Source organism: Diospyros lotus, chromosome 4 (genome assembly GCF_014633365.1).
Source record: "Diospyros lotus cultivar Yz01 chromosome 4, ASM1463336v1, whole genome shotgun sequence".
Taxonomy (NCBI): Eukaryota; Viridiplantae; Streptophyta; class Magnoliopsida; order Ericales; family Ebenaceae; genus Diospyros; species Diospyros lotus.
Genome location: NC_068341.1, coordinates 17,859,685 through 17,931,773, shown reverse-complemented (window position 1 = coordinate 17,931,773; position 72,089 = coordinate 17,859,685). Strand labels below are relative to the sequence as shown.

Genomic DNA, 72,089 nt, shown 5'->3' with positions numbered 1-72,089 from the left:
CTATTGTTTATCTTAGTCATCTGTGATAAAAATAAAATTTTCTTTCAAGATGCTTTATAGCATATCAAGTCAAGATCTTTTCTAAATTGAATATGTAGGCTTTTTGATATAGATTTGTCTTTATCATTTTGCTTATAGAACTTAGGACCTGTTTGATTGGCCATTTTTTTCATGAAAAATGGTCATTTTCTACCTAAATTTCACCTTTCGGAGTGTTTGATTAGTCAAATTTTTCATAAAAAATATTTTCCTACTTAGAGTCACGTGACCCTCTTTTCCCACTTTTGCTGGAAAATCAATTCCCATGGGGGAGGGGAAAGAAATTGTTTTCTAGGCGTGCGTCAAGAGAGGATGGACCAGAACTTGTCTTCCCCTTACCAGTGAGTCTGCAACGGTTGTTGGGAGATGGATCACCTAGGTGATGTCGGCTTTGAGGGGCTAGCCAGTGATGCTAGCTTGAGGGACTGGTCGGCGACGGGAGGTGGAGGTGGGGCGATAGAGTGAGTGAGTGAGAGAGAGGGCAAGTGAAAGAGAGCGGCGGTGGTGGCGATGAGGGGAGACAGGGATGAGAAGTGGGTTTGGGAGGGAGATGGTGGCGGCGATGGCAACGGGAATGGTCGTTGCAACCGGCGATGAGGGGAGGCAAGGAAGAGAGGTGGGTTTGGGAGAGAGAGAGAGAGAGAAAGAGAGAGAGAGATAGATGAAGGAAGGAGGGAGGAGATCAGTGGGTTTTGAGGAGAGAATTGTTAGAAAAATTAAATAAAACGCACTTACCTCAAGCCATTATTTGTATGAAAAACCTGATTGCAATTGAGTTGGATGCTTCCAATCAATCAACCAAATACACAACGATGGTGTATGCCCTCAGATTTGGACTTGATTGGGGACCCAAATTGTTTTCACTGTCTGTATGACTGTGTTATTTTTTTTTTTTAAATAGAGGAACCCTCTATTTATAGACTATTTAATGTCTATCTACATTCAAACTAATCCCATCAAATTAGTTTGATTCAATTTGAAAGATAATTATCACTCTTTATCTAGTGGATAAATACTATAGGACCACCATGTCCAATAATATTCGGTTTCTCCTTTCAGCTATGCCATTCTGGTCTGGAGACCCTGGTATAGTGTATTGGGCCACAATCCCATTTTCCTTGAGAAACCTAGCAAACGGACTAGGTGCATGTCCATCCTCAGTATATCTTCCATAATACTCTCCACCTCTATCTGACATCACGATCTTAATGTGCTTATCACACTGTTTCTCAACTTCTGCCTTGAAAACCTTAAAGGCATCTAATGCTTCGTTCTTGTTATGAAGCAAGTAGAGATACATATATCGTGAATAGTCATCAGTAAATGAGATGAAGTATTTCTGACCATACGCGTCCATATCTAGATTATAAATATCCATATGTATGATCTCCAATATCTTTGTACTCCTCTTGGCATCTTTCTTAGACTTGTTAGTTTGCTTTCCTTTTATGCAGTCTACACAAGTATGAAAATCAGTAAAATCAAGAGCATTGAGTACTCCATCATTTACTAATCTTCTAAGTCTCTCAATGGAGATATGTCCCAATCTCTTATGTCACAATATAGAGGAATCCTTATTCATCACACATCTTTTAATGCCTGCATTGATTTAGGCATACATTACATTATAAGAGGCATTATTTTGTAAATTAATTTTGAAAAGACCATCAAACAATGTACCATTCCCAACAAGCTCAGATTTATAAAACAAATCAAATGAGTTATTCATAAAATTAAAGGAATATCCAAAGGGTACGAGTCTGGAAACTGAAATTAAATTCCTAGAGAAACTAGGAATATAAAAAGTCTTTTCTAAATCTAAAACAAAGCCAAAATGTAAAATCAGCTTGCATATCCCAATTGCCTCCACATGTGAATGCATCTTGTTACCTGAATAGATGCTTTGTTCACTTCCCATTGGTTTCCTCTGGTTTAGAAAACCCTGCAAGGTATTTGCAACATGGATTGTAGAACCAAAATTAATCTACCATGTGTTATGACAAACACCAATCATATTAGATTCATAACATACAAGTGAGGTTAGATTACCTTTCTTCTCAAGCCATGCCTTAAATTTGAGGCAATCCTTCTTCAGGTGTCCTTTCTTTTTGCAAAAGAAGGACTTGGATTCCTTCTTTGCATTAGGCTGGATGGGTATTTTACCTTTTCCTTTACGCCTTGCTTGAGTAGACTTATTCTTTCATTGAGTGGCCATATATGCACTCTCTCCCATTTCCATAATTAGCCTCCCTTTTTCTTGAACACACATGGTCAATAATTCATTAATAGACCATTATTTTTATGTGTGTTTTAAGAAATTTTAAAGGGACCATACTGCTGTGGGAGAGAATTTAAAATGAAATGCACAAGGAAAGAATCAGACATCGTAACCTCCAGGGATTTCAATTGAGCTACAATGTCCCTCATCTTCATGATGTGCTCACGCACACCTTTAATACCGGTGATCCTCATTGATGATAACTTCGTCATTAGGGTGTTGGTGAGTGCTTTATCTGAAGACTCAAATTGTTCTTCAATAGCCTTCAGCAATTCATTAACTGTCTTGCATCCTAGAATTGAACCACGAATACTAGTAGAAATCTTAGTTCGAATGAACATCATATTGAGGCGATTAGATCGCTCCCACCGCTCATGCTTAGCAATCTGAGCCTTAGTGCTAGTAGCATTGACTGCAGGTGGTTCAGATTTTCGGATTGCATAGTCAAAGTCCATGCACCCTAATTGCAGAAGAATCATGTCCTTCCACTCCTTATAGTTATCACCATTCAAATCAAGAACGTCATACTTCATATCAGACAAATTCACAGGTAAAGCAACTGCAAAAATAAAGTAATTGAATGTGAGGCTACTATAACTTAATGTCATGTTTTACCAATGTAAAGCATGGAACAATTATGAATCACTAACAACTGCCTGTGGGCAAAGCTACTACATTTAAGTTGATTCATAATATAAACTTTATGATATGATTGACAAATTATATTGCTTTTCTTAATTCCTATGGATAAATCAAAAAAAATAATTTATTATCACATCCTAATTAATCACTCAAATACAACAAAAATTCTTGTGGGATAAAATTTATTGTATTCAATATGATTAATCACAATTAATGTCATTTAGCCTTATGTGATCTTTGCAACTCAATATATAATTTTAATTAATTAAAGATGTTGTGGCTAGTCTCTATTTAATCAAAATCATACTAATCACAGACATTTAAATAATTTAATCACAATAAATCATGCATAAACTAGAAATTAATTTATGCATATATAACACCAATAATTATGCATAATATCAATTCACGTAATCATGTATTAAAATTAACATGAGGATATAATTAATTGCATATGCATAAACATTATCATGATCAAAATATAAATAATTTAATTAAGCATGCAATTTAATAGTTAAGGAAGAAATTACTACAATCAATTGCATTAAATTAAATTATTATAAGCTGTAAAAAAAAAAAATTTAAATCCCAAGGCGCATGGCTGTCCTAAGCAAAGCAATGGCGTGCGCTTGAAACTCACGCGCCTCACAAGGCGTGTGGCTATGTTAATGCACAGCAGGTGGCACTGGCGCGTGAATCACGTGCCCAATGCGCAACCTAGATTCGGCTCCGTGGGTCAACCCGGCAACCCAATGGGCCGACCCATCTTCTTCTTCCCCTATAAGCAGCAAAGGTTTTCAGACCCTTGTCGCTGCCATTGCCACTGAAACGCCACCGCCAACATGCCATCGCCGCCGCCACCAACCGCCTTTGACGCCACGCTATCGCCGCCAGCGATTGCTACCACTGCAACACACCATCACAGCCATCGGCGACTGCCATTCGTGACGATGAACGTGGCGTAGGTTTGCGAGGTGCCAAAACCGCTCTCTCTTGCTCCTTTGGTCATCGCCTCCATCAGCCCACACCCATGGCGGTCGCTTGCGATTACCCAGCTAAAATGATGACCCACATCATCCATGCATCTGGCCATGGCAGAACGCACACAGCCAAATAGAGACCCATTAACCATGGTTGTTCCCATGGTGAGTCATCGTTGGCCATGGCAAACTGAAGACAGTGAGCCATACATCACGGTTAACCCAGGATGAGTCGGCTACGATGAAGAGCTTTGGCCATCGGCCATGGCAAAACTTAAAGCCATGGCTGTTTGGAGATTGCCAAGCAATCGCAAAGCCGCGGTCAGAGAGGCGTCCATGGCTTCTAGCCAAGCAGAAACGAAGACCCATGGCATCCATCAGCGATGATGTAAAATCAGTTGTGACCCATGAATGGCCGCGACATACGCAAGTACTGGCGATGTTCATCTTCTACTTAAATACAAGCAATAACATGCCAAAAATTGTGCAAAAAATAACAACATATTTCCCCAATCATAAATCGTTATGCAACGAAATTTTATCAATAAATAAGGCAGAGATACAATAAGGCTCTGATACTAATTGTTAGAAAAATTAAATAAAACGCACTTACCTACGGCCATTATTTGTATGAAAAACCTGATTGCAATTGAGTTGGATGCTTCCAATCAATCAGTCAAATGCACAACGATGGTGTATGCCCTCAGATTTGGACTTGATTGGGGACCCAAACTGGTTTCACTGTCTGTATGACTGTGTTATTTTTTTTTATTAAATAGAGAAACTCTCAATTTATAGATTATTTAATGTCTATCTACATTCAAACTAATCCCATCAAATTAGTTTGATTCAATTTGAAAGACAATTATCACTCTTTATCTAGTGGATAAATACTATAGGAGATAATTACCTAATGGTTTAAAAGATATTTCTCAGATAAATAGGACCACCTAATGATAATTATACTAAAAGATAATTATAATAAAATGTAATTAATCTAATAGATAATTACAGGAATTCCATAGGAAATAAATTATAGTCAAACACCCTCAATTGATAATTTCTAGGTAATTGAATTGTCTAGAACTTATTTTCTTTCCATGCAAGTTCCGTGCTTGCAATCAAACGCACCCTTAGAGTTTGATCACTTTCCAATTTGTTTTATCTCCGTTTGAATTGATTTTTCTAGTTTGTTGTCTTCTATTTTAACCTCATTTTTGCATATTTGCAATGTTACATTAATGGAAAATGAGTGGTCCATGTTTACATAAGATGTTCCTTCTTTTTCATCTCTCTCTCATAGCCATTTTTTTTGAATTGAGGACTATAAATAAAGGCTTTTGTAGAGACTTGAGAACAAACAAAAAAATATGAAAGATACTTACAAGAGCATTCAATTCTCTTAAGACAAGTGTTTATGTTGTGGTTGAAGTATTGAAAGAGAGATTCATTTACACCTTTGTTTCTCTTGTGTTTAAAATTCTATAAGATATATTTTTTTTGTGGGTGTAATTACTCACTTAAGTGAGGAGATTCTCGTAATGATACGAGGGACTCTTTCTTGCCTACAAGAAGGTAGCACTTATTTTGGTAAGGAATTTGTATTGGCTTATAATTTTATCAAAAGATAGGGATTCTATTTAGTAGAAATTTTAAGGTTTCTCTTGAAGAAGGAGAACATAGACTCAAAAGAATAAAATCTCTATAATGTCCTTGTGTTCTTGGTTGTGTTTGCATTCCATTTTTATATTTGTTTATCATCTCAAATCGCTATAAAATCTTTTTGAATTAACTCTACTAGCTAAGTCAAATTTTCTTATAACTAATTAAAAGGGAAAATTCACCCCTTTCTTGACTTATTATTTGGGCAATATAGCCTGTTTATATATATATATATATATATATCCTAACAAGACCAACTTGAATTTTCAAAATTAGCACCATGTCCATCTTCAATTTTCTTTTTCTAAAACTAGAGACCAATCTATAATTTTTGAAGCTTAGTGTTCATCTCCTCAATTTCAAATCCCCAATCTTCATTAGGAGCCCTTCAATTCTCAAGCGTCAAACAAGTTATCAATTAACAATGAAGTATATGAGTAGGTGGTGATAAGCTACATGTTAAGGACGCGATGGTGTCAAACCCTTTCTTCTTCTTCTTCTTCTTCTTCTTCTTTTTCTTCTTTTTCTCTTTATCCATCACAAATTGGAAATTAGTGATGGCCTCAATAAGCAAAGCCCAAATGGCTTCCAACATGAGGTGACATTTTGTTATTTTTCCTTTTTTTCTTTTCCTAATTAAAGAGATTAATTTTAATTTTGTTTTAGTTACAATTTAATTAACACTATTACTAGTGGAAGAGTTAGTGATTTTTAACAAAGTTTCTAAACTAATTTAGGAAAAACAAATCATATAGGGTGTCTAGGCAAAAGACCTAAATCACAAGTTTTTTTTTATTATTTTATTCTGCCCATTTTTAATTCCTTCTTTTAAGTTGGGTTTGGGAGAAGGGTATGAAATGAAAAGGCATGAAAAGGAGTTCACCTTGTTTGGGAGAATTGTTATAAATGGAATGGTATGGAAATGCCAAATTGGGGTGAAAATCTTGTCCATCCAATTTCTTCAAATCACCTGTTTTGATCTCCCTAAATTAAGAGACAATGGATCCAAAACAAATGAGTGGAAAATTAATTTATAATGTATAGATAAAATTTGATGATGGTTTGCGACCTATCACTATAATCTATCTTGATAGGATTGCCTACAAGAAGAGACGAGACTGAATAAGGGTGTTTATTCGGTCCAGACTAGATTGAATTGGCCTTGGATCGAACCAAATTAGAATTGGGATACAACATTTAACATTCAACTTAATAAGTTACAACTAAGTCAACCGGTTTTAAGTCTTGGACTGATCCTAGACTAATCAAATCAAATCAAAGATTGGCTGGTGTCTTTGGGTGGACCAAGGATTGGATTGCTTGGCAATCAATTTGAATTGGTATTTGAACACTTCTAGGGTTGGATCCTCTAATTTAGTCTTTGACGCTCAAAATAATAATAAATACTAGCAAGTAGTATGTAGAGAATAAGATGAATTCGATTGCTTTACTGGCAGGGTCCTACTCTTTGTATAGGTCCTGGCAAAATGGAATACTTGGTGCCATCTCAAAGATTTTACCTCAAAGATTTTTAAGCTCGACAACTACCGGCCAACGGAGGATTTTACAGGCTTGGCCCAATTAAGATAGCAATAAATCTCTTCAATTGGTTTTGAATTCTTTAGGATTTAAAATTAGAAAGTTAAATCTATTAATTTATCGCTCACCCAAATGAGAAGAAACTATTTTTCATTATTTTCTTATGTTGCTAAATGTAACGTCTCTATATTTCTAAGGAATAACAATTAATCTCGGTAGTTAATTGTTGAGAGTTTTATATAATTAAAGATCTTTATGAAAATATTAAATTCACTTGTGGATCTATGGTAAGATACTTAAGGAATTTTTATTGAAGAGAAAAATAGGATAATAAAAAGTGATGTCGGGTGATTTATGGGAAATAATGTATTTATGGTCTATTAATGATTAACGAACTTGAGAAATAATTAATAAATTTTTGGAGATTAAGATAATTTCTTTATAATTATTGCATATTTGGGAATTGGATGAATTTTTGAAAAAAAGTTTTGGGGTTTAAGTGAAATAATGAAAATTGGAGTAACATCACCATAAATATAAAACAAGCGCAATATTAATTGAAGGTGAGGCTGGAGCAGCCGGTCAGGCGCGCATAGGAGGTTGGGGTGGGTCGCGGGATCGATCCCTCGGCCACGTAAGAAAAACCCAGCCAGGCACCGTTATTTCAAGGTGCCAAATGGCACCTATGCGCGTGGCCACGTAGTAGTTGCTAGGGCTGTCTTTGCTGCTATCCGCCAAAGCCTTATTTCTTTTCCAAATGAAATTACACCATGTGAAATTGAGAAAGTGAAATGATGTTGTTTATCAAATGATGGGATTTGAAGTGAATAAACTAAATAGAGTTTGCAATGAACTGAGTTTGAAATTTAAGAATAAATAGGAGAGTTTGGCTATGAAAATTGAGATCAAGGGAAGCAAAGGCAGAAAGGACTTTGGAAGGAGTTGGTTGTGAGCTTGAGGAAGAGATTTCGGCAGTGAGGTAACTCTTATTTGACAATTTAGGAGAACAAATTTGTTTAGAAATCAGTTAATTTAATTAATGTAGAACAATAGTTAATGAATTAATTTGGTGGATTTAGTAGCAAGGCAATTTAGTGGATTTAGTATATGGGTATTTAATTAATCTATGAACCTTATGTTATAAATATTTTCCTAAGGGAATTCCGTGTGCACCGACGGTAGGTATAACGAGTCAATAGGTGACAAATATTTTAAGGCAAGGGTTAATATGCTCTATGTGTAAATTACTTTTATCATAACTTGCATAAAATGTTAAGGGAGTGCCTAGACACGGGGTAGTGGATTTCTGATCATGAGAGTCTCAAAATAGGGTCTTAGAATGAACCACTAGGGGCCACTAAGAGTTTGAGATAAGTGAGATGGATGGGATTGCATACATGCAACACTTCATATTTATCTATAATATCATGCTTATTAATTTATTGTATTGCATATTACATTTATTGATGTAACATCCCAAAAAAATTGGAGATAAATAATAATTATTAATTTTAGTATTTGAGGATATTTTGGAGTATTTGAAAATTTTAGAGAAAATATTTATTTATGATATTTTGAGGAAATTGGAAATTAAGGTAGTTAATTATTTTATTTGAGAACATTTATGGAAATAAGAAAATAATAAAATAAATTAAATTGGGAGATTTTGGAAATTTCGGGGTGTAAGTGAAATAAACGAAAATTGGGATTCAGGGGTGTGTGTGCATATTTCGAAAGTTTGGGGGCTGTGGTGTAATTACTGAAAGTAGAGCGAGGGTTCCCTTAAATATTATTACGCGTGCATATAGGGTAAGGAGGCTGCCAGACCAGTTGGTCATGCGTGCGCGTTTGCTGGGTGAGGTCGGGGGATCGATCCGCGACCGTGTGCGCGCGAGGTGGCAGATTTTCCTGGAATTTTTCTAGCGCAAGAAGCCTCGAAACGACATCACATCGTTTCGAGGCGGGGGAGGGTGGCTGCGCGGCAGCTACTGGCCATGCCACATGGCGGCCTTTAGGCCGCCCATTGCGCTCCAAGCAGCGTTTTGCTGCTATTTTAAATGCCAATTTTGGCCATTTTCAGGCCGTTTCAAGGGAAGAAATATGATGAAGAAGATGGAGCTAGGCAGCAGCAAAGGAAATGAGAAAATTGAAGGGAAAATAAGAGATTTTGAGGCTATTTAATATCTAAAAATATCCCGGTAAGTGAGTAAAATTAGCATAAATTTTATATGTTTAAGTTATAAAATTTGTACGGCTAGATTATGTCGAATATGCAGTTAAATTAAATTAATTTGAGCCGTTAACTTGTTATTTTATATCGAACACTTTACTTCGCATGGGGAGCATAGAAAAGTCAAGAATCAGTCGATAACAGGCAAGCTCCTAACCCTCTCCTCATGTTCCTCATTTCCTACGAGAGTCTTCGTTATTTTTCATATTTTAAACCCTCCATCACCGTGACTCGGTTCTACGCATAAATAATAATAATCCGCGTGGTAACCACTTTATGACTTTTATTTTATTAATGAGTTTATTGTTAATAGAATGAGCTAAACAATGATGTCTTGGTGTCTTTCTTTTCTATTGTCGCAGAGCTTCATACCGCTCCGCTTCCCTTGGGAATGATGCCAAACCTGATGGGCTAGGTTTTTAGAAGATTGAACTACGGTTTAATTGGGATATGTGAAGAGTCTTACTGGAGAAGTGTAGTGTGTGGTAACATGTGTATTGAGATGGTTTCCTATGTATAAGAAGTGATGAGATCGTGAATGTCATAATAGCGTCTAAGTTGTCATGGATTAAGTATGTGGAATGATGGGTTTAAGTGACTAAGTTTAATGTGTGTTTTAAGGGTATGGGGTACAAAGCCACTGACTATCGACCGTAGGTCGTAACAGTTGATGGTTGGATGTATGGGCGCCAGTCATCGGCTGTTACGATAAGCGCTAGACGGGCTAGAAGAGCTAGTACTACCAGATTTCTGCATTGATTGTGTACATATCATAAAGTATGTGCTGCATAGGGATTGTGTTGCATTCACTTGGGGACATGCTTTGTGTGTGACGGGATGTGTGAGCATCTGCATGACCCGGTTGGTTTAGAGCTAACCCGGGTTCTTTAGGTAAGGTGGTGCATTTAGAGCATTTTGCATGTGTGTATTCCTATGTGGGCGTAGCATGGCTTGATGCTTAGTTTATGGGGTCTTGTCATCACGTTTATGCTGCAAAAGCCGTTACATTTCCTAATTGTTACACTGCATGGTGAGAATGTGTAGCTACAGGTGATGAGTATGGGTGGTAGGCGTGGCTCACGGTAAGACCTTAGGAGTGAGACCCACTACGGCGTGGCCCACGGAAAGACCTTGGGGTGAGACCCACGACGACAATAAGACCTCGGGGTGAGACCCACGGCAACATAAAGACCTTTGGGTGAGACGCACGGCAACAGATTATGTTATGAGCGACAGGAATGGACATGTAAGGGAAACGGTAAGTAGGTAGCTTATAAAAGACTGCTAACAGGTTTGTGTGTTGGACTTGAGTGCCAGCGTGTGTTTTATGTGGGCCCCAATGACCATTTATGTGAAATTTATTATATGTTTGTGCATCTAGAAATAAGACAAATATTGGGCATGGCATGACATGACGTTGCATTGGCATGAATTGCATGGGGTGTTATGGGAATAGTCCTGTCTGTACCCTTCAGCCTTTCTTTTTAGAGCTTGCTGAGTCTCGCGACTCATCTTTGTTTTCCATCATTCCAGATAAGAGAGTTGTCCAAGGGAATAGGTGCATTCGATGGGGTTGGGTTTAGTTCATCGAGCCATGATAGCAAGTGCAAAGCTCTTTCGAGATTAGATCCTGGGTGTCGTCGATTTGGTCAAAATAATGTTTTTATGCCTTTGAGGTAGATACAGGTTATGCAAGCGCATGTGGGCCCAAGTTGTGAATGATTATATAAGGACGACTATTAAATGATTTGCGATAAAGAGTAATGGTTTCTAAAAAAGTTGTGTGAGAGTTTTAGTTTATGATATTATTCGATATCACTGAATTAATGACCCTCTCACAAATCCTCTATCTGCGGTAACGGCTCCGGGAGGCGGTGTAATACCCGGTATTACATGGTGTTGAAAATAAATAATTTTTTATTTTTTTGAAAGGACCTCGGGTGGTCCAGGAAGCCAAAGGGTCGGTTTCGAGAAATTAATTAATAAAATCGCCGAATTGGCGGTAGATAGTGCTCGGGACTTGAATGTCCAGGGAAGAGGGCAAGAGATTGATGAGCGTCTCGAGGTGAGGTTTATGACGCTAGAAGCAGTCTGACCGGGAATAATTTTTGGAATAAATTATGTATAAGCTCGAGTGGGTGCCAACACCGAATAGTCGGATGGGACTCCTCGAAGCTGAGGGGAAACTAAGGGTGGCTGGGTTTTTTGAGTAAGGAAACCCTTAGGTGTTTCAAGGTGGAATAAAAGTCCCGTGCAGGCGCAGGGACGAAGTCGGTATTTCCGAGTAAAACTCAAATATTAATTTTCAAAGAAATTGAGTTGGGAGTGGCTTAATTATAATTAATTTAAGCCTCGAGAGGCCCAAGTGTTATTATAGAAATCCTCAAATGCAATTATACAAATTTCCTAAGTGAAATTATGGGAAAATTAGTGGGTTAAATATGTAATTAGTTTATATATATATATATAGGCCTGAGGAAGCTTCCTTGAAGCTTCGTGCGTCCCTTTGCTATTTGAAATGGCCGAACAGAGAGTGGGAATGAGAGAGCAGAGAGTGAGAAGAAGAGAGGAGAAAGGGAGAGATCAAAGAGTCGGGCCGAGAGCAGTCGAGAGTGAGAGATAGAGTGTGAGGGAGAGCTTGAAGCCTAACCGGCCATGGCAGTCGCTGTCATGGCCGACGAAGAAGAGCAGCAACCAAGGGGTTCTGCGTCGTGCAAGGATGGTCGATCAATGGCTAGCGGCGGCTGGAAGATGCTAGAGGTGGCAGCGAGCAGCGTTGAGAGGCATCCAGCGAGCCAGTGGGCGGCAGCAGCAAGGCGGCCAGGGGCTTGGCCATGGCAGACGCGCTGAAGCTGCCGTGCGCGGGAGGAAGCTCGCGATGGCTGCGGTGGTTGCGCGATCGATTGGAGGTGGTCGGTGATGGCTGAGATGACGGCAGTGAGGGTGGCTCGCGGCCATGCGGGGAAGATGCTAGCCGAGAGGAAGGAGAAGGCACGCGCGGGAAAGGCCAGAGAAGAAGAAGACGATGAACAGTAAGGGAAGAGGAAAAATAAAGAGAAAAAGAAAAATAAAATAAAAGAAATAATGGAAATTCTGGAAAATAAAGGAAAAATGGAGAAAAATCCCAAAAAATTTCAGGAAAATGGGAGAAAGTTCTGGAATTTAAATTAGGGGCTAGAGGAGTGTGTCGGGAGCTCAAATATGAGATTTTGGGCGCAAATGGCAGCTCGAGAGGCAACGTCGGTGTAGGCGTTTTTGAATTTTTTTCCAAATGAGTCGAGGTAAATTAATATTTTCTTCCCCAGTTATTTGCATTAAGCGAGTTAATGTAAAATAGTTATTTGTGGGATTAAACCCTATGTCGGGGTTGTTTGGAAAATTGTTGATGGATGGTTTTGATGGTGTGTGCGGTGTAGTTGAGAGCATTGGTTGAATGCCGGATGTTAATGGAGTTGGGTTTGTGTGTGTTTGCATCTAGGTTCGACCGGGTAGACGGTGATCCTAAAAGAGGTTGGAGTTCGGGCTGGAGTTTGTGCCGAAGCAGAGATGAGGCTTCGAGCCAGGTAAGGGACGGCCCCATGTGGAGGTGGCCTTGTAAGTTGGTAAATGTGTTTGATAATGTATTTATGTTGCATTGGCATGTAGTGATTATATCTTGTGTGATGCAAGACCTAGTGGACCGATGGCCATATGGAGGACTAGTGTGGTGGGGGCTGATAGGTTGATGCCTCAAACCTTAGTGGGTTGTGAGGATGAGTGGACCTACCCTCATTTGCATGCATTTGGCATACATAAACATGATTATATTCATATTTACATGCATTGCACCCTTACTGAGTCTTTATGACTCATGAGGTTTTACCTCATGTGTAGATGATGCAAGTCCAGATGCAAGCAAGGATGGTGCCGGGAGGCTGTTGTGGCAATTAGTTTGTTGCCTGAGATGTGTTGTTGTGTAATTTCCTGTAATTTTTATATGTATTCATGTAATTGAATGTAAACGATATTGAGCACTAGATGTATTTAATTGTTGAAATCAGCGTAGTGTGATAAATGATTGTGAGATTGTTTGTGGTATATGGCTTAGTTGGTAAAGCCAAGTTTCGGATCGAGTAAAGATCAGCAAGGTATGTTCTCATAAATCCCCAATACTTAGCGAAATGTTTATCATGCTAGCTTTGTGCCTGAGTCACCTCTGGCTTGCTATGGGGCGAGTTGAAGAGAGGTGAAACTCACTCGGGTTTCGGGTCTCGGTTCGTTGAGTTTTTCCTTATTTGTGTTGAGACCTATTCTTGAGTGGAGCGAAGGGAATGACGAAGCCTAGTTCCCACCTAAGGCGTTTCCTGTTAAAACATAGTCCAACCCTTCAGTTGTGGTTTGATAGGTGAGTAATCCGGTCGATTATTTGCCGGTGGTGCCCGTAAGTAGGAGCGGGTCGTTACAGGCGGACCGTTACAATTGAATCCCAAGATTCACCCATTCATTCCCACTAATCACAGAGATGGCTTGAGGCTTGGTAAGGGAAATGCAGTATGTGTCGATGACCAGCCAGACGATAAGACTGGCAATCCATGATGGGGGTGCGGGCCAAGTGGCTTGTAATTATTTCGTTTAATAGTTGTATCGAACGTCGTCTGTGCTTGTCGGTTGGATTTGTTTTTTTTTTATATAATAATGAAAACTTTGTGTGTGTGTGAGCCAAAATATATATAAATTGCAGCTTATTAATTTGTTTATAGGGCACATGTCAGATACAAGACTCGAGTGTCTTTCCGCTGCTTATGAGTCTTAAACTTCAAGTTCTCAATGGTCAGAGATGGTGAAGTTTGGACCCTATCCAGAATGCCCACATTATTTTATTTTCCTGCTATCAGGGTATAGCTGACCTTTAGAGTAGGACCTTTTTACGTAACTTTGAGTTACAATGACGATCGATAGTACGCCAGGTCGTCACAGTATATCAGTTTCCATTACTTTTTATTTATCCAGGACAAAAGGTTTCATTCAATTCTATTTCTTTTCATTTGATTACTAATTCTTTTCTAAACATAGCCTATCTAAATTTTGTAAGAATTATCTTATGGCTCACATGATAATTTATGTAAATATCTCAACAGATATTATAGTAATTATCTGTTGAGATAATTAAGTTCATTATCAGATATAATTATATTAATCTGATAAGATAAATATAAGGATTTAATAAGATAATGGTCAATCTTAATTCTATTTGGTTTAGAAGATGTTAATGATAACTCCTAAGAGTCTTGATGGGAGACTACTTCTACTATTATAAATAGGGGTCTAGTCCTCTCCCTACCCAACACAATCAAAAGCATTACAGTTATTTATTCCATCATTACGGTTGAGGTCAAGGGGGAGAAACCAGATTCTGGCATTTCGTCTTCAGCTGGTATTTCTCATTACGATATTTCCTATTATGGATTCAGGTACGCATTTAATTATAATTTATGTGATTTACATGAGTTTTACAATTATGAGTATTAATAATTAATTGTATGTTATGTTCATCATGCAATATTATGATTTAACTTACAAATTTAACCCTTAAATTCTTGGTAAAAGAAAAAGAATTTTAAATTCGTTGAAGACAGAGTAAGATATATAATATTACACACACATATATATTTATATTAAAAACCATAAAAATACGTTTTCAAGAATGACTAAAGTGGTGAATTTATTAAAAATGAAAAGTATAATATTATGAATTTAAGCTTTCCATATATAAACATTTTCTATTTATATATATACATATAATTATTAAAAATAACCAAAATTATATTAGAGGACCAGGTTGTCTTAAAAATATTTGTAGTTTTAGACAAGAGTTAATTTAGTGACCTTTTAATAATATAAATAAATATTAAAAATTATTTAATTCTTTCTTTGTTTGACTTTTGAGATGTAAAACCACTAATTAAATTTTTATATTCAATTTTAGAAAATATTTTTTTAATTGATAATATAGACAAGAGAAAAAGATTTGAAAACAAAAAAATTAAATAAATAAAAAATGTGAAGAATTTATTGTTAGGTCCTGTAAATTAAAAATTTACTAATTTATTTTTTTCTTTAATGCCCAGATTAGTGCAGAATTTCTAGTCAAAATTTAAAAAAAAATATTTTATGATATTCTCCTAAAATAATGTCACTTATTGTCTTTTTTTTTTTTTTCTGCTACATTACTAGTTTAGACTTCATTATTTATTATCTAATATTAAAAAATAATTTGTAAATTTAAGAAATTGAAGGCTCTACTCATTTAAATAACATTTTACTATACATTATTTAATATTAAAAAATTATCCATAAATTTGGGAAATTGTGATGTTTTTTCGTTCAAACGAAATAAACATAATATGAATTCAAAAAAAATTAATTACTTATTAATTTTGGACCTTCCTTGGTTGGGGGGGGGGGGTGGTGTAGAGGACAAGACGTTTCAATGACATCGTTTTTAAGAGAAATGATGATGCAATAATACTGTGAGCATACAGAAACTTCGTACACCCAGCGAGGAAGGTGTTCACGAAGCCGGCCGCAACCGGCGAAGAAGACCAGCATGCGGGTACATGTTTCCATCTATTTATCTTTATATATATATATATATATATATCGGGACAGATGGTGGGGCCCTGGGGGAGGATATTAGCCTAAAGTCATTTTTATATATATCACACAAATTTTACAGTAAAATGTCTAATTTAATTCAATTCATAATTATATATATATACATACATACATACATACATATATAAAATCGCGTGGCTAGACCAAGACCCAATAAGTTGACTCAGACTGGGAACAAACGCTGAAACTAAATTTGTATATATATATATATAAGCACAAGGATGATCCATCGACGACATATATTGGCTATATGCAGAAAGTCTTGGTTAAGTCTTTGGCCCCGACGCCATTCGATCCCACGCCTCCAATAATTAATATCATTCCCATCCATACCATGTCCAAGTACTGCTACTACTCTTACTCCTCCTCTACTGGCAATTTCCCCCATCACAGCAGCACTGATCATCCTCATCCTCATCCCGATCGTGATCGTCATCGTCATCGCGATGGCGATAATGTTCAAGGAGGACGCCATCAGGATTTTTATGACGAGCTAGCCGAGTTTCTGACGGTCGTTGATCGCTCCGATGAAAGCTTCCCGTCGTCGATAACGAACATGCCCCCTAATTCTAGTTCTGCATGCGTTTCAGCCGCACTCGGGAATGACAACATGCAACTGTTAGTATTGTTAAAAGTATTCTTCTTTATTTTTGGGATCATAAGAATAAGTTGTGGATACGTTTACAGGAGTTTGGAGGTAGTGTTTGTTAAAAGTATTCTTTTTTTATCTAAATAATTCTCGATCTTTAGATAAATTTATCTTTTTTTTTAATTTGATAAAAATCTTGAAACATTTTTCAATCTTATCTTGATCATTTTATATTTTAATCTGAAAAATATTCCAACATTATCTTACTCATTTTAACAAATATTACCTTATAAAATATGGTTGTTGATAGGCTTAACGTTATCGAGGTAAACATCTAATGGTATTTGAATAATATATATTAAACATACATGTCAACTGAAAAGGGCATGTATGATTTGAAATGAGTAAATTACATAAACGATCACTAAAGTTTATACTAAATTATAAAAAGATAATTGAACTCTAATTTGTAATCAAAATGTCATTAAATTTCAATTTAGTATACAATTCTATAACTACTATTATTGCTATTAAAAGAGACTAACAAAATGCTAACATTTTTGTATTTTTGATTGGGTGTTCGACTATTATCCTAATGTGTGTTTTTTTATTTGGATGATTAATTTTATTATGGTTTTGTTATTGGTATTGTATGGGAATGAAGAGTGAACGTGGGTGAATGGGAAGCTAGAGTGGCGTTTCGAACCAAGTCTGAGAATGAGATCATGGACGACGGGTTTAAATGGAGAAAGTATGGCAAGAAGATGGTCAAGAACAGCCCTTATCCAAGGTACCTTAATTTAAATTAGGGTACATTATATTTAGCATTTATATGATTTGATAAAGAGAATACACACCTTTTAAATATTTGATAAATAATATAAATTTCTATTAATATTAATAAAAACTTTGACTATATTTTTCTCTTATCATTATTTTATAGACGTTAAAAATTTTAAGATAACAAAAATATTTTCACGCTTTCTTTTACTCTCTTTCTTTTTTCTTTTCTCATACGATGAAGTAACCAAAATCTAATTATTTACGGGTCTATCTCTTTTTAGTTGAACAATGATTTAACTTAAATTAAAAAGAAAAAAAAATCGATAAACAATTAAAGTTTATTGAAGAAAGGAGAGGGATAATAGGGAGTGTTGTCGTTCGAACATAATAATAGAATTTGTAATAAAAATTTCGTTATTAGACCGATCATCTGAAACTTGAAATTACAGAAAATTGTGTAGAGTATTGAAGTGGTGTTCAAAGGATATCTTTTTTTAGTTTGAGGGCATTCCTATTTATAGGAGAGGTTGAGAATTTGTAATAACCATCTCTAATATTTTGAAATTAATTAAGATTAAAACTTTCATAAATAAGTCATATATTGTCCAAAATTCTTAAAGGTATTTTCAAAATTTATCTATTCGTGCTTCTTTACTGACAGAGAGTACCCTACTGGAGAGTCACTGGAAGACTCTTTTTCCCCTACAAATTTGTATTGTGGGAAAGTCTCTGGGAGACCTTCAAGTCTCCCAAAAGTCCTTGCGACAGCCTTTTTGGGCTGTTGTTAGTTCTTCACTCTCATGGGCTTGGGCCCTTAGTATTGGACTTTGACATATGACACATCAAAAAAGAAAGTGTAATTAAAATTATAAAATTAAAAGGAGTTATTATCCTTTTTTTTAAATGATGAAAGATGGTATCGTCATTTGCCAAACCTCAAAAATGTTAAAGTATAATTTATTCTTTTGATTAAGAAAATGATAAATTAATGGTTCAATTGTTTGGACTAAACATGCAGGTCGAATGGACCTTAGAAACGTTTTACCTATACTTGCACAATCACAAATGCAAGTTAAATGGGCAAAATGATTTAATCTAAATATGTATTATTTTTTTAATCTAAATATTCCATAAGGGTAACAATTTTTATATTGAAATTAAGTTTTAAGTGTATATATTCCAATACTATACCAATTTTTTTTATACTGAATGACATCAGCCATTAATATCTAAAAATACTCTTTAACTATAATAAGATTTTGAATTTATCTTTTTCTGTACCAAAATTTTGTAAAATGTCATTCTTTTTTTTTTCTTTTATAATACTATGTTGGTACTAAGTCACAAGAAACATTCTATGTAATTATTTTATAATGTTGGGTTGAAAAGTAATTAATAATTTGTGAGTAAGTATTGTTGATGTCTTGAATAACTACTTATAACATGTATCAGAAATTATTACAAGTGCTCGTCTGAGGGGTGCAAAGTGAAGAAAAGAGTGGAGAAAGATCGAGAAGATCCCAACTATGTTATCACCACTTATGATGGGGTGCACAACCATCAAAGCTTGTTTGCTATTTGTCACGATGAAACGACATCGCCACATAATTCTAGTGTTTGAGGGAGTTGACAAGCTTCGAACTATCTCCATGAACAATCTTAATGCTCCACTGGCATTGTTGTGAAATTTCTGTTGTTTTCGGATTGCTTTGGTAAAAAATACTTTCGCTGGAAAAACTTGTAATATAAGAATATTAAGTTAGTGTTTAGCGAAATAATTTGAAAATCGCAATTGATCATTTGTAGGTGTCTTCATGAACTAGAGTGAGGTAAAGACACGGCAAAAAACAACCAAGTCGAATCAAATTATTTGCCAACTCATGGTTTCCCTCAAGCAATAGCAAGTTGGTTTGGTGGTGATCTCATGCATCAGTAAACAAGCAAAACTAAGTAACCTCTAAGTTATAATCGTTTCTCTTTCTCTTTGGTATTATTCTTGTTTGAAGCATAATGTTTGTTCTCCTTAATAGAAAATGCACTTACTAAATTCTTCTTGATATGCCCACAAATATCGATAAAGAGGAATTGGGATCCCTAGTAAATGCTGTTATAGCTTGACTGTCACAATTCACTACAATAGAATTCGATGAATCATTCACAACTCCTAAGTGGTTCAAAAACCTCTTTAACCAAACAGCTTCTTATAATGCTACAAAGTCGGCTTCCATGGTAGATGAAACCACACGAGTTTTTTTCTTGCTACTCTAAGAGATAACCCCATTACCAAGTAGAAAAGACTATCCATAAATAGATTTTCTTTTATCTAAATCTCTTTCCAAATCAACATCAGTATATCCCTCAAGGCGTAGATCTTTTCCTTGATAATAGAGGGAATAATCGGTTGTACCCATCAAGTATCTCATTATCCTTTTCATGGCTTTCCAATGGGGTTTGCCTAGATTTGATTGATATCTACTCACCATGCTAACTACATAGCAAATACTTGATATTGTGCACATCATAGTATACATAAGACTACCCAAGACATTAGAATAAGGAACTTTAACTATTTGTTCTTTTTCTTGTAGAGTTTTAAGACACATCATTCAAGTTAAGCCTTCGCCTTTCACAATTAGAGTATCTACAAGCTTGTAGTCTTGCATATGAAATCGTTTAAGAATTTTTTGAATATATGGTTCTTGAGAAAGAGCTAACAATTTCTTTGAACAATTTCTCTTGATCTTAACATCAAGAATATATATTGCTTCGCCTGAGTTCTTCATCTCAAAATTGGAGGACAACCACTCTTTGATACTCAAAAGATACTCTTTATCATTCCTAGCTAAAAGTATGTCGTCAGCATAAAGAGATAAGATCACGAACTTATTGTTAGATCTTTTAGCATACATACAGTGGTCTTTATCAATCATTTGAAAATCAATGAGATAATCAATTGATGAAACCTTAAATACCACTATCTGGAAGATTGTTTTAACCCATAAATGGATCTCATGACTCTACACACTTTGTGCTCTTGACCCTTTTCTATGAAATCTATGAGTTGTTCCATATAAATTTCATTTTCTAGTTTGCCATTTAGAAATGCTATTTTTACATACATTTGATGTAATTCCAAATCTAAATTAGTTACTATTGCTAGGATAAGACGTATAGAGGTAAATCTTACAACAGGAGAAAACGTTTCCTCATAATCAATTCATTCCTGCTGAGTATACCTCTTAGCTACTAGATGTGCCTTATGTCTCTTAATGGATCCATTAACCTTTCGCTTAATTTTCAGAACCCATTTATTTCTAATTGGCTTTCGATCATTTGGAAAATCAACTAATGTCTAGACTTGGTTTAATTTCATTGAGTCAATTTCTTCTTCCATTGCCTTTTTTCATATTTCTTTAGCAAGTCTAAAAAGAGCCTCTTGGATAGTGTTTATAGGTTATTCTGTTAGTGTATGTGCTCTATACCCAATTAGATTGGGCATGTTGTACATTGACAATTGCAATCATATTTATTATTGAATAAGGAGTTATTCAATCTCACAAAGAAATCATTTTATTAGTTTCTTATTATTATTGTAATGACCGGATGAAACTAAATAAAAGTCCATATGATGTATACTGTGATTAATCTATAAAGATGTGAGATGATGCATCACAGTTTCATGACATCATTAAATGTCCTAAGTCATAGCAATGTCAAGAATGGACATTGATAATTGCGGTAAGACTTGTATGTGCTATGTTTTTGCTATGTGATAGCAATGGGGGTCTCACACCCATAGGCATGGGGATGCCTAGATAAGTACATAGGTGACCAATATTGGAGAACGTGTCACTAGACATGACTCGCTATGAAAATCTATTTTGGTTATATATTGATGGAATTCTCATACGAGATGGGTGTAACAAATCCTTGGAGCTGAGGTTGTCACAGTCATCTCATAAGAAGACCAGTATGCTTTGACATCATTTTGATGGGCCTAAATAAAGGCTGCACGTGGTGATCGTTGGCATATCGTGAGGCTTATGGAGATGGGTGGATAACCAAGATGGGACTTGTCTGTCCCTTGATAGAGGATGATATATCTAAGGCGCATTCGGTGGATATTCACTTTAAATCCATGGCCATGGTAAATGAGATCAATAAGGAGTTATTGATTCACTTTTTATTAAGTGAAGATATCCGGATGACCGAAGAAAAACTCATGTGATCATAATCAAGCAACACATTGCCAAACTTGAGATCACATAAAATATATTGATGAGAGGATCAAATTACACGGTAACCATGCTCGTGAAATGTTAGTTGCAGATTATGAATCCTTCTGAATAATTGGGTAGGCATGACGCCTTGCTAGAGGCTAATCTTGTCTTATGTGTTCGTACCAACATATTGCCTATATATTCGGAAGTCTAATGAGTCATACAAAAAGGTGTGGTCCCTGGCTTAAACCAGGAGAGCAGAAGTATGGTTAAGTGGGACATTTCGGCAAGAAGTTGTGCTGTCGTAAGTTCTCACGGAAAAAGAATAAAGGGACGTAATGGCGTCGATATGAAGAGAGGTCATCTTAATGGAAAGAGTTTCCTAAAATGACAATTGATTAAATTAGGAAGGAGTTTTTAATTTAATAATTTTATATTTGTTAGAGTGGCAAATAGTAAATAAAATATATTTGGGCTTAACTTAATATTTGGACTAAGTTGGATTTGGGCCTAATATTAAATATTAAATATTATATTTGGACTAAATTAGATTTGAGCCAAATATTAAATTAAATATTATATTTAGACTTGAATTAAATTTGGGCCAAAATATTTTATTTAAACTTATAATTAGATTTGGGCCGTTTAATTATATTTCTAGTTGGATTAGAATAAACTCATTTAATTAAGTTCCTAATTAGACTAAATTAAATAGGCCGACCCGTATTCATTAGGGTTTAAGAAACCCTAAAAGGCTTCTCTATAAATACCCTTTTATGGGTTGCCCAAATTGAGGAATTAATGGTTGTGTAGTTTTTCAAGAGTTGAAAAACGAATGCCGTTAACTCTTCCCCGTTTCTTTTGGCATCAATATGAAACGAAGGCGTTCTTTTCTGTCTATACTCAAGCCAAAAAAAAGGAGAAGGAGGTAGCACTTCTATTCCGCTCTCCTTGCCAATGGACGCATGTTGTGTATCATGAGTCAGAGGTCGGACGCTTGGACAGCTCGGATCTGCAAACGACTCAAAAATCTAAAGGTTAAATTTATTTTATTTTGTATGTGAATGATTTGATTTCAACGTTGATCCAATCGCCGGGATCAGGGTAAGGTTAAAAAAATTTTGAACTACGCTGCTTTCCCTGTAGTGATCTTGCTTTACTTTCAGTGGTATTAGAGCCAGGTTCAAAATATTTCAATTCCTTACGTGCGGATTCGATTATGTTGTTATTTGTGAAATAATGGAATAATTATTGCGTTTGTATATTTTTGGATTGCAAAACATTTTTGGTGAAATGGTAAAAGGTCGTGTATGACACGAAGAAGGCGAAACGGGGTTTGAGGTGCATACGGATGCATCGAAGGGTCTAAAGAAGTAGCCACGCGGGGCCTGCATGCGTAGGGCATTGCTTGGGGTGACCCAAGTGCTTTTAGGGCCCAGCCTAGAATGGTTGGGTGCGGCCAGGCATAACCGCGCACACGCAGGGTGCTACCAGGTGTAATAGGGCGAGTGCATGGCCCGACCGCGTGCGCGGAGGCGCGGCTAGGTAGAGCCGCGCGTGAGCAAGGCACAGCCAGACGCAACCCGCGACCAGCGTGCGGCCCACGAGTGCGACCCGTGCGTGCTCGCGACCGACTTGGGTGACCCCAGCGGCCCTTACGCAACCCCTGCTGCCCGCATGACCCATGGCCGTGCGCGCCATATGTGACATAAGCGCGCCATGCTCACCCTAGCCGCGCCCATGTGGCCTTTTGGCTTGGTAGCATGTGCGACATGCTGCCCAGCCGCCTCCCAGCCCCTCCCGCTGTCTCAGGCTTGGCTTTGACCCTTCCCCGGGGTGCACGATGAACACCTGGGCCGACCCTTCGGTGGCCGAGTGTGTTTCGTGCCCTCGGGTTGGGCCCGACCAAATTATTTGACAATTTTTTGACTTTTTCAATACAATCCATGTGTGTATGACACCTATGGGCTATGATTGAAATGGACTGGGGCCATTTAATGGGTAATTTATTAATTATTGGGCTTCTAGTGCATGTTTGACATGCATTGATTAATCCAAGACCTGTTGAGCTTTGTTAGTTGGACTAATGAATAATGCCCAAGCCCAAATATAATTGAAACAGTATTATTTTTCAAAAAATTATACAAATTTCAATTTATTGAAAAATGTTTCAATGAGATTGATGTAACAATTAATTGACATAATCTAAATGAATTAATGTGATTGATTGCATGGGTGTATGGTATGGATCGAGTCGACCATTTATTTTATGTTGCGAATGAATGCTTTTAAATTTGGTTTTTGAAATAGGGCCTGTGTGTCCTACCTCTCTTCTATTCTGATGTATATTCTCTTCTCATCTTACTCTCCCCGGAATGTAACTCGGGGTTTCTGATTCTATGTAATGTATGTAGAATAGAATAGAGTAGTGATAGTTGTAGTTTGTATGCAGAGGAAGAGATTGAGCCAAATTGAAGACAAGATTTGAAGACCAACGAAGGCTTGATGAATGTGCTTGAGAAGCAAGTTGTGATTCTTCATCTAGGTTTTACCCGCTAACTTCTCTTTTAAGGCTCGAGGGGGCTAGCCGTAGTTATCCATACCATACACCGGTTTGACTCATTTGTTATGCATGATTAATTTGATTAATTGCATATGATGAGACCTGAATAAATAAATAATAAATCCCTCATTAATATTAAGCCAACTTGCCTTCCATCATTATAAAGCATTAGGTTTCTAGCTGGCACTTGATTTGTTGAATCATTCAAGGTCATGTGTCACCTATGATTCCTATGTTTCATGGGCCATGAGATGTTCCTGAATGATGTGTTCGACTTAATTAGAAAGGTGGGTTTGTTGAGTCACTGAAGGCTCACTGAGTATAGAGGCAAAGGTTGTGAGCACATAAGATGTGCATAACAAGGAGTTGTCAACCCAACGTATGTAGGAGTTACATGGATATGCAATTGGTAGCAAGTACTTACCTAATTGATCCTTGCACAAGTTGTTGAGTCACTCAAGATTGTGCGATGGGAGATGGGATCCTAGCCCACTAGGAAATCTTTCAATGGGATTTCCCGAGTCACGTCTTGAGGGTGGCGAACTCGTTGAAAATAGTGGCAGCAATCATAAAATGTTACTTCTTGCAATTTATGATTTTGTAATTCAATATGATTATAATAATATCTCTATATTTGGTTGTTGATCCAGAATGTTTAAAAATATGTTGATAAGATCGATACTCGAGGGCAATAATATCTTTAACGGGACTAATTTCTATAACTGGGAGATTATCTTGAGGATAGTCCTCACGTATGATAAGATTCTCTATTCGATAGAGAGATCTCTTCTTACAAAGACACCAGTTGAGTAAATAATAGCACATGAGGCCTAGACGATGCACGAGGGTGATATGATCATCGCTTGGTGTATCATCTTGGCTGCCATGATCCCGGAATATAGGCTGTAACATAAGAGTTATGATGCCTATGAGATCATGGCTAGTCTCAAGGATTATCTATTGAGAAACATGTCATATAGATGATAGGTTTTATTAACAGGTTACTAGAGCTGAACTTGGGTATGGATGCAGTAACTTACCTTAGATTTGGTGCTATACTCCCTCCCAAATAGTTATGGAAGAGACTCTTGGAGAGTTGTTGTCCATTCTAATGGAGGTCGAGCCCAAAATTGATAAAAGGCCAAGGGAAGTGTTCTCTTAGTTAAAGGGTCCAAGGCGCACAGGGGCAAGCCCAAGAGTAAGAAAGCTAAAAGGAAGAAAAGTTCTTCCATAGCGCAATCTGGAAGAGTCTAGAAAATGAAAACCCGAAAGGGTAAGGAAGATGCGATCTCTCTCCATTGTGATAAACTGGGAGGTGTAGAGTAAAAAGAGTTATACTGAGGGCACTTCAGGTATTTATTTTATTAGAATTAATCTATCTACTTCTGATCAGTCCATATGAGTATTAGATATTGAATCTAATGCTCATATTACACTTTTGTGTATGGGCTTAGGAGCACGAGGAGATTAATAATGGGAGAAGTGTACCTACAAATAAGAAATAGATCAAGAGTTGTTCCATTAGTTGTAGGGACCTATTTATTGACATTGCCCTCTGGGCTAGTGTTTGATTTACATAATTGTTACTTTATTTCGAGTTTGACTAGGAATATTATTTCTATTTCTTATTTGGACAAGGATCGATATTCATTTTTTTTTTAAGAACAATAGTTGTTCATTTTATAAAAATGAGTTATTTTATGGTAAAGCAACAATATGTAACGGTTTCTATGTCTTTGATGTTTTAAATAGCACTTATTTATGGCATTGTCGCATTGGCCATATAAATGAGATTCGCACATCCAACTTGTATAGATGTGGATATCTTGGCACATTTGATTATGAATCATATGGTGCTTTTGAATCTTGTTTGCTTGGCAAGATGGCTAAGTCTTCTTTTAAATGAAAGGGAGAGAGGGCCACAGATGTAACATCCCCCCCCCCCCCAAAAAAAAAAAATTGGAGACAAGTAAAAATAATTAATTTGGGTGTTTGAAGATATTTTAGAATATTTGGAGATTTTTGAGAAAATACTTATTTATGATATTTTGAGGAAATAGGAAATTAGGGTAATTAATTAAATTATTTGGGAGTATTTATGAAAATGACAAATAAATTAGTTTAGTGGAATTTATGAAATGTTTAGGGTGAAAGTGTAATAAAAGAAAATGGGAGTTGGGGTGTAAATGGAATTTTCTGGAAGTTTGGGGGCTGAGATGCAATTTTTGAAAAAGGATTGAGGGCCCTCCTTAAATATAACTGCATGCATATATAGGTTGAAGGTGGCGTGCAGGCATAAGCGGTCACGCACAAGGGCGGCCGTGGGCGTGGCGAGGAATCGATACTGGGGGGGTGCATGCGGGGAAAGCTAGGATTTTTTTCCCAACCCATTAGGCGCCAAAACAGTGCTGTTTCAGGGCACCTTCAGTGCGCCCAACGCGGCCAGTCGCGTGCCATGTGGCGCGCGTTGGTCCTTCTATTTTTGCTTGGCGGCCAAGGCTTGTTTAAGCTTATTTAAGGCCATTTTTGGCTCAGATTTCGGCAATTTCAAGGCCATTTGGAGGATTGGAAGTGGGAGAGATTGAAGGGAAGAAGGAGAGGTGGCCAGCAGCTGGAAAGAAGAAAAATTGGGAGAAATTGGAAGAGAAATCAGAGAATTTTGGAGTTATTCGGTGTATAAAATATTCCGATAAGTAAGTAAAATTAGCATAAATGTTATATGTTTACGTCATAGAATTTATACGGCTAGATTATGTTGATTATGCGGTTAAATTTAATTAATTTGAGTCGTTAACTTGTTATTTTATATAGAACATTTTACTTCGCAACGGGAGCACAAGAGAGGCCGAAACCAGCCAGTTTCATGCAACCTCCTAACTCTCTCCTCGTGTTCTTTAATTCCCATAAAAATCTCCGTGGTTTCTAGTATTTTATTCCCTTCCTCACCGTGACTCGATTCCACACATTAATAATAATAATTCGTGTGGTAACCACCATATGATTTATATTTTATTAATGAGTTTATTGTTAATGGAATGAGCTAAGCAACGACATCTTGGTGTCTTTCATTTCGACCTTCACGGAGCTTCGTATCGCTCCGCTTTCTTTGGGAATGATGCCGAACCTGTTGGGGCTAGGTTCTTAGAAAATGGATGTGGTTAAGATTATGTCGTTAGGTTAATAATTTATTATGAATGTGGAAATGGTTTCTTATGTATGAGAAGAGATGAGAACGTGAATGTCATAATCGAGTCTATGTTGTCATGGATTAAGTGTGCGAAATGATAAGCTTAAGTGACTAAGTTTAGTGTTGCCTGTATGGGTGTCTAAGGGTATGGGGTACAAAGCCATTGACTGTCAATCGTGGGTCGTGGCAGTTGATGGCTGGATGTATGGGCGCCAGTTATCGACGGTTAGGATAAGCGCTAGACGGGCTAGAAGAGCTGGTACTACCAGATTCCCGCCTTGGCTTATGCATATCATGATGTGTGTGTTGCATAGGGCTTGGATTGCATTCACTGTTGGGACATGCTTTGTGTGTGATGGGATGTGTGAGCAATTGCATGACCCGGTTGGTCTAAGAGCCGATTTGGGTTCTTTAGATGAGCTGATGCATTTAGAGCATATCGCATGTGTGAATTCTTATGTGGGTGTAGCATGGCCTGATGCTTGGTTTGTGGGGGCCTTGTCATCACGTTTATGCTGCAAAAGTCGTTGCATTTCCTAATTGTTGCACTGCATGGTGAGAATGTGCGATTTTAAATAATGAGTACGGGTGGCAGCGTGGCCCACGGTAAGACCTTGGGAGTGAGACCCACAGCGGCGTGGCCCACGGTAAGACCTTAGAAATTAGCTCGGGAGAAGCCCGAGGGAAGATAGGAAAGGCCAAACGTTAAATGTCAGGAAAAGCCGACCATAGTCAAGAAAATGTGGGTCCTATTGAATGATGAAATGGTAGCCTATGTTAGGCTGCAACAGGTTTGTATGCGAGACTTGGGTGCCAATGTGTGGCTTATGTGGGCCCCTAATTCCTTTATGTGCAGTTAACTTTATGTTATGCATTCAGAAGTAAGGCACGTATAGATCATGACATGGTGTGATGGCATTGGCATGAATTGCTTGGGATGTCATGGGAAGAGTCTTATCTTAAACCTATAGCCTTTCTTTCATGAGCTTGCTGAGTCTTGCGACTCATCTTTGTTTTCCATCATTCTAGGTAAGAGTGTCCTGAGATCTCAGGTGTGTACGACAGAGTTGGGTCCAGATCGTCGAGTCAGGATAGTAAGTGTAGAGTCCTCCTGAGACTAGGTCCTGGGTGTCGCTGTGCCTATGTTAAGATTAATGTTTATGTTTTTGAGATTGTTGTAGGTTGGCCCAAGTGATGAATGGATATGTAAAAATGATTATGAGAGGTTATATGATAAAATGATTATGATTTTAGTAAGAGTTGTACTTGTGTTGTTGTTCGGTATCATTTAAGTAATGACCCTCTCACGGATCCTCTATGCGCGCAGAGGCTCCGGGAGGCGGGCCGTTACAATAGAAGTGCTAGGGCTTGTGAACACTGATGTGTGTGGGCCCATGTCCATGCAGGCTAGAGGTGGGTATGTCTACTTCATAACCTTTACTGATGATAGATCACGTTTTGGTTATGTGTATCTCATGAGACACAAATCGGAGGCTTTTGAACAGTTCAAGGAATTCAGATTTGATGTAGAGAAACAAATTGAGAAAAGCATCAAAGTACTTCGATTAGATCGAGGTGGTGAATACTTACTCAACCTGGAACACCAGAAATGAATTGTGTGTCTGAAAGTAGAGATAGGACCTTGTTGGACATGGTTTGGTCCATGATGAGTCGCACTGAACTCCCCATATCAAGTCAAGATCTTTTCTAAATTGAATATGTAGGCTTTTTGATATAGATTTGTCTTTATCATTTTGCCTATAGAACTTAGAGTTTGATCACTTTCCTATTTGTATGATCTTAGTCTGAATTGATTTTTCTAGTTTGTTGTCTTCTATTTTAACCTCATTTTTGCATATTTATTATCTTCTAGTTTAACCTTATTTTTTCATATTTGCAATGTTACATTAATGGAAAATGAGTGGTCCATGTTTACATAAGATATTCCTTCTTTTTCATCTCTCTCTAATAGCCATTTTTTTTGAATTGAGGATTATAAATAAAGGCTTTTGTAGAGACTTGAGAACACACAAAAAATTTGAAAGATACTTACAAGAGCATTCAAGTCTCTTAAGACAAAGAAAGTGTTTATGTTGTGGTTGAAGTATTGAAAGAGAGATTCATTTACACATTTGTTTCTCTTGTGTTCAAAATTTTATAAGATATACTATTTTTTTGTGGGTGTAATTACTCGCTTATGTGAGGAGATTCTCATAATGATACGAGGGACTTGTTCTTGCCTATAAGAAGGTAGCTCTTATTTTGGTAAAGGCTTTGTATTGGCTTATAGTTCTATCAAAAGATAGGGATTCTATTTAGTAGAAATTTTAAGGTTTCTCTTGAAGAAGGAGAACATAGACTCAAAAGAATCGAACCTCTATAATGTCCTTGTGTTCTTGGTTATGTTTGCATTGCATTTTCATATTTGTTTATCATCTCAAGTCATTATAAAATCTTTTTGAATTAACTCTACTAGCTAAGTCAAATGTTAGGCCAAGACAACGCTTGGCTAAAAAACTCAATCAGTAAACGAAATAGAACCAATTGACAATCACAGAGGATTCATTGCTGTATGCATGCACAAAACAAAAATAAAGCAAACACAAAACGCCAGAAATTTTTACTGTGGTTCACCCATTAATGAGGGCTACGTCCACGTTGAGCTGCGGTAAAGAGAACTCACTGCCCTATTGGGACAAAAACGATTACAACCTCAGTATACACAGATTCACTCTCAAATCTCATTGTACAAAATCAACTCTCACCTTAAATTGGCCCCATAACCACATAACTACAGGTGAGAGGCTCAAACCCTAGAGAGAAAATAAACATTTGTATAAGCTATATAGAGAGAGAAAGAAAACACAAAGAAATGAACTAAGCAAACCCTAAACAAGGAAGATAATCGGAGGCTGTGCATACTGCTGATCTCGAGGCCACTTAGAGGATATAAAGGAGACACCAACGGTGGAGATCAAGTCGTATAAAGGCACGATAGGTAACATCGACGATCGGGTAAGTAGCAGGCAAAATGACAAGATTAGCACGCCAAGTGAAACGGCAAAGGGGGGTTTCCGTTTTGGCCATCCACCCAGGGCCCAAAACGCTGCCGTTTTGGGCAGCCCCGAGGGTTGCCAAAATGACCATCTTGCCCCTCCGTTAAACGCAGCATTTTGAAGCTTCACATAAACATAACAATCTCCACCTTGAAGCTTCAACCTTTAAGGGACAAGCCCACAACAATGCAGCATGCAATCTTTGCCTTCATTACTTATGTTAGTTGTTCCTTCACCCAACCATGACATGCAGTAAGCCCAAACAGTGTTTGAACTTGGCTTAGTCACAATTTTTGTTCCCATATCAGCTGGGTTGTTTTATGTAGGTACCTTTTGGATAATTACCTTTCCTTTGGCCACTTGGTCCTTTACATAATGGTATTTGACATCTACATGTTTTGTTCTTTCATGGTAAACAAGATTCTTACACAAATGAATAGCACTTTGGCTATCAGAAAAGACCATTACCTTATCTTGTAATATGTAAATTTCTTTCAAGAGTCCTTGAAGCCAGATGGCTTTCTTAAATGCATCCGTTACAGCCACATACTTAGCCTTAGTGGAAGACAGTGCAACCAGAGGCTGCAACTGAGACTTCCAGCTAATACAATTACCACTTAGGGTAAAGTAATAAGCTATAGTAGACTTTCTTGAATCTCGATCTCCTGCAAAATCAAAATCTACAAACCCTACCAAATCAAGTGCATAAGTTCTTTTCATGTAATTTAAATCAATATTTAAAGAGTCATTAATATATCTCAGCAAAAATTTTAAGGCTTCCCAATGATGTTTCCCAGGATTAGACATATATCTACTAAGCAAAGAGATTGAAAAAGCAAGGTCTGGCCTGGTACTAATCATGGAATACATGATGGTTCCATTTACATTAGCATAAGGAATAGATTCTATTTTTAACTTTTCAGAATCTGTTGTTGGACATTAGGCTTTAGACAAAATAAGGTGACCTCCTAAAGGTGTATTTACTGGTTTACAATTTAACATTCCAAATTTCTGTACAACCTTTAGTAAATAATCATGTTGGTGAATTTTTAGACAATTTTTACTTCTATTTCTCTCAATTACCATCCCTAAAACTTTCCTAGCAGAGCTTAAGTCTTTCATATCAAAGTTTGTGTTCAACATTGATTTTAATTCATTTATCTTAGACTTAGATTTTCTAATCAATAAGATGTCATCAACATACAACAACAAATATACAGGGATATCAGAGAGAATATAGTAAAGACAATTATCATATTCACTCCTCACAATACCAGTCCCAGTTACAAAATTATCAAATTTCTTGTACCATTGACACGAGGATTGTTTTAAACCATACAGAGACTTTTTTAACAAACAAACATAATCATGATGTTTTTTGTTAACATAACCAACAGGCTGTTCCATATAGATAATTTCTTCTAAATCTCCATGTAAGAAAGCAGTTTTAACATCTAGCTGTTCTAGTTCTAAATCATACTGAGCAACTATAGAAAGCATCATACGAATGGTTTTAAACTTAACAACATATGAAAATATTTAGTATAATCAATGCCCTCCCTCTGAGTAAACCTTTAACAACTAATCTAGCTTTGAATCTTAAGGGATCAATGCGTAACATACCTTCTTTGATTTTGAACAGCCATTTACACTTCACAAGCTTTTGTTTCTGTGGTCTTGGGACCAATTCCCAAGTGTTGTTGGTTATTAAAGATGCCATTTCTTCCTCCATGGCACACTGCCACTTTGAGCTGTCTTGAGGGCTAACAACCTCCTCATAAGAGGAAGGCCCACTGCCTCTCAATTCCATTCCTGCCACTAAGGCACAATAAACAAAGTCTGAATATGCATATCTAGCAGGGGGTCTTACTGACCTCCTACTCCTGTCTCGGGCTAACTGATAGTCCCTTAAGTTTTGCTGTGGGGAGTCATGATGCTCCACCTCAGCCTTAGGGACTTCATTTGATTCCTCATGATCACTTTCATAATCAGAGGATGAGTCATTTCTAGGGTTGGAACTGACAGAGGTTGGGGCAGCTGGCAAGTAAGGCATACCTGATGGCTGCTCCACCTGAAACTAGGTATCACTACCTATCACAAAGTCTTCTGGGACACTCGGTTTAGGATCTGTTTGTAGGTTTTCTAGTTTGCAAGGGAAAACACTTTCATTAAATATAACATCCTTACTTATAATTATTTTTACTCCTCTAGAACTCTTACCCCATAACCTATAGCCTTTAGTTCCTTCTTGGTATCCTACAAAGACACACTTTGAGGACCTAGGGTCTAGTTTTCCCATAGATTGGTGAACATAGGCTTGGCACCCAAAGACTTTTAAATGATTTAAATTCATTTTTCTGCCTAACCATTTTTCTTCAGGGAATATTAAATTTAAAACAGTTGAAGGGCTCCTATTAATCAGGTAGGCAATAGTGGATAGGGCTTCTCCCCAAAGGTTTTTAGGCATATTGACTGTGAACAATAGACATCTAACCTTTTCTAGGAGAGTCCTGTTCATTCTTTCAGCAACCCCATTCTGTTGGGGTGTGTTCCTAACAGTCTTATGCCTAGTGATGCCTTGTGAATTACAAAATTCATCAAAATCTCTATTACAGAATTATAACCCATTGTTTGTTCTTAAAAATTTAACCCTCTTATCAGTCTGATTTTCGACTAAGGCCTTTCATATTTTAAATTTTTCTAATGTTTGGTCTTTAGTCCTAAGAGGGAATACTCACACTTTTCTAGTAAAATCATCAACAATGGATAAGAAATACATGTTGCCACCAAGAGTTGGTGTTTGAGAGGGGCCCCATAGGTCTGCATGCAAGTACTCTAGGCATGCCTTCGCCAGGTGAGTTCCTTTATGGAAACTTAGCTTGTGTTGCTTGCCAAGAGTACAAGGCTCACAAAAGTTTAGGGACTCTGTAGTCACTGAATCAAGATAATCTTGAGTTGACAGTGCCTGCAGACCTTTCTAGCTCATGTAACCAAGTCTCAAATGCCAGAGATATGTCTTATCAGTTTTAACAATGCATGCAGAAGAAACTGGGGAGAGAGAGCAACCATTTAACACATATAAACTATGTCTTTTAGTACCAGTGAGAATTAGGTCATTGTTTTTAAACACATGCATGAAACCATTTTCAGTAGTATAAGAATAGCCTAATTCATCAAGAGTACTAAGTGAAATTAAATTTCGTTTTAGTCCAGGCACATATCTAACTTTAGTGAGCATTCTAACTTTGTTATCATGCATTTTGAAGGTTATGTCACCTATTCCTTTCACACTACATGATTGGTTGTTACCCATATACACAGTGCCCGATTCTTTGTTACTGAAAATTTGAAACCATGCATTATTAGGACACATATGGAAAGGACATCCAGAGTCCATAATCCACTCATTAGTGACAGATTCATCAGAAACAGTAAGAACTTCAGCTAAAGTGTTAAGAGTTACTAGCAGCTATGGTTGCATTACCCCCTTGTTTCTGTTTCCTTAAAAGATCATATTAATATTTTTTGATATGTCCCTCTTTCCCACAATGATAACACTTCCACTTAGGTTTTTGTTTACCCTTCTTTTCTTTGTTTTTACCCTTATTTCCAAAACCCTCAGATTGATCTCCATTACCCGTGTTGTTTTTCTTTTCAAATTTGCCTTTCACAAACAAGTTATTAGCAGGCCTTTTAGATGCATTTAATTCAAGCTCCCTAGCTTTAATTCCAGATATAACTAAGTCTAGACTAGGTACAATTCCAGTATATTGAAGAGCATGCTTGACTACATTATATTCATCAGGCAATGAATTTAAAAGAATCATAGCCTCACTGGTATCACCCAGGGCTTGATTTGTTCCTCTTAATAATAAAGCAAGCTTGGTAAACTCATCTATGTTTTCATCCATAGATTTAGAAACATTCATTTTAAAGTTAAATAACATACCCTTTAAACAAACTAAATTAGGAGTAGACAATACAAAATATAATGATTCTAGTTTGTTCCACAGTTCAATAGGGGTATTCATGCCATCAACTTTACGAATAACACTATCACCAAGATGTAAGAAAATAAGATTAAATGCTTCTTCTCTTACCTCATTAGTTTTAGCCAACTGATCTACTGACCACTTTCTATCGTCAGCCTCAAGTGCGATAAGCACTTTCTGATGAGAGAGCAGGACTCTCATATTCTTTTTCCAACTACCGAAGTCACTTTTTCCATCAAATGTACCAATTTCAAATCAGGTTATTGTCATCTTCGCTTTGCACGAAGGAACCTTAAAACCCTAGACGCTGACAGAGACTCACACAGTAAACCCTCGATTGACAGAGACTCACAGCAAACCCTAGCGTCTTAGACCAACACAAGTAAAGGAAAAATATGACTCAGAAGATGAAATAGCATAAGCTCCGAAAACCCTAACGGTGAAAACCAGAGAAATGCTTGGCCAAGCATTGTCTTGGCCAGTAAAGGAAAAATATGACTCAAGCAGTAAACGAAATAGAACCAACCGACACTCACAGAAGATTCAATACTGTATGCATGCACAAAACAAAAATAAAGTAAACACAAAATGCCAGAAATTTTTACCGTGGTTCACTCGTTAATGAGGGCTACGTCCATGTTGAGCTCCGACAAAGAGAACTCACTACACTATTGGGACAAAAATGATTACAACCTCAGTATACACAGATTCACTCTCAAATCTCACTGTACAAAATCAACTCTCACCTTAAATCAGCCCCATAACCACAGAACTATAGGTTAAAGGTTCAAACGCTAGAGAGAAAATAAACATTCGTATAAGTTATACGAGAGAGAAAGAAAACACAGAGAAATGAACTGAGCAAACCCTAAATGAGGAAGATAATCGGAGGCTGTGCGCATTGTTGATCTCGAGGTTATTGTAGAGGATATAAAGGAGACACCAGCGGTAGAGATCAAGTCGTATAAAGGCACAACAGGTAACATCGACGATCGGGTAAGCAGCAGGCAAAACGACAAGATCAGCACGCCAAGTGAAACAGCAAAGGGGGGGTTGCCGTTTTGGCAGCCCCGAGGGTTGCCAAAATGACCATCCTGCCCCTCCGTTAAACGCAATGTTTTAAAGCTTCACATAAATATAACATCAAAATTTCTTATAACTAATTAAAAGGGAAAATTCACCCCTTTCTCGACTTATTATTTGGGTAATATAGTCTTTTTTTTTATTTTTTATATATCCTAACGAGACTAACTTGAATTTTCAAAATTAGCACCATGTCCATCTTCAATTTTCTTTTTCTAAAAGTAGAGACCAATCTATAATTTTTGAAGCATAGTGTTCATCTCCTCAACTGCAAATCCCCAATCTTCATTAGAAGCCCTTCAATTCTCAATCGTCAAACAAGTTATCAATTAACAATGAAATATACGAGTAGGTGGTGACAAGCTACATGTTAAGTACATGATGGAATTAACCCTTTTTTTCTTCTTCTCTTTCTCTTTTTCTCTCTATCCATCTCAAATTGAAAATTAGTGATGGCCTCAATGAGCAAAGCCCAAATGGCTTCTAACATGAGGTGACAGTTTGTTATTTTTCCTTTTCCTAATTAAAGAGGTTAATTTTAATTTTGTTTTAGTTATAATTTAATTAACACTATTACTAGTTGAAGAGTTAGTGATTTTAAACAAAGTTTGTGAACTAATTTAGCAAAAACAAATCATATAGGGTGTCTAGGCAGAATACCTAAATCACAAGTTTTTTTATTTTATTCTTCCCATTTTTAAGTCCTTCTTTTACGTTGGGTTTGAGAGAAGGGTATGAAATGAAAAGGCATGAAAAGGAGTTCACCCTTTTTGGGAGAATTGTTATAAATGGAATGGTATGGAAATGCCAAATTGGGGTGAAAATCCTGTCCATCCAATTTCTTCAAATCACCGGTTTTGATCTCCCTAAATTAAGAGACAATGGATCCAAAACAAATGAGTGGAAAATTAATTTATTATGTATAGATAAAATTTGATGATGGTTTGCAACCTATCACTATAATCTATCTTGATAGGATTGCCTATAAGAAGAGACGAGACTGAATAGGGGTGCTTATTCGATCCAAACTAGATTAAATTGGCCTTAGATCGAACCAAACTAGAATCGGGATATAACATTTAACATTCAACTTAATAACTTACAACTAATTCAATCGGTTTTCAGTCTTGGATTGATCCTAGACTAATCAAATCAAAGCTTGGCTAGTGTCTTTGGGTGGACCAAGGATTGGATTGCTTCACAGCCAATTTGAATCGGTATTTGATCACTTCTAGGGTTGGATCCTCTAATTTAGTCTTTGACGCTCAAAATAATAATGAATACTAACAAGTAGTATGTAGCGAACAAGATGAATTTGATTGGTTTACTTGTAGGGTCCTACTCTTTGTATAGGCTCGGCAAAATGTGCCATCTCAAAGATTTTACCTCAAAAGATTTTCAAGCTTGACAACTACCGGCCAATGGAGGATTTTACAGGCTTAGTCAAATTAAAATAGCAATAAATCTCTTCGATTGGTTTTGAATTCTTTAGGATTTAAAATTAGAAAGTTAAATCTATTAATTTATCACTCACCCAAATGAGAAGAAACTATTTTTCATTACTTTCTTATGTTGGTAAATGTAACATCCCTATATTTCTAAGGAATAACAATTAATCTCGATATTTAATTGTTGAGAGTTTTATATGATCAAGGATCTTTATGGAAATATTAAATTCACTTGTGGATCTATGGTAAGATACTTAAGGAATTTTTATTGAAGGGAAAAATAGGATAATAAAAAGTGATTTTAGGTGATTTATGGGAAATAATCTATTTTTGGTCTATTAATGATTGGGCGAACTTGAGAAATAATTAATAAATTTTTGGGGATTAAGATAATTTCTTTATAATTATTGCATATTTGGGAATTGGATGAATTTTTGAAAATTTTTTTTGGGACTTAAGTGAAATAATGGAAATTGTAGTAACATCACCATAAATATAAAGTAAGCACAATATTAATTGAAAGTGAGGCTGGAGCAGGCGATTAGGCGCATATAAAGGGCTGGGGTGGGTTACTGGATCGAACCTGCAGCCATGTAAGAAAAACCTAGCCAGGCGCCAAACGACGCCATTTCAAAGTGCCAGATGGCGCTTATGCGCATGCGCGTGGCCACACGAAATAATTTGTTTAGAAATCAATTAATTTAATTGATGTAGAAGAATGGTTAATGAATTAATTCAGTGAACTAATTTAGTAGCAAGGTAATTTAGTGGATTTAGTATATCGGTATTTAATTAATCTCTAAACTTTATGTTATAAATATTTTGCTAAGGGAATTATGGGTGCACCAGCGGTACATATAACGAGTCAACAAGTCGCAAATATTTTACAGGAAGAGTTAATATGCTCTGTGTGTAAATTACTTTTGTCATGACTTACATAAGATTTTGAGGAAGTGTCTAGGCATAGGACAATGAATTTCTAAGCATGAGAGTCTCAAGATAGGGTCTTAGAAGGAACCACTAAGGGCCATCAAGAGCCTGAGATAGGTGAGATGGACGGGGTTGCATACACGGAACACTTCATATTTATTTATGATGTTATGCTTATTAGTTTATTGCGTTGCATATTACTTTTACTGAGTCCCAAGACTTATCCCTTTACTCTCACTAATCACACAGATGGCTTGAAGCCCGGTAAGGGAAATGCGATGTGTGTCGATGACCAGCCAGATGATAAGAGTGGCAATCCATGATGGGGGTGCAGGCCAATTGGCTTGTAATTATTTCGTATAATAGTTGTGTCGAAAGCCATTTGTGTTTGTCGGTTGGTTTTGTTTTTTTTATTCTATAATAATTGACACTTTGTGTGTGTAAGCCACTATATATATAAATTGCAGCTTATTAATCTGCTTATAGCACACATGTCAGATACGAGACTCAAGTGTCCTTCTGCTGCTTATTAGTCTTGAACCTCCAATTTTCGATAGTTGAAGGTGGTGAAGCCCGAACCCCACCCAGGATGCCCACATTATTTTTCTCCCCTGCTATTTGGGCATAGCCGACCTTCGAAGTAAGACCTTTTATATAACCTTAAATTACAATGATACTCGATAGTGGGGTCGGGTTGTCACACTATATCAGCTTCCATTACTTTTTATTTATCCAGGACAAAAGGTTTCATTCAATTCTATTTCTTTTCATTCCATTACTAATTCTTTTCTAAACATAGCCTAACTAAATTTAACCCTTAAATTCTTGGTAAAAGAAAAGAATTTTAAATTCGTTCAAGACAGATTAAGATATATAATATTACACACACACACAGATATATTTATATTAAAAAACCATAAAAATATGTTTTCAATAATGACTAAACTGGTGAATTTATTAAAAATGAAAAGTATAATATTATGAATTTAAGCTTTCCATATATAAACATTCTCTATTTATATATATACATATAATTATTAAAAATAAATAAAATAACATTAGAGGACCAGGGTTAAGATAAGAATAAATTTAGTGGCCCTTTAATAATATAAATAAATATTAAAATTATTTAATTATTTCTTTGTTTGCCTTTTGAGATGTAAAATCACTACTTAAATTCTTATATTCAATTCTAGAAAATATTTTTTTAATTGACAATATAGACAATAGAAAAAAATTTGAAAACATAAAAATTGAATAAACAAAAAATGTGAAGAATTTACTGCTAGGTCTTGTAAATTAAAAATTTAATAATTTATTTGTTTTCTTTAATGCCTAGATTAGTGCAGATTTTCTAGTCAAAATTTAAAAAAAAATTATTTTATCAAATTATTCTCCTAAAATAATGTCACTTATTGTCTTTTTTTTTTTTCTGCTACATTACTAGTTTAGACTTCATTATTTATTGTCTAATATTAAAAAATAATTTATAGATTTCAAAAGTTGAGGGGTCTAGTCGTTTAAATAACATTTCACTATACATTATTTAATATTAAAAAATTATCTGTGAATTTTGGGAGTTGTGGTGTTTTCTCGATTCAAATGAAATAATGAAATAAATAGAATATGAATAAAAAAAATTATTGTAAAATAGAATAATTAGTTTTGTATCTCGAGACATTAAAAAAAATTAATTACTTATTAATTTTGGGACTTTCCTTTTGGGGGGGAGGGGAGGGGAGGGGGGGGGGGTAAGCCGGCCACAACCAGCAAAGAAGACCAGAAAAAATAAGAATAAGTTGGGATCATAAGAATAAGTTGTGGAGATGTTTAGAGGAGTTTGGAGGTAGTGTTTGTTAATAAAAAGTGTTTTTTTATTATTCTTGTTAAATTTATCCGGTAACTTACTAGAAAGAAATTATATGACTTCTTTTTTGAGATTGTTTAAATAAATTTATTTGAAACTTTACAGATAAAAAAATATTCTAACTATATTTTAGTCTAGAAAATACTTCTAAATCTTCAGATAAATTTATCTTTTTTTCTTAATTTGATAAAAATTTTGAAATACTTTTCATTCTTATCTTGATCATTTTATATTTTAGTCTGAAAAATATTCTAACATTATCTTACTCATTTTAACAAATATTATCTTATAAAATCTGGTTGTTGATAGGCTTAACGTTATTGAGGTAAACATCTGATGTTATTTGAGTAATATATATTAAGCATACATGTCGACTGGAAAAGGCATGTATGATTTGAAATGAGTAAATTACATAAATGATCACTAAACTTTATACTAAATTATAAAAAGATAATTGAACTCTAATTTGTAACCAAAATGTCATTAAATTTTAATTTAGTATATAATTCCATAACTATTATTATTACTATTAAAAGAGACTAACGAAATACTAACATTTTTGTATTTTTGATTGGGTGTTCGACTATTATCCTAATATGTGTTTTTTTATTTCTGTTTTTATTTGGGTGATTAATTTTATATATTAATTAATTTTATTATGATTTTGTTATTGGTATTGTGGGAATGAAGAGTGAACGTGGGTGATGGGGAAGTTAGAGAGGAGTTTCAAACCAAGTCTGAGCTTGAGATCTTGGACGATGGGTTTAAATGGAGAAAGTATGGCAAGAAGATGGTCAAGAACAACCCTTATCCAAGGTACCTTAATTTAAATTAGGGTACATTATATTTAGCATTTATATGATTTGATAAAGAGGATACACACCTTTTAAATATTTGACAAATAATATAAATTTCTATTAATATTAATTATAACTTTGACTATATTTGAGCTCATTTTTAAAATCTTTTAAAAGAGAAGATATTTTCTATTGTTCATCTTAGTAATCTGTGATAAAAATCAAATTTTTTTTCAAGATGCTTTATAGCATATCAAGTCAAGATCTTTTCTAAATTGAATATGTAGGCTTTTTGATACAGATTTGTCTTTATCATTTTGCCTATAGAACTTATAGTTTGATCACTTTCCTAGTTGTTTTATCTCTGTTTGAATTGATTTTTCTAGTTTATTGTCTTCTATTTTAACCTCATTTTTGCAGATTTGTTGTCTTCTATTTTAACCTCATTTTTGCATATTTGCATGGAAAATGAGTGGTCCATGTTTACATAAGATGTTCCTTCTTTTTCATCTCTCTCTAATAGCGCCATTTTTTTGAATTGAGGACTATAAATAAAGGCTTTTGTAGAGACTTGAGAATAGACAAAAAAATATGAAAGATACTTACAAGAGCATTCAATTCTCTTAAGACAAAGAAAGTATTTATGTTGTGGTTGAAGTATTGAAAGAGAGATTCATTTACACCTTTGTTTCTCTTGTGTTCAAAATTCTATAAGATATACTATTTTTTGTGTGGGTGTAATTACTCACTTAAGTGAGGAGATTCTAGTAATCATACAAGGGACTTGTTATTGCCTACAAGAAGGTAGCTCTTATTTTGGTAAGGGATTTGTATTGGCTTATAGTTCTATCAAAAGATAGGGATTCCATTTAGTAGAAATTTCAAGATTTCTCTTGAAGAGGGAGAACATGTAACGCCCCGTAAATGCCAATTTAATTTAATTTTGGGGTAATTTAAATTAAAGGAAATATTAAAATAATTTGTTGTGATTTAATAAAATTTACTTATGTGATTTTAAGGAAATAAGAAATTAAAATAATTAATTAATTTGTTTTAGGAATTTCTGGAATTACAAGAAAATTAAAAGAAATTCAATAATGGGATTTTCAGAAATTTCGGGAGTTAATGTAATTAATTAAGTGGGCGTTAGTGCAATTAATGAAAAGTTTTGGGTGCTGGCGTGTATTGCAGAAAAGAGCTCAAATCACCTTAAATATATCATAATGCATATATAGGTTGAAGATGCATGCGAGCGCGAGCGGTCGCGCGCGAGGCGGCCAGGCGGTGGATGCGGCTTCGAATCCGCGGGCAGGCGCGCGAGGGGGGGGATTTTTGGCTGATTTAATTCAGCCTCTAGACGTCGAAACGACGTCGTTTCGTCAATGGCGGTGGCTCCCAGTGGCTGGCCCGCGCGCTGCCACGTGGCCGCGCCTCAGCCGCTCGTTTTTGGCCGATTTAAGCCCGATTTCGGGCGTTCTTTTTGCATGCGAACAGTAAGGAAATTGCAGAAAAGAACAGCAGCGTGCGCGAGAGAAATTTCTGAGATTTTGGGGCTTCAAAAATTGGATTAAACTCCGTTTAATCCCTGATTTAATTATCCAGGTATGTAGAGCAGCTAGTAATTAATATTCTGTACGGTCAGAATTTCGTTTTGCGTCCAATTTTATTAATTTTGGCAAATAATTGGGATATTGCAGTTTGTATAATTTTTACTGCTTTTGGACCCAACGAGCCTAAGGATATCTCTGATAAGGCAAGTTCTTCTTACCTATCTCGTCGTTTCTTTCGTTGGCGATTTATTGGGCCTCTCTTCATTTGTTTTGGCTATTAATTAATTATGAAGTTTTTAAACGATTAGTTTAAGATTTAATTTATTAAATGGATCTCGTGGGTTTTATTCGTTGGTTGCCTACGGGGGTTTGTGCCACCCCCCTGCCTGTTGGGAATGATGCCGTACTCACCCGGGGCTAGGTTCTTAGCGGTTCGGGTATTAATTGGATTTATGGTTATTTTCTAGCTGGAGCGGTAGTGCAGTGGGGGCTGGGATCGACGGTTCGGTGACGGAGTGACTGTCGTACGGTCTACCTTAGGCCGCCGGCGAGTCTCTCCTACCCACTGATCGTTGACCGGTGCCAGGCACTGCTGACTAGCTTAGCCATTATGTGATTATAGCATACCTACTTATATTTTATTCTCGTTGCATGGCTTGATGTGCACATGGGTACGGGCTGCATGTTGGGATTAACATGATTTGGTTATGCTTGGTCACGGGCATTTTAGCTTGATTATGATGCATCTAGCACGGGCATATGCATCGTGTGTGGCTTACTATATGGGCGGAGCATGGCCTGATGCTTGGATGTATGGGCGCCTGGTATCACGTTGATGCTCACTACGCCATTGCATTTTACGTGCATTGCATGGCTACTGATAGTATTTAGTTCTCGGACGGGAGTACCGTTCCGAGGGAGCCTATGGCTCGGTTGTCGGGAGTACCGACGTGGATACGGGTGACGGGAGTACCGCCCCGGGACAGTGCGCACAGGTTTGTTGAGGATATTGTTGCCTTCCAGGGCAGCGACAGGTTGGTATGGGACTTGGGTGCCAGGTGTCTTGTGTGGGCCCCAAGGACCGGTATGTGCTTTCACTATACTGCACTGTTGTGTTGTAGCGTCTCATGACTTGTGTGTACTTGTTGGGGCTGTGTTTGGGATGGTCTCTTCTTTTATTTATAGCCTTTCATTTCTTATAAACTTGTTGAGTCTTGCGACTCACCTTGCTTTCCATCATTCCAGGTAAGGGTAAAGCAAAGGCCGAGGGCGAGGATCGTTCCATTTAGCAGCCGGCCGCGTTGGTAAGGTGTACAGTTAGCTGCCCCCGTCATCTCTGATGTTTTGCTAGAGTCGCTGTCTTTTATTTTTGACTGTGCCAGGTTGTCATTTGTACCTTCTATTGTTGGCACAGGGTCTGTATGTATTTTTATATACTTCATGACCGCTGTATCAGCGGGGTGCTTGTGGGCATGCCTGTTTACCGTTTTACTTCCGCTGTTAAATTTCTTATTTATGTATGCCAGGGCATTTCTGTCTTTTGTCTATTCCTCTTCCCTTCTGTGAGCGCACTCGTTCGGATCGACCGGGTGGTTGGGATATCCGGGCGGGGGTGCTTACAGAACATAGACTCAAAAGAATGGAACCTCTATAATGTCCTTGTGTTCTTGGTTGGGTTTGCATTCCATTTTCATATTTGTTTATCATCTCAAATCACTATAAAATCTTTTTGAATTAACTCTACTGGCTAAGTCAAATTTTCTTATAACTAATTAAAAGGGAAAATTCACCCCTTTATCGACTTATTATTTGGGCAATATAGCCTTTTTTTTTTTTATATCCTAACAAGACCAACTTGAATTTTCAAAATTAGCACCATGTCCATCTTCAATTTTCTTTTTCTAAAACTAGAGACCAATCTATAATTTTTGAAGCTTAGTGTTCATCTCCCCAATTGCAAATCCCCAATCTTCATTAGCAGCCCTTCAATTCTCAAGCATTAAACAAGTTATTAGTTAACAATGAAGTATACGAGTAAGTGGTGACAAGCTACACATTAAGTACGCGATGGTATCAAACCCTTTTTTCTTCTTCTTCTTCTTCTTTTTCTTTTTTCTCTTTATCCATCGCAAATTGGAAATTAGTGATGGCCTGAATGAGTAAAGCCCAAATGGCTTCCAACATGAGGTGACATTTTGTTTTTTTTCTTTTTTTTTCTTTTTCTAGTTGAAGAGATTAATTTTAATTTTGTTTTAGTTACAATTTAATTAACACTATTACTAGTAGAAGAGTTAGTGATTTTAAACAATGTTTGTGAACTAATTTAGCAAAAAACAAATCATATAGGGTGTCTAGGCAAAAGACCTAAATCACAAGTTTTTTTTTTATTTTATTCTTCCCATTTTTAATTCCTTCTTTTACGTTGGGTTTGGGAGAAGGGTATGAAATGAAAAAGCATGAAAAGGAGTTCACCTTGTTTGGGAGAATTGTTATAAATGGAATGGTATGGAAATGCCAAATTGGGGTGAAAATCCTGTCCATCCAATTTCTTCAAATCATCGATTTTAATCTCCCTAAATTAGGAGACAATGGATCCAAAACAAATGAGTGGAATATTAATGTATTTTGTATGGATAAAATTTGATCATGGTTTGCGACCTATCACTATAATCTATCTTGATAGGATTGCCTGTAAGAAGAGACAGGACTGAATAGGGGTGCTTATTCGTATTCGGTCCAGACTAGATTGAATTGGCCTTAGATCAAACCAAACTAGAATCGGGATATAACATTTAACATTCAACTTAATAACTTACAACTAATTTAATTGATTTTCAATGTTGGACTAATCCTAGACTAATCAAATCAAAGATTGGCTAGTGTCCTTGGGTGGACCAAGGATTGGATTGCTTGGTAATCAATTTCAATTGGTATTTGAACACTTCTAGGGTTAGATCCTCTAATTTAGTCTTTGACGATCAAAATAATAATGAAAACCAACAAGTAGTATGTAGAGAACAAGATGAATTCGATTGCTTTACTTGCAGGGTCCTACTCTTTGTATAGGCCCGGCAAAATGTGCCATCTCAAAGATTTTACCTCAAAGATTTTCAAGTTCGACAACTACTGGCCAATGGAGGATTTTACAGGCTTGGCCCAATTAAGATAGTAATAAATCTCTTCAATTGGTTTTGAATTCTTTAGGATTTAAAATTAGAAAGTTAAATCTATTAATTTATCGCTCACCCAAATGAGAAGAAACTATTTTTCATTACTTTCTTATGTTGCTAAATGTAACGTCCCTATATTTCTAAGGAATAGCAATTAATCTCGGTATTTAATTGTTGAGAGTTTTATATGATTAAGGATCTTTATGAAAATATTAAATTCACTTGTGGATCTATGGTAAGATACTTAAGGAATTTTTATTGAAGAGAAAAATAGGATAATAAAAAGTGATTTATGGGAAATAATCTATTTATGATCTATTAATGATTAGCGAACTTGAGAAATAATTAATAAATTTTTGGGGATTAAGATAATTTCTTTATAATTATTGCAAATTTGGGAATTGGATGAATTTTTGAAAAAAGTTTTGGGGTATAAGTGAAATAATGAAAATTGGAGTAACATCACCATAAATATAAAGCAAGCGCAATATTCATTGAAGGTGAGGTTGGATTCGGTGGTCAGGTGCACATAGGAGGTTGGGGTGGGTCGCGGGATCGAATCCTAGGCCACGTAAAAAAAACCCAGCCAGGCGCCATTATTTCAAGGTGCTAGATGATGCCCATGCGCGTGGCCACGTAGCAGTCGCTAGGGCTGCCTCTGCTGTTGTCCGCCAAAGCCTTATTTCTTTTCTGAAATTTGATGCAATTGCACCATGTGAAATTGAGAAAATGAAATGATGTTGTTTATCAAATGGTGGGCTTTTAAGTGAATAAACTAAGTAGAGTTTGCAATGAATTGAGTTGGAAATTTAAGTATAAATATGAGAGTTTAGCTATGAAAATTGAGATTAAGGGAAGCAAAGGCAGAGAGGAATTTGGAAGGAGTTGGCTGTGAGCTTGAGGAAGAGATTTTGGCACTGAGGTAACTCTTATTTGACAATTTAGGAGAAAAATTTCTTTAGAAATCAGTTAATTTAATTAATGTAGAACAATAGTTAATGAATTAATTTGGTGGACTTAGTAGCAAGGCAATTTAGTGGATTTAGTATATGGGTATTTAATTAATCTATGAATCTTATGTTATAAATATTTTGCTAAGGGAATTCTGTGTGCACCGACGGTAGGTATAACGAGTCAACATGCGGCAAATATTTTAAGCCAAAGATTAATATGCTCTGTGTGTAAATTACTTTTATCATAACTTGCATAAAATGTTGAGGGAGTGTCTAGACATGGGGTAGTGGATTTCTGACCGTGAGAGTCTCAAGATAAGGTCTTAGAAGGAACCACTTGAGGCCAAGAGTTTGAGATAGGTGAGGTAGACGGGCTTGCATACATGCAACATTTCATATTTATCTATGATGTTATATTTATTAATTTATTGCATTGTATATTACATTTATTAAATCCTAGGATTCACCCCTTCACTCCCACTAATCACATAGATGGCTTGAGGCCCAGTAAGGGAAATGCGGTATATGTCGATGACCAACTAGATGATAAGAGTGGCAATCCATGATGGGGGTGCGGGCCAAGTGGCTTGTAATTATTTCGTTTAATAGTTATGTTGAACGCCGTCTGTGTTTGTCGGTCGGATTTGTTTTTTTTTTTTTTTTATTATATAACAATGGAAACTTTGTGTGTGTGAGCCAAAATATATATAAATTGTAGCTTATTAATTTGTTTATAGAGCACATGTCAGATACAAGACTTGAGTGTCTTTCCGCTGCTTATGAGTCTTAAACTTCAAGTTCTCGATGGTTGGAGGTGGTGAAATTTGAACCCTACCCAGGACGCTCACATTATTTTATTCTCCTGCTATCAGGGCATAGCTAACCTCCGGAGTAGGACCTTTTTATGTAACTTTGAGTTACAATGACACTCGATAGTAGGATCGGATTGTCACAGTATATCAGCTTCCATTACTTTTTATTTATCAAGGACAAAAGGTTTCATTCAATTCTATTTCTTTTCATTCCATTACTAATTCTTTCCTAAACATAGCCTATCTAAATTTAACCCTTAAAGTCTTGGTAAGAGAAAAAAAAATTTAAATTCGTTCAAGACAGATTAAGATATATAATATTACACACACACATATATTTATATTAAAAAACCATAAAAATATGTTTTCAAGAATGACAAAAGTGGTGAATTTATTAAAAATGAAAAGTATAATATTATGAATTTAAGCTTTCTATATATAAACATTTTCTATTTATATATATATACATATAATTATTAAAAATAACCAAAATTATATTAGAGGACCAAGGTCGTCTTAAAAATATTTATAGTCCTAGACAAGAGTTAATTTAGTGATCTTTTAATAATATAAATAAATATTAAAAATTATTTAATTCTTTCTTGTTTGACTTTTGAGATGTAAAATCACTAATTAAATTTTTATATTCAATTCTAAAAAATAATTTTTTAATTGACAATACAGACAAGAAAAAAAGATTTGAAAATGAAAAAATTGAATAAATAAAAAATGTGAAGAATTTACCGTTAGGTCCTATAAATTAAAAATTCACTAATTTTTTTTTAATACCCAGGTTAGTGCAGATTTTTTAGACAAAATTTAAAAAAAAATTATTTTATCAAATTATTCTCTTAAAATAATGTCACTTATTGTCTTTTTTTTTTTTCAGCTACATTACTAGTTTAGACTTCATTATTTATTGTTTAATATTAAAAAATAATTTATAAATTTAAAAAATTGAGGGATCTAATCATTTAAATAACATTTCACTACACATTATTTAATATTAAAAAAATTATCCGTGAATTTGAGAGAGTTGTGGTATCTTCTGGTTTAAATGAAATAACCAAATAAATAGAATATGAATTTAGAAAAAAGTTATTGTAAAATAGAATAATTAGTTTTGTATCTCAAAACATTAAAAAAGATTAATTACTTATTAATTTTGGGGCCTTGCGTCGGCGTGGGGGGGGGGGGGGGGGGGGGGGGCGCCGAGCCGGGCCTGTAGAGGACAAGACGTTACAATGACATAATTTTTTAAGAGAAATGATGATGCAATAATATTGTGAGCATACAGCAGCTTCGTACACCCGGCGAGGAAGGTGTTCACGAAGCCGGCCGCAACCAGCGAAGAAGACCAGCATGCGGGTACATGTTTCCATCTATTTATCTTTCTTTTATATATATATATATATATATATATCGGGACGGATGGTGGGGCCCTGGGAGAGGATATTAGCCTAAAGTCATTTTTATATATCACACAAATTTTACAGTAAAATGTCTAATTTAATTCATAATTATATATATATATACGTACATATATAAAATCGCGTGTCTAGACCAAGACCCAATAAGTTGACTCAGACTGAGAACAAACGCTGAAACTAAATTTGTATATATATATATATGCACAACGATGATCCATCGACGACATATATTGGCTATATGCAGAAAGTCTTGGTTAAGTCTTTGGCCCCGACGCCATTCGATCCCACGCCTCCAATTAATATCATTCCTATACCATGTCGAAGTACTGCTACTACTCTTACTCCTCTACTGGCAATTTCCCCCATCACAGCAGCACTGATCATCCTCATCCTCGTCCCGATCGTGATCGTCATCGTCATCGCGATGGCGATTTTAATGTTCAAGGAGGACGCCATCAGGATTTTTATGACGAGCTAGCCGAGTTTCTGACGGTCGTTGATCGCTCCGATGAAAGCTTCCCGTCGTCGATAACGAACATGCCCCCTAATTCTAGTTCTGCATGCGTTTCAGCCGCACTCGGAAATGACAACATCAACATGCAACTGTTAGTATTGTTAAAAGTATCCTTCTTTATTTTTGGGGTCATAAGAATAACTTCTGGATATGTTTAGAGGAGTTTGGATTGGAGGTAGTGTTTGTTAATATGGGTTGAAAAAAATAAAATATGGAAAGTAATTTAGAAAAAAGTATTTTTTGATTGTGCTCGTTAAATTTATCTGATAACTTATTAGAAAGAAATTATGTGATTTTTTTTTTAGATTGTTTAAATAAATTTATTTGAAACTTTACAGATAAGAAAATATTCTAACTATATTTTAGTCTAAAAAATACTTCTCGATTTTCAGATAAATTTATCTTTTTTTTTTTTTTTAGTTTGATAAAAATTTTAAAATACTTTTCAATCTTATTTTAATCATTTTATATTTTAGTCTGAAAAATATTCCAATATTATCTTACTCATTTTAATAAATATTACCTTATAAAATATGATTGTTAATAGGCTTAACGTTATCGAGGTAAACATATAATGGTATTTGAGTGATATATATTAAACATACATGTCGAGTGGAAAAGGCATGTATGATTTGAAATGAGTAAATTATATAAATGATTACTAAACTTTATTCTAAATTATAAAAAGATAATTAAACTCTAATTTGTAACCAAAATGTCATTAAATTTTAATTTAGTATACAATTCCATAACTATTATTATTGCTATTAAAAGAGACTAACGAAATGCTAACATTTTTGTATTTTTGATTGGATGTTCGACTATTATCCTAATATGTGTTTTTTTATTTATGTTTTTATTTGGGTGATTAATTTTATATATTAATTAATTTTATTATGGTGTTGTTATTGGTATTGTATGGGAATAAAGAGTGAACGTGGGTGATGGGGAAGCTAGAGTGGCGTTTCGAACCAAGTCTAAGATTGAAATCATGGACGATGGGTTTAAATGGAGAAAGTATGGCAAGAAGATGGTCAAGAACAGCCATTATCCAAGGTACCTTAATTTAAATTAGGGTTCATTATATTTAGCATTTATATGATTTGATGAAGAGGATACACGCCTTTTAAATATTTGATAAATAATATAAATTTCTATTAATATTAATTATAACTTTGACTATTTTTTTCTCTTATCATTATTTTATAGACGTTAAAAATTTTAAGATAACAAAAATATTCTCACGTTTTCTTTTACCCTCTTTTTTTTTTTCTCATATGATGAACTAAGCAAAATCTAATTATTTACCAGTCTATCTCTTTTTAGTTCAACAATGGTTTAACTCATATTAAAAAGAGAAAAAGAAATCGATAAACAAGTAGAGTTTATTGAAGAAAGGAGAGGAATAATAGGGAGTGTTGTCGCTCGAACATAATAATAGAATTTGTAATAAAAAATTTCGTTGTCAGACTGATTATTTGAAACTTACAAGATAAAAAATAGTTAGAGAGAATAGAACATTCTTATACAAACACTCAAATACTTTGAATTTGCAGAAAATTGTGTAGAGTACTAGAGTTGGTGTTCAAAGGATATCTTTTTTTAGTTTGAGGGCATTCCTATTTATTGGAGAGGTTGAGAATTTGTAATAACCATCTCTAATATTTTGAAATTAATTAAGATTAAAACTTTTATAAATAAGTCTTATATTGTCCAAAATTCTTAAAAGGTATTTTCAAAACTTATCTATTCGTGCTTCTTTACTAAGAGAGAGAGAGTACTCTTTAACTATAATAACATTTTGAATTTATCTTTTCTATACCAAAATTTTGTAAAATGTCATTCTTTTTTTTTCTTTTATAATACTATGTTGGTACTAAGTCACAAGAAACATTCTATGTAATTATTCCATAATGTTGGGTTGAAAAGTAATTAATAATTTGTGAGAAAGTATTGTTGATCTCTTGAATAACTACCTATAACATGTATCAGAAATTATTACAAGTGCTCGTCTGAGGGGTGCAAAGTGAAGAAGAGAGTGGAGAGAGATCGAGAAGATCCTAGCTATGTTATCACCACTTATGATGGGGTGCACAACCATCAAAGCTTGTTCTCTATTTGTCACGATGAAACGACGTCGCCACATAATTCTAGTGTTTGAGGGAGTTGACAAGCTTCGAACTATCTCCATGAACAATCTTAATGCTCCACTGGCATTGTTGTGAAATTTCTGTTGTTTTCGGATTGCTTTTGTAAAAAATACTTTTGCTGGAAAGACTTGTAATATAAGAATATTAGGTAAGTGTTTAACGAAATAATTTGAAAATTGCAATTGATCATTTGTAGGTGTCTTCACGAACTAGAGTGAGGTAAGGACACCGCAAAAAACAACCAAATCGAATCAAATTAATTGCCAACTCATGGTTTCCCTCAAGTAATAGCAAGTTGGTTTGGTGGTGATTTCATGCATCAGTAAACAAGCAAAACTAAGTCACCTCTAAGTTATAATCGTTTCTCTTTCTCTTTGGTATTATTGTTGTGTGAAGCATAATGTTTGTACTCCTTAATGGAAAATGCACTTACTAAATTCTTCTTGATATGCCCACAAATATCAACAAAGAGGAATTGTGTTGGATGTACAAATATGGATCAAATACACCCAAAAAAGGCAAACCAAAAAAGCAAAATGAAAGAAACAAAAGATTGGAGCACAACTGGAGGCCGAGAGGCCCCCCTATCACCTTAACTGAGTGGCTCTAAATTTATAAGTAAGAGTTTCTCGGTTTGTTTGTCTAAGAGGCTCTCAGTTCCTCTGCTCAAGGGGTGGCCACCACTTATGTTGCACAGAAACGGACATGGGAAACGTTTTCGATAGGAAACGAAAACGTGGAAACGGACATTTTTTTGAAAAAATAGGCATTAATAGGGTCCAAAACGGGAATAGGAAACGTTTCGAAAATGTTTCAGAAACGGGGAAATGGCTCCTATGAGGTGTTTCCGTGCAACATAGGCCACCACCGAGAGTCTCTCGATTTTGAATTGAGAAACTCTCAGTTCAAGGGGTGGCCACCACCGAGAGACACTCAGTTTTACCCAGATTCTTTTGATTTAAGTCTTCTTCAAACTCCCAAGCGGAATATGCTATATGAGAAGCCCTAGATGACTGCCATGTGTCCCCTACTCCATCATTTATAAATAGGTGGCTTCCTTTTCATTGAAGGGGATTTTTTGGACAATGAATCCATTTCGCTCTAAAAATGATATTTGGGATCTTTAGTGAATGCTGTTACAGCTTAATTATCACAATTCACTATAATAGAATTTGATGAATCATTCACAACTCTTAAGTGGTTCAAAAACCTTTTTAACCAGACAACTTCTTACATTGCTTCTTATAATGCTACAAAGTCAGCTTCCATGGTAGACGAAATCACATAAATTTGTTTCTTGCTACTCTAAGAGATAACTCCATTGCCAAGTAGAAAAGATTATCCATAGATAGATTTTCTTTTATCTAAATCTCTTTCCAAATCAACATCAGTATATCTCTCAAGGCATAGATCTTTTCCTTGATAATAGAGGGAATAATTTGTTGTACCCATCAAGTATCTCATTATCTTTTTCACGGCTTTCCAATGGGGTTTGCTTAGGTTTGATTGATATCTACTCACCATGCTAACTACATAGCAGATACCCGATATTATGCACATCATAGTATACATAAGACTACCCACGACATTAGAATAAGAAACTCTAACCATTTGTTCTTTTTCTTGTAGAGTTTTAAGACACATCCTTTTAGTTAAGCATTCGCCTTTCACAATTAGAGTATCTACAGACTTGTAGTCTTGCATATGAAATCGTTCAAGAATTTTTTGAATATATGGTTCTTGAGAAAGACCTAACAATTTATTTGAACGATCTCTCTTGATCTTAACATCAAGAATATATATTGCTTCGCCTAAGTTTTTCATCTCAAAATTGAAGGACAACCACTATTTGATACTCAAAAGATATTCCTTATCATTTTCAGCTAAAAGTATGTCACCAGCATAAAGAGATAAGATCATGAACTTATTGTTAGATCTTTTAGCATACATACAGGGGTCTTTATCAATCATTTGAAAATTAATGAGATAATCGATTAAGGAAACCTTAAATACCATTGTCTGGAAGATTGTTTTAACCCATAATGGATCTCATGAGTCTGCACACTTTGTGCTCTTGACCCTTTTCTATGAAGTCTATGAGTTGTTCCATATAAATTTCATTTTCTAGTTTGCCATTTAGAAATGCTAATTTTACATACATTTGATGTAATTCCAATTCTAAATTGGTTACTATTGCTAGGATAAGACGTATAGAGGTAAATCTTACAACAGGGGAAAACGCTTCCTCTTAATCAATTCCTTCATGCTGAGTATACCTCTTGGCTACTAAATGTGCCTCATGTCTCTCAATGGATCCATCAACCTTTTGCTTGATTTTTAGAACCCATTTATTTCTAATTACCTTTCAATCCTTTGGAAGATAAACCAATGTCCAAACTTGGTTTGATTTCATCGAGTCAATTTCTTTTTCCATTGCCTTTTTTCATATTTCTTTAGCAAGTCCAAAAAGAGCCTCTTGGATAGTGTTTATAGGTTATTCCTTATCTTGTGGGTTAAGTAGGAAAGTTTCACCATCAATATCAAAATGATGTCGAAGTATATGTCCACAACTACTTTTTCTAATTTGAGTTCCACGTGAAATAGATTTAGAAACGCACGTCTCGCTCTCACTTGAATCAGATTCCCTAGATATATACATTTTTAGGTAAATGTACTAGATGATTTCAAACAATAGAATCATCTTGAATCTCAATTTCATAAATAGACAAATTATGATTTATCTCTCCCTTGCTAGAAAACTCATTTTTCAAGAAAAATGCATCACAAGATTCAAACTCGGTAACACTCCCAATTGCATGATCACCAATAAAGACATATCCTTTTGAATTTACTGAGTATCTTACAAATATACTCTTTTTGCCTCTCATATCTAACTTTTCATGTTTATGAGAAGGATTATGAGCATAGGTTGCACAACTTTAAGTTTTCAAATGACTTACATCAGGTTTCTTTCCAATCCATAACTCATATGGGGTAGAAGATACAGATTTGGAGAGTACTAAATTGAGTAGATAGGTAGCTGTCAATAATGCATCACACTAAAAGGTGATTAGCAATTTTGCCCTTACCATCATAACCGTTTCTAGAAGAGTTCTATTTCTTCTTTCTGCAACACCATTTTGTTATAGAGTATGTGGAATAGTCAATTGTCTCTCAATTCCCTTTCATCACACAATAATTTAAATTGTTTAAACAAATACTCGCAACCTCTATCGGTTCTTAATGCTTTAACTTTTATGTTTAATTGATTCTCAATTAAGTTCAAATATCTTTTGAAGTAGTCTAAAGCTTTTGACTTATGAGAAATCAAATAGACAAAGCCAAAATGAGTATAGTCATCAATGAAAGAGATGAAATAAACAACTCCATGTCTAGCTTTAACATTCATTGGACCACATATGTCGAAGTGAATTAATTGCAATGGATTTTCAGCTTTAATCGCTTTGTCAAATGGTTTTCTTGTCATTTTTCCTACCAGACAACTTCACAAGTTGGTAGATTCACTTTTGTAACTTGGCCCAATAAGCATTCTTTTGCTAATTTATCCAATCTATGTTGTCCTATAAAGCCTAATCTCGCACGTCATGTATTCACTTCTTCATGCGAATTTCTAGAAGAAGTAGTGAGGGAAAAACTAGTACTTTATAGTTTACTATAGGAAACATAATTTGCGTCAAGTACTATTAATCTATTTTTCAAATTTCCACATCCATAATATATTGAATTCAAGAATAATTCAACTATTGAATCATGGAAATACAAATCAAATCCACAATTAAGAAGAATAGGTACATAGACTAGATCTCATCGAATTTCTAGAGTAAACAATATATCATGTAGGTACAAGCTTTGACTGCCACACATACACAACTTACAGGTGTCAATGCCTTTAACTTCAACCCTTGTATTGTTTCCCGTGTAGATCCATTTAATTCTATATGATATTCGACGATATTCTACGAAATAGCTTATGTCTCTTGCTACATGGTATGTGGCTCCTGAATCAAAAGTCGATGAAGGATTAGATTCAATTAAGAGTACATAACTCAAAACATAAATAGCATTTAAAAATGTATTTTGGACTCGTACTTTTCTTGGTTCATTGCACTAAGTGCAAAGCGCCTTCTATTGCCATAATTGTAGCATTTCATATTGGAGCTAGATGCTATTAGGTTTGCACAAATATATCACAACACACCCAAGAGAAGGGTGAATTGGATGTTTAAGAATTTAAAAAAATTGTGTCGGTTTTGAAAGATAAATCACAAAATAGTGAAATGTAGGCAAAAGACATAATCAAAATAATGCTCGAGACATAAGAATTTTAAAGTGGTTTGGCTAAACCTAGCCTACTGCACTACTCTAGCTCCCCACTAGAGATTTAAAATCCACTATCAACTCTTACTTAACCAAGTAGGCCCTCTAGCACAACTATTAGAAAATACAACCTTCTAATTATACCAAAGTAGGCATCTAGCTCACAAGCTAGTAATTACAACAAAGAAGTACAAAGTGATGTTTTGTTTTTGGTTTTGATGATGCAAAAATAAGATTTCTATTTCAAATATTCTTCAAACAAAAATCAATTTCAAATCCAAATCCGCCAAATTATGTGAACTGATATTCCTTTCCCCAAGACATTCATGATACTAAGTTAGTGTCAAGATGATTGATCAAAGTATGTCAAAGTCATTTTAGGAGATTGGAAAAACAAGATATTTTTATTCAAATAATTCTTTAATTCTTCAATCATTGAGAATTAATGCTAAAATTTTCTAAGGCAATCTATCAACTAATTGGCTCTTATTTGTCGACTAATAGGAAATCCTGGTTTCTGTTTGTCAACTGATGTCTTGATCTGTCAATTGACAGCATGTTAATTGCCTTGATCTATCGATTTGTAAGCCATGTGTGTCTCTGCTTATCGACTGATCTATCGACCAACAGAATGCATGTTATTCTCAATCTCAAATATTTTTCTAATTTGTCGACTAATCATTTTGAATTTGTTGACTAACATAATGCATATAAATTCATTTCTGGTTTTATCTATGATGCATTTGTCGACTAACCTATGCTTTTGTCAATCGATTTTTGAATTTATGCTCTAATTTGTCGATTGATGCCTTGCATATGTCAACTATTTTTCTCTCAAAAATTCATAACGTCTAGTTCTGGAGTGCATTTAATGAGCCCCAACTACCTCAAACGGTCAAAATTTTAGAAACATTCACCCACAACTATAAATACTTGGTTGGTGGAGCATTTAAAGGAGTTAGAAGAATTTATTGCCAAGCTTCCAAGAAAGTTATTTAATCTATTATGCTTACATCTTTTATTCTCTTATTTCTCCCTGTAGGGCTTGTATCTCCATTAATGTTTATTCTTTTCAAGCCTTGTATTATTCATTTAGAGATCTTGTAACTAAAAGATTTATCTCTTAGATTCTCTTCCATTTGTTTACTTCTTGTATTTCCTAGTTTGTGAGCTAGAGGGCCTACTTGTGTATAAGTAGGAGACTTGTAATTTTCCTAATTTTGGACTAGAGGGCCTACTTGGAATCAAGTAAGAGGTTTAGTGATTTGGTTTAAAATCCTTAGTGATGAGTTAAAGTAGTGGATTAGGCTTGGTTTAAACCGAACTATTATAATTCCTTTGTGTCCTTTACCTTTCTTGCTTTATATTCTTTAAGCATTGCATTTGTCATTATATATATGTTTTATGATTTAAAGCACTAAAATCTCATTTGCATAAAAAAGTTTTCAAGTTCTATCAAGTTTTTATATTACCCAATTCACCCCCGTCTTAGGTGTGTTGCATAGCATTTCAAATCTATCACAATGAGAAAATTTGAAAGTTGACACTTTCAGTTACAATGATCTCTCAAGTAAAAATACAAAGGCTAAAACAAAATAATACAAATGATATATGTAGCCTTTTTGAGAGAAAAATGAAAGCACAAGCACAAGTGAGAAGTATGAATACAATTGAAAGTTTAAATCACTTTATTCCCATCTATTGGCCTTCTCTAGTGTATCCTTAGCCTGGTATGTATAGGCTTCCATGAGTATTAAAGAAAACTAGTTGTTAAGAGCTGTTAAAGCGTAGAAAAACTGGCCATTAGAAAAGTTTACAATAAAAACAATCAATGGGTTTAGAAGTTTGGTTCATTATTTTGTAGGAATGCTCATAGACCGGTCGACAGGTTTGAGAAACCGGTTGACTGACTTCAAAAATTGGTGACCAGATCTGGTGTAGTGGTTGTCGACCAATAGTGGCTGAGAGCATGCAATTAACCAGTTGATAGCTTTCAAGGAAACAGTTGATTGATTTTTAAAGACAGTCAATAGTTTGCTTGCCTTTAACAGCCCAAGAACAAAGGTATAAAACGGTCAACAGTTTCACTAACTTGGCTAACAATTTTGGCTTCAAAAAGAGTGTTATTGATATGAAAAATATTTTGACCCACTTAACACATTTGATTTCAAAACAAGTACAAAAAATTCATTTCAAAATAAATATATAGAATTTTGTAAACATTAAAAGCACATATAACTTTTGGCATTGATTGAATAGAATATTTTCTATTTTCAAAGATAAAATATAATTTATTTTCAAATGCCAAATATAAAAATCTTTTCATCATCAAAAACAAAACAACAAAAGCCATCATATGGATGTTAGTATTAGGTCTAGAGGTCTCAATACGGTTATCTCCGAACTCCAGATGACGTGAAGCATTGACCATTGTCTTGATGTTCACGTTATGCATGAAATAAATCTTTACGTGCTCCTAGTTATGGGGTAAGAATCTAATAACAACTTGCACTTGTTCATCAATGAGGTTTCCACCAACATTCTTGAGTTCATTGACCATCTCTCAAAGATACTGCCTTATGTTGTGGTTTGTGTGCTTTTTATACATATCGAACTTAATAGTTATGAAAGATCACCCAAGAGGGGGGTGAATTGAGTGTTTTGGATACTTTTTGAAAATAATTTGAAATATAACGCAGTAAAGTTATTTGAAAAAACATTTTTCTTAAACTAAAAACCCTTGCAACAACGGATAGTATATGCATGAATATGTATGCAACATAAAATATTTTCATAAAGATTATTATTAAATACTTTAATCATTTGATGTATATGAATATATTGATATGAGGATATATGCATTTATGAAAGAAATTCAAAAAGCTTATTGCATCAAGAAGAAATAGTTTGAAACACGTGAAGCTAACTTGTGCATTTAAGAAATAAATATATATATATAAATAGATTTAGAAAACTTTATATATGCAATGAAAACTAATATTTGAAAAGATTTTTTTACGTACACCATGAAAGCTAAAACATAAATGTTTGATGATAGAAAAATCATGTAAGTTCATAGTGTAGGATAAAAGAGATACTATATGAAAACTAAATGTGAGATAGATTTGGACATATAATTTTTTATCTAATATCAAAGGGTAGCAATTAAAGCATTGAATTAGCAAAACAGTTTTGAAGATGGAAAAATGGTATAATTTTAAGATGATTCCAATCAAGAAAAACATTTTAATAACAGTTCAAAAGAGATGCTATGAGATGAATTTATGCATTAAAAACATTTTTATAGCAGATAAGAGAAATGCAGTTAAAATAGAAAAATAAAAGATAAGTAACATGGACAAAACAATTTTAGAGTGGTTCGGCCAACTATCTAGTCCATTACCTTAGATCCTCACTAAGGATTTGAGAACATCCACTAATGATATTAGTTTTTACAGGTTCAACTATAACCTCTACTTTTACAGGTTAAGTAGGAACCCCAGCTTTTACAGATTAAGCAGTAACCACTACTTTTTACGGGCTAAGTAGGAACCTTTGTTTTTACAGTCTTAGCAGTAATCTTTTATATGAGACTTTTTCACACTTGGCTCAACCTCAACCAAGACATTGCTTTTCAAAGGCGCAAGCATAACCTTTACAAACTTCACAGTTCATGTGAAATGATTTCTCAAAAAAATATATATGATGTTACAATGATACCAACTATTTTCTTGAACAAAAAAGAGTTACAAAAATGAAGGAATGAAGCACTTAACTCTCTTATGTCTAATATCTAATTTAGAAAGATAAGAATGAATTCTCACCAGATAATTGCTTGAAGTGAAGAAGATGAATGATCATGGAAGAACTTTCACTCAAGCATTGAGCTTTGGCTAAACTAGATTTGGCTTGCTATGTTTAGGATAAAATTAGGCTTGATAATGCTCTAACAACAGCACTTCTAGATACCAATATTGGTTGTTTGAACCAGCTGTTCATTAGCACCTTTCTCTTTGAAGCTCTTAGCTTTTTAAAGAAGCTTGAGACTTGGGATATGGCATTAATTCCTGCACAAACTGACAACTTCTTTGATATAATCAATAACGGTCAAATATGTTAGGAAACAGATGCATATTATATAGATAAGCATTTAACATACCATGCATATTCATTCTTATATAAGAGAACACGGTTAGACTTCATAGAATAAAGAATTAAAGCTCTAAAGGTTAAATATATTCTTTGAGTAATAGCTATAATTTTCAAAATCAGATGCTAGTTACTCGACTAACTCCTAGAGATACTTGACTAATTAATATTGAGCATACTCAATTGGATATCTCATGTAATCGATTATATGAAAGCTTCACTTGAGTATGACCAAGTCAGTACTCAACTGACTCATAAGTTACATAGACTTACTTGACTAACTAAAGCATTCACTCGAGTACACAAATTTGATTATATTTAAGATTACAGGCTTAGCCATATCCTATCCAATCTTTACTCAATTAGAACAAAAAGATACGCGATTATAAAAATACATTAGTTGATTGATGAGAAATATATACTCAACTAAGGAGATGCTTGAAAATTTGATACCAAAAAGACGCTCAATTAAAAATAGTCCTTACTCAATTGATTTTGAAGATACAAAGAGTTTACATAAAGTACTCGAGTAGGAAATCTTAATAGTCGATTGAAAAAGGATTTTGCTAGAACACTTAATCGACTAATTTGAAAGGCACACAAAGCAATACTCGACTATTCGGAAAAAAATGCTTGATCAAATCAAAAGCAATTTGAAAATAAGTGTAGAAGCTTTGAAATAATATTTGACTACTTTACCTTCTAAAGCTTTATATATACATATACTTAGTTGAACAAAAGGCATTATACTTAACCGATTTTCAAAAATGTTTTCTCAAGAGCTTTTCATTATGCTCGATTGACACACAACATATTTTTGCTGATTTGAAGAATATAAAGTTGTATAAGCCTGAAGTTCTCCAATTTAAGAAAAACATTTTCATAAGCTTCATACTCTTTGATCAATTCAAAACGATACTTAGATGTTTTGAAAAACATACATATATATGAGCATGAAGTTTTCCAATAAATAAGACGATTCATATAAAAAGTTTCAGAAATCATCAATAAATCAAATTTATTGAAAAATATTTTCTTCACAAATTAAAATAAAAATTTCTCAACAAGTTAGTTGTCTTACCTTTGCAAGTGAAGTCGTCCCAAATCACTCCTTAAGAGCATTCCGCATTTTATTTATCAGCTCGTACTTTCTAAATTCATGCATAATATCATTCTCCATGCATACTGAGCAACGTAATGCGAGTAGTTGAGTTCTTTTTCATCCAGGCGTTATAAGCCTCTATATCTCTCTTTTGTTGTGCAATCGTTCCTTCAGCAGACTCCACCATAACTTGATTTAGAGCTTCGATTAACTCTTTATCCTTAAGAACATATTGGATCTTCATACCCCAAATGTCATAGTTATCCCTATTCAATTTCTCGTCTTTTATCAAATCTGATATAATATTCTTGGAAGAAGCCATTCTAAAAGGATAATCTACATAAGATTCATTTTATTAATGTCATGCCTTACACACATTTACTAAATAAAATTAACAATAAATATTTAACTGGATCCATGGTCGAAAGTTCACTATGTTTCCAATCATCGCCCATATTCCAATTGCCCAAATATTATTAATTTTATTTTTTCTACCTCAAAAACAAAATTTGAGAATATTTAATTCTACTTAATAAGGAATTATTATAACATATTTAATTACAAAGATTAAATAACTGACAATAAGGAATGCATATTTTGTAAACACCCTCGCCCGGATATCTCAGCCACCCAGACTACCCGAACAGGAGTGCTTATAGGAGGGAAGAGAATGAAACACAAGACAGGGATTACCTTGGATTGCATACACAAGAAATAAAACAGCCAAAGCAAAGCTAAATACATGCATGCACATCGTACCCTGTTGGAACAACGATCACATAGAATATACATATATATAGACACCTGTGCCAACAAATAGAAAATACAAGGAACGACCTGGCACAGTAAAAAATAAAGGAACAAAAATCCTATCAAATCATCAGAGACTACGAGGGAAAGCTGACTGTACACCATACCGACACGGTTGTTAAGTACTACAATCCTCGCCCTTGACTTTAGCTTTGTCCTTACCTTGAATGATGGAAAGCAAGGTGAGTCGCAAGACTCAGCAAGTTTATAAGAAATGAAAGGCTATAAGGTAAATAGAAAAAGCGAACTCCCCAGACATAGCCCCACACATACACACAAGCCATGAGATGCTACAACACAATAGTATAGCATAATGAAAGCATATATCGGTTATTGAGGCCCACACAAGACACCCGGCACCCAAGTCTCATACCAACCTGCCACTGCCCTGAAAGGCAATATAAGTCTTCACATCCCTGTGCGTACTTCCTTGGGTCAGTGCTCCTGACACCCGAGTCTCTGAATAATCGAGCCCTAGGCTCCCTCGAAACGGTACTCCCCCAGACTGCTAAACACATAGTAACCATGCAATGCACATATAAGATGCAAGGCGTAGTAAGCATAAACTAGATATACTGGTGCCTATACATCCAGGCATCAGGTAGATGCTTCGCTCACACAGTAAACCACATGCGATGCAAATGCCCGTGCCAGATGCAACTAACAATACTAGGATGTCTGTGTCCAAGTATAAATAGAACATGAAAAGCCCAGCATGCAGCCCATACCCATGTGCATACCAAGCCATGCAACAGAAATAGAAGATATCAAGTCATGGAGTAAATCATATAATACTAGAGCTAATCAACAGTACTTGGCACCAGTCAACGGTTAGTGGCTAGGAGTATCCGTCCGACGGCCTAAGAAAGACCGTACAACAGTCACTCCAATGTCACCATATAGCCGACCCTTGCCCCCACTGCCCAACAACTCTAGCCTACTAGCAGCAAAGAATCCCTAATTATACCTGAACATATAAGAACCTAATCCCCAAGTGAGTTCAGCATCATTCCCATAAGCGTGGGGGTGGCACAAACCCCCTATAGGCAACCAACAAATCAAACCCTCGAAGCTAGCTTAATAAATTTAATTTTCACCAAACGACTCATAATTTCATAATTAATAAACGGACCGAAACGAACGAATGGAGGGTAAATAAATTCACAACGGAAAGAAATTCATAGAGGGGGTAGAAAACTTGCCTCATAGAAGAAATCCTTGGGCTTTTCTGTCCAAATGCGATAAAAATTATACAAACTGCAACATCGTATAATTTTACCAAAATTAATAAAATTGAACTCCAAATGAAATTCCAACTGAATAGAATTTATTACTCAGCTACTCGAATTACCTGGTATCCTCAGACTGCAATTAAACGTGAGATTTCCCAAAAAAAATCCCAATTTTCCTTTGATTTTTCGCTGCCAGCGCACGTTTTGCAGCTACTTCAATTCCCTTCTGATTTTGCTATCGATTAATGAGCAAATTGGCTATTAAATGAGCTGATTAGTGGCTTAAAAGCCACCAAAATTTACAAGGAGATGGGCGCGCCACTTGGGCAGTAGAGGCTGCCGCCTCACATGCGCCTGCTGCTTGCGCTAACTGTATCTTCATTTAACTAAGTACATCACTTTAATTTTAATGCTAACTGAGGCTGCTCCTAGGGCAATTAACAATTCTAGCCTTTCACACAACCTTCACCCTCGTCCAATTTCTTTAGGCTTATTATATCACATTTCCATAACTTATATCTATATTAAATACTTAGGATCCACAATAACCTCTCAATTCTTGTTCTTTTGATATTTTATTACTTATTATGATTGATAATCTTATTATTATTATAAGTAATAACAACATATTAATCTTTACACTAAATTAATACATTAAACTACTAATTAAATTAAACTATGATTTACAGGTCGCCACATATTTAATCACAAATATTAAATAATCAAGCATAATTCATTTCATAAAATGAAATAATAAATATATGGTTTAGAAATTTGCTAGAAAAGCAAAATAGACGAGATATAAGAATTATAAATAAATAATTCTAACTCTTCAAGAAAGAGCATGAGCAATAGCATAAGAAATAAACACAAAATCCTAACCACAATATCACTAATGATATCTATTGGTAGGTTGCTTAGATACAAAGCCTGTATAATTTCTTTTCTTTTATATGTACGTATAAAAGAAAACACTAGCCAACCAAATGTCTTATCTGAGAAGCCTAATTCCCAAACGTTGCTCATTAACTCTTTATCATGTGGTATCAACGTGGCAAGCAAAGATTGATACTTTGCTTCATGAGTCCACAGCTAGCAAATATAAGTTCTTGCATCATATCACACACGGTGATGATGTGCTCATATATGCTTTGCCTTTATATCATCTGATAATCATCTAGTTACCTTTTAATTTCTATAACTTGAGCTCTTTGAGCAGCAAATCAGATGAGCATTGGGATTCTCACTCATGTCATTTTTCTAAAACAAATTAAAGAAAAAATGACAGATTAAAAATTTGACAAACAAATTCTTTAGACAATTTTATATAAAACAAAATATATGTTATGACCTCTTCTACTTCTGGTTAACTAATAACAGCAAAAAATGCCACAATAAAATTATTATTGTTAATTAATAACAATATTTTCTTATTTTTGTTATTATTGTTAACTAATAACACTAATTTTTTTTGAATTGAAATTATTATAAAAATAATTTAGAACTTTTAAAAAAAAAAAAAAATTATCAACTAGGCTAAACAAGCCTTAAGGCCAAAAATACCTTTAAGTTGAAAAACAACCAAATAAGGTCTTAAGCTAAAAAAACCTTTAAGCTAAAACATAACCGAACAACCTTTAAGACTAAAAGCACGTGATTGAATGATTGCCAAATATACCCTAAAATCATAAACCAACTTTAACAAAAATCGAGAAACCCTTTTTGCAAATTTCAATTTCAATTGTATTCTTGGCTTCTACAATTCCACGACCATTCTCACTACCATCAGTGATCATCTCCTTTTAGTCTTCGATTGTCTCCTATTCTTCCATTCATCATTATCATCACTGCAACCATTGATTGTCGTCGCCATGAATCATAGACATGAAGCTGCACAGAAAAGACGAACAATTGCAGCATGTAGCCTTCCATTGATAGAGAGGATGTAAGGTTGCAACACTGAGCTATGTACCTTGGTTGGAGAAAATAGATGCTAGTGGTTGGAGGCAATTGTAGGTGGTTGGAGAAAACAGATGAATGTAGAGAAGACAAATAGTCGTGGCGGCAGTCATCCTCATAAACAAGACGATCGACATCTATTTCTTCTAGCCTTGCAAATGGTCGTCATTGACTCCGTCATAGCTGACAGATTTCAATTTATTTTTAGTATTTCTTTCTTTGATTTTGTATATACATACAATAGCAAAAATTATATACAAAAATATGTATTGCCTCATAGATACGCACTGACTCCATTTTTGTACATACGAATATATGTATTTTTATGTGTATATGAATGTATCTACTATATGTATGTATGCATATTGATCTATTATATGTATGTATGTATGTATGCATATTGATCTATTATATGTATGTATGTATGTATGTATGCATATTGATCTATTATATGTATGTATGTATACTGATTGCATGTCTATGCAATATTCGACACACATGACACTGATTTCAACCAGAAAACAACCATGATCTCTCTGATACCAATGTTAAGAAAATATGAAACCAAATGGTGTACAAAATTGAAACCGAACTTACCTAATTTCGTATAATGAAATTAGGTTGGATTAGGTTGAGTTACTAGTACAAAAAACAAAATCACAAAATGGAAATCATTTGTCTTTCCACAGCTTAAAAGTTTCACACATAGAGATTACTTTGAGAGTTAGTTCCTTCTATACAAGTCGAAACACACAAGCATTGCAATGTTTCTCTCAGTTTTCTACAAATTTTCCAGCAGCAGTTTTTTGGTAGTCATTCTATTGTATATACCATCAATATATATACCTGCATGCACGAGCATGCTTTCCTCCCATCTACCCATTTCATCCATACTTGGAGGAAGTGGGTTCAACTGCTGATTGCAGTTGTTCTTTCTGCAACTGCACATAGTAGTTGCAAATTCAATTTTGGATCTAGATCTAGATCTGAGTCTGGATTCGGATTTGGTGCTAGATCCGAAGCCCATTATAGGCAAACTGAACTGGGTATATATCCCAGATTTACTACAGCAACAGATGTAGCTTTTGAATAGACCCAGCCATTTTTCCCATCGTAGTGTTTTATTCTTGTAAAAAGTTTGAAACTTGTTGGTTCTCTATTAAACTCATTTATCTACAAAAGACAAGAGATGCATGCTATTTCAATTGAATTAAATATAAGGTTTTATTATGGAATGTAACTTAATTTAATATAATAATTTTACTTACTAACGGCATGTAAATAAAACTTACCAATATTTTCTTGTGCTTAGCCACCGATATGCTACCACCAGTGTGTAATGAGGAACCCTTGTTGGGCCTGTGTGTGTGAGTGTAAGTGTATTTGTTGGATTTATTATTTGTTGTTTATAGAAATTTGAACAGCCACACTTAATTTCTTGAATTAAAGTTGAGGCTTTTCATTTGCTCCAAGAGTCACAACTTTTAATGAGTTTTATGATTTTAATTAATTGTTGTATTGATTTTGTGGCTCTTGGGAGCCCCTGGTGCAATTATAAAAGGTTGCCCAAGTTTCATTCTTCATCATCCAAGCATTCCAAGTTGCCGTTGTGATCAAGAAGTTGCCACCCTCGTGGAAAGACTTCAAGAACTACCTCAAGCACAAGCAAAAAGAACTGTCCATGGAGGATTTGGCTGTTAGACTCCTCATTGAAGAGGACAATCGGAAGGGAGATAAAGCTCCTCTCAGGCTGGAAGCAAAAGCCAATGTGGTTGAAGATTCAAAACCTCAACCTAAGAAACAACAAGCCAAGAAGAAAAACGGGAACATGCATCCCAAGAATAAGACCCTTACCAAGCGCATCCAAGGGAGCTGCTGGGTGTGTGGCAAGACGGGCCATAGGGTTATTGACTGTCATCACAAGAAGGGACAAGGCTCTACCAACAACCAGCACAAGAACAATCAAGCCAACATGATGGAAGAAGATGTCGACCTAATTGCAGTTGTCACAAATGTCTGCATGGTGTCGAATACCAAGGGCTGGTGGATAGACACTAGGGCTACTAAGCACATCTGCAGTGACAGGGCTCTGTTCGCCACATATGAAAGTGCTGACGGCTTTGAAAAGCTGTACATGGGGAATGCTTCTGCATCTCTTGTGATCGAAAAAGGCAAGGTCCTGCTAAAGTAGACCTCTGGGAAGATACTTACCCTCAATGACGTGTGCCACGTGCCGAAAATTCGGAAGAACTTGGTGTCTGGAACTCTGCTGAACAAGAATGGGTTCAAATTTGTATTTGAGTCAGACAAGTTCACTTTAACTAAGGGGGGTATGTATGTGGGACGGTGTTATTTACTTGATGGTATGTTCAAACTTAATGTACTAGCCCAGGTTCCCAAAAATAATGAGAATAAGCTGTTGAGTTGTGTGATGTGTGGGAGTCGAGGTTAGGGCACGTCAATTATCGCTATCTCCAAAGAACGGTAAATTTAGGACTGTTGCCTAACTTCAGTATTGACAAATGACATAAATGTGAAGTTTGTGTCGAGTCAAAGTTCACGAGGAAGCCGTTTTCGTCTGTAGAAATAAACAGTGAGTTACTCGATTTAATTCACAGTGATCTATGTGACATGGAAAGTACTCCTACTAGAGGTGGGAAGAAGTACTTTGTTACATTTATAGATGATTGTAGCAAATTCTGCTACGTGTATCTATTACACAATAAAGATGAGACCTTAGATGTCTTCAAGACATATAAGGCAGAAGTTGAAAATCAACTTGGAAAGAAGGTGAAGTTGCTGAGATCAGATAGAGGTGGTGAATATTAAACGTCTCTCTCTGAGTTTTGTGAGGTTAATGGCATAATCCATCAAACCACAGCATTGTATACACCACAACAAAATGGTGTAGCTGAAAGGAAAAATCAAACTTTAAAGGACATGGTTAACTACATGCTTAATAGTTCGGGTTTACCCCACAACTTGTGGGGGGAGGCGTTGCTTACAGTAAACTTAGTTTTGAGTCGAATTCCACATAAGAAGACTGACAAATCTCTTTATGAAGTGTGGAATGGGAAGCAACCCTCGTATAAAATCCTCAAAGTGTGCTGGTGTTTGGCTAAGGTGCAAGTTCCTTTAATGAAGAGGATGAAACTTGGACTAAAGATGATAGATTGTGTCTTTATTGGCTATGCATTGCACAGTGCTGCCTATAGGTTCCTGGTGATAAAATCAGAAATTCCTGATATTAATAATAACACCATAATGGAATCTATAGAAGTAGAGTTCTTTGAAAACATATTCCTTTTAAGGAAGAAAGACACAATGATGGTGGTTCCAAGAGGAAGTATGAGGTGAGCTCTTCTGAGGGTCAAGTTGGTCAGGAGACTGAGGTTGAACCTAGAAGGAGTAAAAGAGCTAAGAAAGCTACTTCTTTTGGACTAGATTTTCTAACCTATATGGTAGAAGATGAGCCTCAAACTTTTAATGAGGCTATGACATCGTCAGATGCTCCGTACTGGAAGGAGGCCATCAATAGTGAGATGGAGTCCATTATGGAAAACCAGACATGGGTGTTGGTTAACTTACCTCCGGGAAGTAAGCCAATTGGGTGCAAATGGATATTTAAGAAGAAACTAAAGGCTGACGGTACTATCGATAAGTACAAGGCCCGTCTAGTAGCTAAAGGCTATCGCCAAAAGGAAGGTTAAGACTTCTTCAATACCTATTCTCTAGTGACGAGAATTACATCTATAAGGATGTTGATCACAATCGCAACGTTACATAATTTGGAAATTCACCAGATGGATGTAAAGACTGCATTTTTAAATGGAGACTTAGATGAAGAAGTGTATATGGAACAACCCGAAGGGTTTGTTGTAAAGGGACATGAAAAGAAAGTGTGCAAACTTATAAAGTCCCTTTATGGACTGAAATAGGCGCCAAAGCAATGGCATGAGAAATTTGATCACACTATACTTGCAAATGGGTTCAAGATAAATAAGTGTGATAAATGTGTTTATGTTAAAACCATAAATCACGAGTGTGTCATTGTGTGCCTGTATGTGGATGATATGCTGATAATGGGCACTAATAGAAATGCCATAGAATCCACAAAAGGGATGTTGAATTCCAACTTTGATATGAAAGACCTAGGTCTTGCTGATGTCATTCTTGGAATTCGAATAACTAAGAATGCCGAAGGGTATATACTTTCTCAATCACATTATATCGAGAAAGTGTTGCGTAGATTTGGTCATTTTGAGAGTAAGCCCGCAATTACTCCTTTTGATCCAAATTCTAAACTAAAGAAGAACAATGGTGAAGGTGTATCTCCATTGGAATATGCTAGGGTCATCGGAAGTTTGATGTACATCATGAATTGTACAAGACCCGATATTGCCTACTCGGTAGGTAGGTTGGCAAGATACATAAGCAATCCTGGATGTGACCATTGGGATGCTCTAGTTAGGATACTCAGGTACTTGAAGTACACGTTAGAGTATGAGTTGCATTACATGAGGTATCTACCTGTACTGGAAGGGTTTAGTGACGCTAATTGGACCTCTGATAGCTTGGAGACTAAATCGACCAATAGGTATGTGTTTACCTTAGGTGGAGCTGCTGTATAGTGGAAGTCTTCGAAACAGACATGCATTGCACAGTCTACTATGGAGTCTGAGTTTATCGCTTTGGATAAAGCAGGTGAAGAAGCTGAATGGCTTCGAAATTTCTTTGAAGACGTTCCACTGTGACCAAAGCTTGTAAATGCCATATGTGTCTACTGTGACAACTTAGCTGCTTCTATGCGAGCTAAAAATAGTGTCTACAATGGAAAGTCAAGACACATAAGGCGCAGGCATAATTCTGTCAGGCAACTGCTCACCAATGGGATAATTTCCATTGATTATGTGAAGTCGAAGGAAAATTTGGTAGATCGTTTGACAAAAGGAGTGATGAGGAACCAAGTCACTTCTATATCGAAGGGAATGGGATTAAAGCCTGTGAAATGAATTACCCGGTGGTAACCTAACCCAGCTAACTGGAGATCCCAAGATCTGGGTTAAATAAGCAAATTGGCTGGGATAATTCATAGTTTACACACCAAGGAACTTATAGTTCCTTCTCCGTTCCCGATAGTGAGAGTGTGTATTCTGTTAATGGTACAGGTAATATTGGTATCTTATTATAAGAGGAGTATTAACAAAGTGCTCTTAATCAATGATTACCTATGTGAGAGTGGAATTGGGTCGTTTTATGAGAATTGTTCTAAAGGCTTGGGTTCTCTAGAGCTCTCATGAATTCAAGATACTATCAAAGACCAAAATGAACAAAATTGTATAGAACTCGAAGGTGTAAGATGAGTTGTGTGTGATATCAGTTGTCTTGATTTACCACTAAGAGGGTAGTTCAAGAGCTAGGCTCACTACTTCTTCGGTAAGTTCGACAAATACTCACTAAGGGACGTTCAAGTCCAAAATACACCTTGCCTAATGCATAACTTGTTGTTTGCTCTCTATGGCGTCGTGTCGGTTTATTTGGTTTGGCACACTTACACTCATGTGGGGGATTATTGGGCTCGTGTGTGTGAGTGTAAGTGTATTTGTTGGATTTATTATTTGTTGTTTATAGAAATTAGAACAGCCACACTTAATTTCTTGAATTAAAGTTGAGGCTTTTCATTTGCTCCAAGAGTCACTACTTTTAATGAGTTTGAAGATTTTAATTAATTGTTGTATTGATTTTGTGGCTCTTGGGAGCCCCTGCTGCAACTATAAAAGGCTGCCCAAGTTTCATTCTTCATCACTCAATAAAGGAACTTGCTCTCTGAGGTGAATGCAAATACAAGATGGAATTCTCTAGTTCCATCTTGTATTTGCATTCACCTCAGAGAGCAAGTTCCTTTATTGAGTTCTGCCAGCTTTAACTGTTCGAGGTCACCGTTCTGTTGGAGAGATCGTTTTATCCTGCTGAAGCTTTCGCCATAGCCTACCAGCTACCATTGCAGGGCGATCTTGCTTTCAGGACAGCGCTAAGACGTGACTCGGTCTATTGTGTCCCTCCGATACAGCTGTTTCAGTTGCCATTAACCTCGTCTTGTCACCGGTTTGTAGTCCCTTGATCTTAAAGTTGTTGCTAATATTTATTTATAATATTGAGGGAGTGCTTGTGCAGTTTTAATAATTGCATTAAATATTATTGCAATTTAGGGGTTGATGAGTTATTGCTTTATTTGCAATAAATATAATCTATAATTGTGACATACCTAGCCATAAATTCAACAACCCTTTCCAAAGCATTTCTTTTGGACATTTTTAAAACTCTTTTCTACCCAATCTGGGTCTTACCATTTTTCCTCTAAAGCTCTTTGTATGTTATTAGGAATCCATTCTCCTATATCATGTCCATGCCTAACTTTTTTCATTGCATTCTTCAATGACTTTGAGCCCTTGCTGTTAAAGTGTTTTCTAACTTCATGCTCATTATGTGGTGACCACTTGTATTTTTTCTACACACATAGAAGAATATGTTAAACAATCATCAAGAGTTAACAATTTATATAAAAAATAAACTAATTATTCTTGACCTTAAAATCTTCAAACCATATATTTATATAAAAAATAAACTAATTGTTCTTGACCTTAAAATCTTCAAACCATATATCTTTGATAGTAGAATCCACCTCACTCCATGATCTCCAAGCCCCCTCGAACTTGGATTTCAGTATGTTGGAAATATAGGCCGACAATCCCCTAGTTGGCTCAAAACTATAATTATTAAAAAAATGTTAGAACCAATATATATATATATATATATATTAATAAAAACTAGAAAGGGTTTTGAGTTGTAAAAACTCACTATAATCCAGGAATAGGTCATATGCATATACGCCCGTTTGTAGGATCCACCTCCCTAGTTAGAGGTGGATGAGACGGCTGCATGGTCGTAGAAGTCAATGTAATCATAGGAGACTTTGTGGGAGTGGAATATGGTTGTGTGGAAGGAGTACTAAGCTGTGGAAAGGGTGGGGAAGCATCGAGGGTTGTAGCAATGCATGGGCTATGAAGACCTCGACCTTTTCCCCAACCCCAACCTGTAACTTGTTGATCCACTATCCATATAGAATAAAAACATGCACATAATACATTAGATAAACCTTGAATCAAATTAGACTTCGTGTTATACATAGAACACAGGCATATGATGCATTCATAAAATACATCGAATAACCTAACTAAACCATGTGTTAGTAAATTCTTCTTCATCAAAATCGAACAGAGTGGACAAGTTCTCTGATTCTTCTAAGCTTGATCGAAAGAAATGTGTTATATCCACTTCTGTTGCATTGTTGTCTCTCTCTACAATTTGGTCTAGAACCTTG

The 72,089-nt window shown here is 35.4% G+C and overlaps 1 protein-coding gene across 7 annotated transcripts; it reads left to right on the top strand.

Moving 5' to 3' along the window:
- The first annotated feature begins 16,246 nt into the window (after positions 1-16,246).
- Positions 16,247-51,318, top strand: LOC127798880 (probable WRKY transcription factor 51). Of its 7 annotated transcripts, none has more exons than XR_008022506.1 (5): positions 16,248-16,642; positions 17,278-17,403; positions 40,433-40,558; positions 41,731-42,141; positions 43,335-43,743. XR_008022506.1 is itself a non-coding variant. In XM_052332520.1 (4 exons), exons 1-4 carry the CDS (start codon positions 16,275-16,277, stop codon positions 51,127-51,129), a joined length of 789 nt encoding a protein of 262 aa, XP_052188480.1. In that variant the 5' UTR covers positions 16,248-16,274; the 3' UTR covers positions 51,130-51,310. The 7 variants fall into 7 exon arrangements, 5 of the variants coding, with proteins under 5 accessions (XP_052188483.1, XP_052188480.1, XP_052188484.1 ...); XR_008022505.1 differs by lacking the exons at positions 40,433-40,558; positions 41,731-42,141; positions 43,335-43,743 and adding exons at positions 18,849-19,108; positions 19,203-19,357; positions 38,125-38,358 and having other exon boundaries at positions 16,250-16,642; XM_052332520.1 differs by lacking the exons at positions 41,731-42,141; positions 43,335-43,743 and adding an exon at positions 50,961-51,310.
- Positions 51,319-72,089: the final 20,771 nt, after the last annotated feature.

Coding starts and splice junctions, on each gene's coding strand:
- LOC127798880 (XM_052332520.1), top strand. CDS start 16,275: ATGCAGAAAGTCTTGGTTAAGTCTTTGGCCCCGACGCCATTCGATCCC. Junction 16,643..17,277: donor GGGAATGACAACATGCAACT/GTTAGTATTGTT, acceptor ATGGGAATGAAG/AGTGAACGTGGGTGAATGGG. Junction 40,559..50,960: donor AAGAACAACCCTTATCCAAG/GTACCTTAATTT, acceptor AACATGTATCAG/AAATTATTACAAGTGCTCGT.